Source organism: Triticum aestivum, chromosome 4B (assembly GCF_018294505.1).
Source record: "Triticum aestivum cultivar Chinese Spring chromosome 4B, IWGSC CS RefSeq v2.1, whole genome shotgun sequence".
Lineage (NCBI taxonomy): Eukaryota > Viridiplantae > Streptophyta > Magnoliopsida > Poales > Poaceae > Triticum > Triticum aestivum.
The window spans coordinates 174418509-174485647 of NC_057804.1; the positions used below are offsets into that span (position 1 = coordinate 174418509).

Consider the following 67139-nt stretch of genomic DNA (forward strand, 5'->3'; position numbering starts at 1 on the left):
AGGATAGCCTTGACCCGGTGCACCCAATGGGTCGTTGACTCGCCCTCCTCCTGGACGCAAGCATCCAAATCCACAATCGACATGGGTTGTTTACATGTATCTTTAAAGTTCTACATAAACCGGGCCCTTAGCTCATCCCATGATCCTATGGAATTGGCGGGCAGCCCTTTTACCCAAGTACGGGCTGTCCCATCCGGCATCATGGTGAAGTATTTTGCACACGCAGCCTCGCTGACCTCCAACAGTTCCATGGCCATCTCGTAACTCTCAATCCACGCCTCCGGGGGTAAGTCGGCTGTGTAATTAGGTACCTTGCGAGGTCCCTTGAAATCCTCAGGCAGATGCTCATTCTGTAGAGCCGACACCAAGCATGGTACCCCCGTGATTTTAGAGGTCACACTTGCCTCTACCGAAGTCGTTGGATAAACTGGAAGGGGCCGGTGAGCCGCCTGCTCAGCCTCTTGACGCACTCTATCCTGACCGACCAAGTCATGAGCTCCATCACGCGCCGGGTCATGCCCACGCGGTTGGTTACGACGCTTGTCATTGCTTGAAATGGCCGGTGAGTCCATGTGTCGGCTATAACTCTGGCTTGGGCGAGGAGTCAAATGAACCCTATCTCGACTGTAAGAATACGCCTCCTGCTACACCAATGCTGTTTGAAGCAGCTCCCTAGCCCTTCGTGTTTCAACCGCCGCTGGAGAGTCGCCATCCGCTAGGAGAGCTGCCAATCATGTCGCCGCAGTGATCATGTTATCCAAAGGGTTGAAATAATGACCCGGTGGTGTTGTCACATGCTGGGGTGGAGTACTATTCAGACGAGGTGGCTCCGTCATGCGTGGTTGAGTCGGCGCTCCAGCCCCAGGCGTTGCAACCCGGTTTATCTCTGGTGGGTTACTGGTCCCTGCTCCAGGCGTGCAAAAGAGGTTTCTTGCCTCGTAAACCGGAGGTAGACGAGACTTGTGCCTCCTCCACATCATTTCATTTGAAGCGTTTTGATCCATGGTAAGCCGGAAAGCCTCTAACTGAATCCGCCGGGCCTGAGCATCCAGGGCAGCCCGCTCTGCGGCCATCCTGACGTCCTCTGTCGTCAGTTCTTCCTGGGCTAGCGCTACCTCATCACGTAACTTTGCAATCTCCTCATTATGCTGAGTTTGATTCGCGGGCTAACCTCTGCTGTTAACAAGGCTATCAGTTTATCCAGCAAATCCGTCAAAACCTGAGCCGGCGGGCGCATAGGGCCTCCTACCCCAGCTACAGCCGCTGCTGACCCGGAGATCATCGCTACCGTAGTTGACGAATTCTGCCTAGGCTGTGTACCGGCCATGAAGATTGCGACCCTGTTCGATGGCTCATAGGGGTCCGGAATACTGTCGCCATCGGAATAGCCCCCAAGCCAGGCCATCTTGCGATTGATACAATGAAGGAATCTCGCCTGTGGACGACTCACCATCAGAATAGATGACCGTCTCACCGCCAGACATAGATTCTTCATCAAATTCCGCTCCATGGATGAATCCCACGAAGGCACATTTCACGGCGGGCTGAGCTCGGGCGGGTCTTGCACGCTGAGACGTCTCCATGATGTCGGTGCAGATGTCTGGCTTAGGGCCCGGCTTGCCGATCTTGCCGATGAATACGTGGATTCCGCCGAAGGGGACCCGGTACCCGTACTCAATTGAGATGGCCCCGGGGCCCCAGCCTGCACCGTCGATGTAGAGCTTGCCACGACGACTCTTGGTCATCCGGCCCACAGCGTATCCCTTGATCATTCGAAGCTGCCCTTCAAGAACTCAAAACCACCGTGCGCTGGCCCCACGGTGGGCGCCAACTGTCATGGAATAGTCATGGCAGATGTCCTAGTGTGAGTACTTAGTCGTGGAGACATCGCAACTAGGTTAGCTTAAAGGGGTTAAACGGGACAAAGGACACATGAGTTTATACTGGTTCAGCCCCTTGTGGCGAAGGTAAAGGCCTAATCCAGTTTGAGGTGGTATTGCTTATGTCTCGATTACCATGGAGCGAATCCGCTTGACCTAGCTTTCGATCTCTTATTTCTTGCCCTGAATCGCTGCCGGGTCATCCCTTTATATACACAGGTTGACGCCCAGCAGCTCACAGAGTCCTGGCCGGCTCATAGACAACGTGTCCGACTCGGTGACTAACTATACATGCCTTATAATACAAGTTATACATCTATGGCGGTTTACCCCTATGGGCCTTAAGTCGCCCTTCATGAACCTCGCCATCTTCAATATCTTCCTGGGCTTCATACTGATGAACCGCCATAGGTATAACCCGACCCCTCATGGCGGGTCATACCTCATAGTCATATCCCCAACAAATATGGAACGAGTAAAGAGACTCGCCGGTAACGAGATTGAACTAGGTATTGAGATACCGACGATCGAATCTCGGGCAAGTATCATACCGATGACAAAGGGAACAACGTATGTTGTTATGCAGTTTGACCGATAAAGATCTTCGTAGAATATGTAGGAACCAATATGAGCATCCAGGTTCCGCTATTGGTTATTGACCGGAGACGTGTCTCGGTCATGTCTACATAGTTCTCGAACCTGTAGGGTCCGCACGCTTAACGTTCGATGAAGATTGGTATTATGAGTTTATGTGATATGCTGTACCGAAGATTGTTCGGAGTCCCAGATTTGATCACAGACATAACGAGGAGTCTCAAAATGGTCGATACATAAAGATTGATATATTGGACGACTATATTCGACACCGGAAGTGTTCCGGAGAAGTTTTGGATATAACCGGAGTACCGGAAGGGTTATCGGAACCACCGGAGAAGTAATGGGCCTTATTGGGCCTAAGGGAGAGAGAGGGGCAGTCAGGGGCTGGCCGCCCCCCCCCATGGGCCTAGTCTGAATTGGACTGGGGGAGGGGCAGCGCCCCCTCCTTCCTTCTCCTCCCCCTCCTTCCTTCTTCTCCTAGTAGGACTAGGAAAGGGGGGAGTCCTACTCCTACTAGGAGCAGGATTCCTTCCCCCCTTGGCGCGCCCTAGAGGGCCAGCCGGCCTCCCTGTTGCTCCTTTATATGCGGGGGCAGGGGGCACCCTAGGACACACAAGTCGACAATTGTTTTAGCCGTGTGCGGTGCCCCTTCCACAGTTACACACCTCGGTCATATCGTCGTAGTGCTTAGGCAAAGCCCTGCGCCAGTAACTTCATCATCACCGTCACCACGCCATCGTGCTGACGAAACTCTCCCTCGGCCTCAACTGGATCAAGAGTACGAGGGACATCACCGAGATGAACGTGTGCTAAACGCAGAGGTGTCGTACGTTCGGTGCTTGGATCGGTTGGATCGCGAAGACGTTCGACTACATCAACTGCGTTAACTAAATGCTTCCGCTTTCGGTCTACAAGGGTACGTGGACACACTCTCCCCTCTCGTTGCTATGCATCACATAGATAGATCTTGCGTGATCGTAGGATTTTTTTTTTTGAAATTAACGAGTTCCCCAACTGAAGCCACACTGGTGCGCATCGGTGCTATACAAACGGTTTTTAACCTGTTTCTGCGACAGCATTTGGAACCGTCGCCAAGTGAGTGTGGGCGATAGGGGGTCCTTCCCACACGACCCAGAAACCATCGGGGATAGGCCCTCCTGGCACACAGGTTATGGCAAAATGAGCTCGTGTGCGATCAGGCGAGGCATCGGAACCCAATCATTTCCGTTCGTATGTACATCCCACACGGTGAATCCCAGAAAAAAATTTCCGTTCTTATGTATATCACGCACAGTCAATCCAAGGAATACATTTTCATTCTTATGTACATCCCACAAAGTCAATCCAGGGAAAATGTTTCCGTTCGTATGTATATCACACACAGTCAATCCAACGAACACGTTTTCGTTCTTATGTACATCCTACACAGTCAATCCAGGGAAAACATTTCCGTTCGTATGTACAGCCCACACAGTTTTATGTATAGGCTCGTGTGTGAAAGGTGTAACTATCACACACACTCTGCCTTGGTTAACTGTTAGCTTTTATCAACTACATCACACACGATTTGATGAAGAAAACTGTGTGGCATTCGGCTATCCATCACAAGCGCTTTTACTGCCAGAATTGTTTGCAAAGTTCCATGACCCATTTAGCAGATTTATTAGTTTACAATTAATAATTCCAGTATTACGAAAATTCACATTTCATATTGAACAGCTGTTTGTCAATTTCATTTCAGGCACATACATATATTTTAACATCACAGTATGATAGCTACCTGAAAACAGCACAATACAACATATAGCTAGTTCAACTTCATAAGAACAATATTAGAACAATATATAGATTTCCCTAACCGAGATTGTCCAGGCACATCTTAACCACATCTGCTTTCAGTTCAGTAAGAACCTGTTTTGCACTGTCCAACTAGGAAAGTGTCTCCTCCTTCGCCAACACCATCTTAGCAAAGTCTGATTTAAAAAATCTGAGCTCATTCTCCACCTTCCTCTTTTTATCCCGCATCTTCAAATATTCTTCAGTGTTGACAACACTTTCTCTAAGCCTACCTCTGTTCTCTTCCTCATACATGCTCCAGAGCTTTGCTAGGCACATCTTCAAAGACTGTGGCCACTCTTGATCAACCCACTCCAAGTAAGAACACTTCCGTTCATCCTATAATATTTAAAACTAGACCAGTAACAATTGTAGGGGAAATGGGTTTATAGCAACATAGAAAATCACCCATACTTATTTTGAAAAACTGCAGAAACAGGTTAATTATGACATATCTTCTCAAAAAGATCAATGTGCAAATGAATTAATTGCTACTGAGACAACAACCAAATTCTGAAACATCAAAAGCTATCATTAACTACAACAACGCTACAAGTACTTAATCATGTACTATAAATAAAAAATTGAACATTTTATGAGGAAGGTAATATAACTGCAACAGCATAGCGATAGTGTTTGGATCACAGCAAATTGATACTAACAGGCATGTACATGCACAAATTTAGTAACAGAGAACTAATAGCACTAAGGCTGTCCACTATGTATGCCAAAACTGGTGTAAAGACAACTGTTGCTACATCTCGCGCCGGTGCCCTGCACTGGTGAGCCGATGCAGTGGAAAAAAAATCAGGGACCCGGACTCCGGAGCACCTAGTTGCTCCGATGCCCAGCTCCTTTGTGCCATAAAGATTTAGTATTTTACTGCTTGGCAACTCGGATGTGTGGACCAAAGTTGGATGCACAAACTGCTGAAGTGGTGCCAAATAATTTTCTAATGGCACCGATGATGAGATGGCAACATTTTTAGATACTAGGTACAAACTATGACAGTGTCTTAGGATGCGTTTGGTTGAAGGTGTGGTATGAATGGGTTGGGACCGTGAAAGTGTCTGAATCATATCTAACAAATGATTTATAAGAACAAAAGAGGGTCTCGCCTTCTCTGCACATGCCAAAAACTTCCTCCCACTGTCCACAGATTCAAATGCAACTAGCTTCACGCATGGAGATTGATGGTGACAACGAGCAGACAGATCTTCAGCCATGACGCGCCATTTGTTGCAACTAATGGTCCTAGGGAGCTAAAAGAGGAAGAAATGACTGAAATCGACCGCCGGGTTAAAATCCTTCATTCCAAGTCATAGCCCGAGATAGAGAAAAAAGAGGCATACCCGTGTGGTGAAGGAGTATTCGGAGGACGATGAACCGCTGGAGAGGTCATTGAAGAAGACCATGGTGACCCCAACGGTAGGATGCGAGAAGGCGAGAGCGAGGAAGTGGTCATAGCTTAGGAAGGAAGGAAGGAAGGAGGAAATAATGGAAATGTGACTTGTGGTCAGGGAGAAAAGGGGGTGGGGAAGGGGGAGGGGCGGGGATAGATATTTTGGCGGTAGGCCAAAATTTTGGAAGTGTGGAGGGAAACTTTGCGCGCGGTGCCGCCGGACAACATTCACTTTGAACGATTGTGTGCATCACAATTGATTTTTCTGCTTTACACGCATGGGATGAGTTTGATAATTCAAATTTGTTGGAAATGTCCCCGGGTACGTCATTGCATAATTTAACATCGCTTGCTAATTTGGGCACACAAAAGAGCATACAGCACACAGAACATACTTATTGAATCGAGCTATTTAGTAATTAAACAGAGCCAATTGACCTAAACATTTCTCTAACAAAAGACCAACATTAAAAACAAAGCCTAAGTATGCATAATTTTAAACAAATCCACCGCTGCGCCGGCCTATGCATCGCCGGTGTGAGATGAGAGGTTGATGACTTGTCCTAGCAAAATGCCGCCGTTGGTGGACTCCGTGTCCCACCTGCTGAAGTCAACTGTGTACTTGTCCTCGTCCTCGGCATCGTCCTCAAGGTTGTAGTACTCGTAGTAATGGTTGCGCCAGAGCTCGCGTTGGTACTCCACCGTTGATTCCTCAACAGACAGACTCTTCTCTACCTCGACCTCGGCCACGCGCAACTCCTCCTCCCGGCGCTCCTCGATCTCCGCCACCTCCTGCATCTCGAGCTCCCTCTCGGTGATCTCATGAGGAAGCAGGTGCTCCATGGCCACCGCCGCCTTTTCGTACATGGGTTGCTTGCTGGATTTTGAGGTGGCCTGAAATATCTTGGCGTGTGCGTCCTCGATCTTGGCGTGGATGGCCTCGACCCTGGCCATGGTGACATCGGCGGCACGGATGGCAGCTCGAGTGCTCTCAACGTTTGCAGCCGCCATTGCAGCAGCAGCTGCAGCCGTCTCGGCTGCTGCAGCTGCCCTGTCGGCTGCCGCAGATGCCCTCTCGGCGGATGCGGTCGCGCTCAATGCGGATGCGGCGGCACTCTCGGCGTAGGCGGCCGCTGATGACCCACAAGTGTAGGGGATCTATCGTAGTCCTTTCAATAACTAAGAGTGTCGAACCCAACAAGGAGCAGAAGGAAATGACAAGCGGTTTTTAGTAAGGTATTCTCTGCAAACACTGAAATCATTGGTAACAGATAGTTTTGTGATAAGGTGATTTGTAACGGGTAACAAGAAATGAAAGTAAATAAGGTGCAGCAAGGTGGCCCAATCCTTTTTGCAGCAAAGGCCAAGCCTGGACAAGTTCTTATATAGAGAAAAGCGCTCCCGAGGATAGATGGGAATTATCGTCAAGCTAGTTTTCATCACGCTCATATGATTCACGTTCGTTACTTTGATAATTTGATATGTGGGTGGACCGGTGCTTGGTTACTGCCCTTTCTTGGACAAGCATCCCACTTATGATTAACCCCTATTGCAAGCATCTACAACTACAAAAGAAGTATTAAGGTAAACCTAACCATAGCATGAAACATGTGGATCCAAATCAGCCCCTTACGAAGCAACGCATAAACTAGGGTTTAAACTTCTGTCACTCTAGCAACCCATCATCTACTTATTACTTTCCAATGCCTTCCTCTAGGCCCAAATAATGGTGAAGTGTCATGTAGTCGTCGTTCACATAACACCACTAGAGGAGAGACAACATACATCTCATCAAAATATCAAACAAATACCAAATTCACATGACTACTTATAGCAAGACTTCTCCCATGTCCTCAGGAACAAACGTAACTACTCACAAAGCATATTCATGTTCATAATCAGAGGAGTATTAATATGCATTAAGGATCTGAACAAATGATCTTCCACCGAATAAACCAACTAGCATCAACTACAAGGAGTAATCAACACTACTAGCAACCCACGGGTACCAATCTGAGGTTTTGGGAAAAAGATTGGATATAAGAGATGAACTAGGGTTTGAGAGGAGATGGTGCTGGTGAAGATGTTGATGGAGATTGACCCCCTCCAGATGAGAGGATCGTTGGTGATGACGATGGTGATGATTTCCCCCTCCGGAGGGATGTTTCCCCAACAGAACAGCTCCGTCGGAGCCCTAGATTGGTTCCGCCAAGGTTCCGCCTCGTGGCGCGGGAGTTTCGTCCCGAAAGCTTGCTTATGATTTTTTCCAGGGTAAAAGACTTCATATAGTAGAAGATGGGCACCGGAGGGCTGCCAGGTGGCCCACGAGGTAGGGGGGCGCGCCCAGGGGGTAGGGCACGCCCCCACCCTCGTGGACGGTGGGTGGCCCCGCTCTGGTATTTCTTCTGCTCAGTATTTTTTATTAAATCCAAAAGTGACTATTGTGGATTTCAGGACTTTTGGAGTTGTGTACAATAAGGTATCCAATATTTGCTCCTTTTCCAGCCTAGAATCCTAGCTGTCGGCATTCTCCCTCTTCATGTAAACCTTGTAAAATAAGAGAGAATAGGCATAAGTACTGTGACATAACGTGTAATAATAGCCCATAATGCAATAAATATCGATATAAAAGCATGATGCAAAATGGACGTATCAACTCCCCCAAACTTAGACCTCGCTTGTCCTCAAGCGGAAGCCAATATCGAAAAATATGTCCACATGTTTAGAAATAGAGGTGTCGATAAAATAAAATACGGACATGAGGGCATCATGATCATTCTTATAACAGCAACATATATATATATTCATATGATTTCTTATGCTCAAGTAACAATCTATCCACAATGTCAAGTATGAATCAGAAACTTCATCGAGAACCAACAAACTATGATCTCATTCATTGAAGCAATTGCAATTTATCATAACATCAGAAAGAGTCAATATAAGAGCTTTTCAGCAAGTCCACATACTCAACTATCATTTAGTCTTTCACAATTGCTAACACTCACGCAATACTTATGGGTATGGAGTTTTAATCGGCCACAGAGAAAGATAGGGGCTTATAGTGTTGCCTCCCAACCTTTTACCTCAAGGGTAATGTCAACAATAATAGTTCATGCTAACTTACATCCAATTGGATATATATATATATATATATCAGGATCTTTCCAACATGAGGTGCTTGCCAAAGGATAAAATGTAAAAAGAAAAGGTGAAGATCACCATGACTCTTGTATAAGACATAAAGTAAAAGATAGGCCCTTCGCAGAGGGAAGCAGAGGTTGTCATGTGCTTTTATGGTTGGATGCACGAAATCTTAATGCAAAAGAACGTCACTTTATATTGCCACTTGTGATATGGACCTTTATTATGCAGTCCGTCGCTTTTATTGCTTCCATATCACAAGATCATATAAAGCTTATTTTCTCCACACTAATAAGTCATACATATTTAGACAGCAATCTTTATTGCATGTAGCACGACAACCTACTTGAAGGATCTTACTCAATCCATAGGTAGATATGGTGGACTCTCATGGCAAAACTGGGTTTAAGGATATTTGTAAGCACAAGTAGTATCTCTACTTGGTGCAAGGAATTTGGCTAGCATGAGGGGGAAAGGCAAGCCCAACATGTTGGATGATCCATGACAATATACTTTAATTTAGATATGAGAAAACATAACCCATTACGTTGTCCGTCCAACATCAACCCTTTAGCATGTCATACTTTAATGAGTGCTCACGATCATAAAAGATGTCCGAGATAGTATATTTATATGTGAGAACCTCTCTTTCTTTATTACTTCCTGTTGATTGCAACGATGACCAAAACTATGTTTGCCAACTCTCAATAACTTTTAATCATCATACTCTTTATATATTAAGTCATTATTCTCCATAAGATTAATATGATCTCCTTTATTTCTTTTTACTCTTTTTATTTATTCCCTCGAGATCATAGCAAGATAGCAAGGCCCTTGACTCAACACTACTCTTTATTATATATAGCTCACGGACTCGATTACATAGAGGGATCATAAGGCAAAACTCAAAGCTAAGTCATACCAAAACTTTATTCTAATCGATCAAGATATTACTAAAAGGATCGAACTAAATAAAACGGTAAAGATAGGAGTGTGATGATGATACGATACCGGGGCACCTCCCCTAAGCTTGGTAGTTGCCAAGGGGAGTGGCCATACCCATGTGTTTATGTCTCCTTTGGAGGTGATGATGATGGGGTTGTTGATGATGTAGGCTTCTTCCTCAATTTGCGCTTGAGGATGGAATTTTGCTCCCTTAGATCATCGATCTCCTGCTCAAGGCTTAATATCCTTCTGCATAGTTCCTGTTTGTTTTCCTGCAAGAGACGAAAAGGAATAAACTCGATCTTTGGTTTCTTTGCTCTATCAGGGAGGCTTAACTTCTTAAACTCCACATGCATGTCCCCGGGTTGAGGTAATGGGACTTCATCTTCATCTGAGGTCGTCTCCTCCTTTCCTTTAGGCTCGTAGTCTTCTTCTTCTTCAGTGGTCCAGCCATAATGCTCCAAGTCCCCGTAGACCTTAGGGTCTGCAAGGTAATCAGCCACATAGCTTCCTCCCTCTGAATCCTGGGACGACATATTGCTCTAATCTGCGGCAGAAATAGCTCAAGACAAAAACAGAGGATTTTTGCGTGATACAGTGGTCAAAACCTTTGGGAGATTATATAATGAATTTTTGCTGACCAAAAGAAGTATCTTGCAAGAAAACGAAGTCTGGAGAGCACGTGAGGTGCCCACGAGGCAGGGGGCGTGCCAAGGGGAGTAGGGTGTGCCCTCCACCCTCGTGGACGCCTCGTGTCCTTCCCGGACTACTTCTTATTTTCCTATTTTCTTAAATATTCCAAAAGGGATAAAATTTGCTATTAGAACTGTTTTGGAGTCGGTTTACTTATCGTACCACATACCTATTCCTTTTTGGTGTCTGAAACATTCTGGAAAGTGTCCCTTATGTATTCCTCCGAGGTTACGGTTTCAATAACATTAGTTTCAACATTTATAGGATTACCTGAGATATAATGTTTGATTCTTTGACCGTTCACCACCTTCGGATTTGTGCCTTCGAAGTTGTTGATTTGTATGGCACTGGAGCGATAGACCTCCTCAATAACGTAAGGGCCTTCCCATTTAGAGATAAGTTTTCCTGCAAAAAATCTTAAACGAGAGTTGAATAGCAACACATAATCACCTATATTAAACTCACGCTTTTGCATCCTTTTGTCATGCCATCTTTTAACTTTTTCTTTAAACAATTTGGCATTCTCATAGGCTTCGGTTCTCCATTCATCAAGTGAGCTAATGTCAAATAACCTCTTCTCAGCGGCAAGTTTGAAATCATTGAGCTCTTTAATGGCCCAATATGCCTTATGTTCTAGTTCGAGAGGTAAGTGACATGCTTTTCCATAAACCATTTTATATGGAGACATACCCATAGGATTTTTATATGCATTTCTATAAGCCCGCAATGCATCATCAAGTTTCTTGGACCAATTATTTCTAGATCTATTAATAGTCTTTTGCAAAATTAATTTAAGCTCTCTGTTACTCAATTCTACTTGACCACTAGACTATGGGTGATAAGGAGATGCAATTCTATGATTAACATCATACTTAGCAAGCATTTTACGAAAAGCACCACGAATAAAATGTGAACCACCATCAGTCAAAAGGTATCTAGGGACTCCAAACCTCAGAAAAATAACTTCTTTAAGCATCTTAATAGAGGTGTTATGATCAGCACTACTAGTTGGAATAGCTTCTACCCACTTAGTAACGTAATTAACAACAACTAAAATATGTGTATATCCATTAGAGGAAGGAAACGATCCCATATAATCAAAGCCCCAAACATCAAATGGTTCAATAGCAAGAGAATAATTCATAGGCATTTCTTGACGTCTACTAATATTACCAATTCTTTGACATTCATCACAAGACAAGACAAACTTACGGGCATCCTTGAAGAGAGTAGGCCAATAAAAACCAGATTGCAGTACCTTATGTGCAGTTCTGTCTCCAGCGTGGTGTCCTCCATAAGCCTCGGAGTGACACTTGCGTAGGATTTGTTCCTGTTCATGCTCAGGTACACAACGTCTAATAACACCATCTACTCCTTCTTTATAAAGGTGTGGGTCATCCCAGAAGTAATGTCTTAAATCATAGAAAAACTTTTTCTTTTGCTAGTATGTGAAACTAGGTGGTATAAATTTAGCAACAATGTAATTAGCATAATCAGTATACCATGGAGCAGTACGAGAATCATTTATGACAGCTAATTGCTCATCAGGAAAGCTATCATCAATAGGTAGTGGGTCATCAAGAACATTCTCTAACCTAGACAAGTTGTCTGCAATGGGGTTCTCAGCTCCCTTTCTATCAATAATATGCAAATCAAATTCTTGTAGCAAGAGAACCCATCTAATAAGTCTAGGCTTAGCATCTTTCTTTTCCATAAGATATTTTATAGCAGCATGATCAGTGTGAATAGTTACTTTAGAATCAACAATATAAGGTCTAAACTTATCACAAGCAAATAGAACTGCTAAAAATTCTTTTTCAGTGGTAGCATAATTTCTCTGGGCGCTGTCTAGAGTTTTACTAGCATATTGAATAACATTTAGTTTCTTATCAACTCTTTGTCCTAGAACAACACCTACATCATAATCACTAGCATCACACATAATTTCAAATGGTAAATTCCAATCAGGTGGCTGAAGAATAGGTGCAGAAATCAAAGCTTTCTTAAGTATTTCAAATGCTTCTACACAATCATCATCGAAGACAAAAGGAATATCTTTTTGTAAGAGATTGGTCAGAGGCCTGGAAATTTTAGAGAAGTCCTTAATGAACCTCCTATAAAAACCGGCATGACCAAGGAAACTTCTTATACCTTTAATGTCCTTGGGACATGGCATCTTCTCAATAGCATCAACCTTAGCTTTATCAACTTCAATACCTCTTTCAGAGATTTTATGCCCCAAGACAATGCCTTCATTAACCATAAAGTGGCACTTCTCCCAATTCAAGACGAGACTAGTATCTTCACATCTTTGCAAAACTCGATCAAGGTTGCTCAAGCAATCATCAAAAGAAGACCCATAAACGGAGAAATCATCCATGAAAACCTCACAAATCTTTTCACAAAAGTCAGAGAATATAGCCATCATGCATCTTTGAAAGGTAGCAGGTGCATTACATAAACCAAAAGGCATACGTCTATAAGCAAAAGTACCGAAAGGGCAAGTAAAAGTGGTCTTTTCTTGATCCTCTGCTGACACATGTATTTGAGAGAGACCAGAGTAACCATCTAGAAAGCAAAAATGTGTATGTTTAGATAATCTTTCTAGCATTTGCCCAATAAAAGGCAAAGGGTAATGATCTTTTTTAGGAGCTTTATTTAATTTACGGAAATCAATTACCATCCTATAACCTATAACAATTCTTTGTGGGATCAATTCATCTTTATCATTAGGAACAACAGTAATGCCTCCCTTCTTAGGGACACAATGGATAGGGCTTACCCACTGACTATCAGCAACGGGATAAATTATACCTGCCTCCAGGAAATTTAGTATTTCCTTTCTTACCACTTCTTTCATCTTAGGATTTAATCGTCATTGGTGATCAATAACTGGTTTGGCGTCTTTCTCCAAATTTATTTTGTGTTGGCATTAAGTGGGACTAATGCCCTTAAGATCATCAAGAGTATATCCAATAGCAGCATGGTGCTTCTTCAGAGTTTCCAATGATCTTTCCTCTTCCTGCTCAGAAACGTTAGCACTAATAATAACATGATATATCTTCTTTTCATCAAGATAAGCAAATTTAAGAGAATCAGGTAATGTTTTAAGCTCAAACACGGGATTACCCTTGGGTGGTGGAGGATCCCCTAGAATTTCAATAGGCAAGTTGTGTTTCAAGATAGGTCCCTGTTTAAAGAATACTTTATCTATCTCCCTTCTTTCATTCATAAACATATCATTTTCATGGTTTAGCAAATATTGTTCTAAAGGATCATTAGGAGGAACAACAATAGAAGCAAGACCAATAATTTCATCCTTACTAGGCAATTCTTTATCATGGGGTTGTCTATGAAATTTAGCAAAATTAAACTCATGAGACATAGCTCCCAAACCAATGGTAATGACATCCTTTTCGCAATCTATCCTACCATTAACAGTATCCAAGAAGGGTCTACCAAATATAATGGGACAAAAGTCATCTTGTGGGGAACCAAGAACAAGAAAATCAGCAAGATATTTGACTTTCCCACACAAGACTTCAACATCTCTAACAATCCCAATTGGTAAAATAGTATCTCTATTGGCAAGCTTGATTGCAACAACTATTTCTTGTATCTCAGCAGGTGCAATATCATGCATAATTTCTTTGTATAAGGAATGAGGTATTGCACTGGCACTAGCACCCATATCACATAAGCCATGATAATAATGATCTCCTATTTTAACAGAAATAATAGGCGTGCCTACAACAGGTCTATGTTTCTTAGCATCAGGTCTACCAATTCTAGCAGCTGCATCACAGAAATAAATAGCATGCCCATCAATATTATCAACCAAGAGATCTTTAACCATAGCAATGCTAGGTTCAACTTTAATTTGCTCAAGTGGTGTATATGTTCTAGTATTACTCTTATGAATCACATTTGAAGCTTTAGCATGATCCTTTATCCTAACAGGGAAAGGTGGTTTCTCAATATAAGTAGCAGGAACAATAGGATCATTATAAGTGATAGTCTTTTCTTCGACTGTAATAGGTGCAACTACTTTTACTTCAGTGGGAGGATTATATTTAAACCACTTCTCTTTAGAGAGGTCAACATTAGTAGCAAATGATTCATAGAAAGAAGCTACAATCTCAGAGTCAAGTCCATATGCTAAATTCACGAAAGGCATCGGTATCCATAAAAGATTTAACACAATCAAACTTAGGTGTCATACCTGACTCCTTACCTTCGTCGGGATCCCAATCTTCAGAGTTGCGTTTAATTATTTCCAATAAATCCCATCTGAATTCAATAGTCTTCATCATAAAAGAACCAACACAAGAAGTATCGAGCATGGAGCGATTGTTGAGAGAAAGCCGAGCATAAATTTTTTGAATAATCATTTCTCTTGAGAGCTCATGATTGGGGCATCAATATAACATTGACTTAAGCCTCCCCCAAGCTTGAGCGATGCTCTCTCGTTCACGAGGCCAAAAATTATATATATAATTACGATCACGATGAACAAGATGCATAGGATAAAACTTCTGATGAAATTCCAATTTCAATCGTTTGTAGTTCCATGATCCCATATCATCACATAGCCTATACCATGTCAATGCATCTCCCTTCAAAGATAAAGGTAAGACCTTCTTCTTGATAACATCATCGGGCATACCTGCAAGCTTAAATAATCCACAAACTTCATCCACATAGATTAGGTGGAAATCGGGATGCAATGTTCCATCTCTTGTAAAGGGATTAGATAGCAGTTTCTCTACCATACACGAAGGAATTTCAAAGTAAACATTTTCAGTAGGTTCAGTAGGTTGAGGAGCAACTCTTTGCTCTTCTGGTCGGGGTGAAGATACCCCGAACAATCCCCTCAAAGGATTATGTTCCATAGTAACAAGTGACAGTAAATTTCAACACACTATATAAATTTTTACTTACCAAAGGCACTTCACTCCCCGGCAAAGGCGCCAGAAAAGAGTCTTGATGACCCAAAAGTGTAGGGGATCTATCGTAGTCCTTTCGATAATTAAGAGTGTCGAACCCAACGAGGAGCAGAAGGAAATGACAAGCGGTTTTCAGTAAGGTATTCTCTGCAAGCACCGAAATTATCGGTAATAGATAGTTTTGTGATAAGGTGTTTTGTAACGGGTAACAAGCAATGAAAGTAAATAAGCTGCAGCAAGGTGGCCCAATCCTTTTTGTAGCAAATTACAAGCCTGGATAAGTTCTTATATAGAGAAAAGCGCTCCCGAGGATACATGGGAATTATCGTCAAGCTAGTTTTCATCACGCTCATATGATTCGCGTTCGTTACTTTGATAATTTGATATGTGGGTGGACCGGTGCTTGGGTACTGCCCTTTCTTGGACAAGAATCCCACTTATGATTAACCCCTATTGCAAGCATCTGCAACTACAAAAGAAGTATTAAGGTAAACCTAACCATAGCATTGAACATGTGGATCCAAATCAGCCCCTTACGAAGCACCGCATAAACTAGGGTTTAAGCTTCTATCAATCTAGCAACCCATCATCTACTTATTACTTCCCAATGCCTTCCTCTAGGCCCAAATAATGGTGAAGTGTCATGTAGTCGATGTTCACATAACACCACTAGAGGAGAAACACCATACATCTCATCAAACTATCGAACGAATACCAAATTCACATGACTACTTATAGCAAGACTTCTCCCATGTCCTCAGGAACAAACGTAACTACTCACAAAGCATATTCATGTTCATAATCATAGGAGTATTAATATGCATTAAGGATCTGAACAAATGATCTTCCACCGAATAAACCAACTAGCATCAACTACAAGGAGTAATCAACACTACTAGCAACCCACGGGTACCAATCTGAGGTTTTGGGGAAAAGATTGGATACAAGAGATGAACTAGGGTTTGTGAGGAGATGGTGCTGGTGAAGATGTTGATGGAGATTGACCCCCTCCAGATGAGAGGATCATTGGTGATGATGATGGTGATGATTTCCCCTTCCCGGAGGGATGTTTCCCCAGCAGAATAGCTCCACCGGAGCCCTAGATTGGTTACGCCAAGGTTCCGCCTCGTGGCGGCGGAGTTTCGTCCCGAAATCTTGCTTATGATTTTTTCTAGGGTAAAAGACTTCATATAGCAGAAGATGGGCACCAGAGGACTGCCAGGTGGCCCACGAGGCAGGGGGCAGGCCCAGGGGGTAGGGCGCGCCCCCCACCCTTGTGGACGGTGGGTGGCCCTCCTCTGGTATTTCTTACGCTCAGTATTTTTTATTAAATCCAAAGACTTTTGGAGTTGTGTAGAATAGGTCTGATGACCCACAAGTATAGGGGATCTATCGTAGTCCTTTCGATAAGTAAGAGTGTCGAACCCAACGAGGAGCAGAAGGAAATGACAAGTGGTTTTCAGTAAGGTATTCTCTGCAAGCACTGAAATTGTAGGTAACGGATAGTTTTGTGATAGGATAATTTGTAATGGGTAACAAGCAATGAAAGTAAATAAGGTGCAGCAAGGTGGCCCAATCCTTTTTGTAGCAAAGGACAAGCCTGGACAAATTCTTATAATGAGAAAAGCGCTCCCGAGGACACATGGGAATTATCGTCAAGCTAGTTTTCATCACGCTCATATGATTCGCGTTCGGTACTTTGATAATTTGGTATGTGGGTGGACCGGTGCTTGGGTACTGGCCTTCCTTGGACAAGCATCCCACTTATGATTAACCCTTATTGCAAGCATCCGCAACTACAAAATAAGTATTAAGGTAGACCTAACCATAGCATGAAACATATGGATCCAAATCAGCCCCTTACGAAGCAACTTATAATCTGGGGTTTAAGCTTCTGTCACTCTAGCAACCCATCATCTACTTATTACTTCCCAATGCCTTCCTCTGGGCCCAAATAATGGTGAAGTTTCATGTAGTCGATGTTCACATAACACGACTAGAGGAGAGGCAACATACATCTCATCAAAATATCGAACAAATACCAAATTCACATGACTACTATAGCTAGACTTCACCCATGTCCTCAGGAACAAACGTAACTACTCACAAAGCATATTCATGTTCATGACCAGAGGAGTATTAATATGCATTAAGGATCTGAACATATGACCTTCCACCAAGTAAACCAATTAGCATCAACTACAAGGAGTAATCAACACTACTAGCAACCCACAGGTACCAATTTGTGGTTTTGATACAAGATTGGATACAAGAGATGAACTAGGGTCTTGAGAGGAGATGGTGCTGGTGAAGATGTTGATGGATATTGACCCCCTCCCGATGATAGGATCGTTGGTGATGATTTCCCCCTCCCGGAGGGAAGTTTCCCCGGCAGAACAGCTCCGCCGGAGCCCTAGATTGGTTCCGCCTCGTGGCGGCGGAGTTTCGTCCTGTAAGCTTGCTTATGATTTTTTCCAGGGTGAAAGCCTTCATATAGCAGAAGATGGGCACCGGAGGGCCACCGGGGGGCCCACCAGACAGGGGGCGCCCAGTAGGGGGGGCACCCCCCACCCTCGTGGCCAGGGTGTGGGCCCCCTCTGGTACTTTCTTTGCTCAATAATTCTTATTAATTCAAAAAATGACTTTCGTGGAGTTTTAGGACTTTTGGAGCTGTGCAGAATTGGTTTCCAAAATTGGCCTATTTGACGAAAGTTTGGACATACCCCCCTCACAAACCGGAGCAACTCACTAGAAGGCTCGTGGTACCAAGAGGGAATAATGCGTGTTTGATGATGAACATGAGATAGCTTCCTCTTACGGCCTTCAAATATTTTCTATGTTTAACGTTCACTAATACAACTATCATGTGAAAATATGGAAAATTCTAGGGGTCATTTGACCTTTTAAAGACATTTAAATGATTGTCTAACCATTTAATGACCGTAATTCAAATTTGAACTACATCTACATGCAACGGCTAACCATAACGGTTTGAAAAATCATATTTGTGTACTTGTGTGCGAGTTAATTCCATGTGCAGTAAATTGGAAGGAATTTTCAAACATATTGGTCTCACGCCATGGCACATGCATGGAGTGCCATGCCATTTTAATTCCAAAAAATTAAAAAATGATCAAAAAAACATGAAACCTTGCTTGATGTAATTCCATGCCACCAAGATGATGTGGTAAAAAAATTGGCCTGTTTGACGAAAGTTTGGACACACACCCCTCACAAACCGGAGCAACTCACTAGAAGGCTCGTGGTTCCAAGAGGGAACAATGCATGTTTGATGAAAAACCGAAGATAGCTTCCTCTTACGGCCTTCAAATTTTTCTATGTTTAACGTGCACTACTACAACTGTCATGTGAAAATTTGGAAATTCTAGGGGTCATTTGACCTTTTAAAGACATTTAAGTGGTTTTCTAGCCATTTAATGACCGTAATTAAAATTTGAACTACATCTACATGCAACGGCTAACCATAACGGTTTGAAAAATCATATTTTTGTGTACTTGTGTGCGAGTTAAAAAAATTTATCAAACGATGTAAATATCTGGTGTTAAAAAAAGAAAATGTAAAGATCTGGCAAGACAACCGCCCCCACACGATTGGCACTCTATTTTGCGGCTCGAGGTTTGGTAGGTACGGTGAGTGGCGGGGGTCATTAATCAGACACGATTCTGTATTGGAAACCATCAGCTATTAAGTTTGCACACGGATTTTGCTGCGGGAAGACAAGGTTCTGTATTGGAAACTGATATGTCTCCAACATATCTATAATTTTTGATTGTTCCATGCTATTATATTACCCCTTTTGGATGTTTATGGGCTTTATTTTACACATTTATATCATTTTTTGGGCTAACCTACTAACCGGAGGCCCAGCCCATATTGCTTTTTTTTTCCTATTTCAGTATTTCGAAGAAAAGGAATATCAAACGGAGTCCAAACGGAATGAAACCTTCGGGAGCATGATTTTTGGAACGAAAGTGATCTAGTGGACTTGGAGTGCAAGTCAAGAAGCAGCCGAGGATCCCATGAGATAGGAGGGCGCCCCCCCCCCTATAGGGCACGTCCCCCTGTCTCGTGGGCCCCTCGGGCGTCCACCGACGTACTTCTTCCTCCTATATAAGCCTGTGTACCACAAAAACATCCAGGGGCAAACAAAATGAAAGCACAAGTGCTCCCTAGGTGGTTTTGGTAATTAATGTCAACATATCTCTTGTTGGACTAACACTTTTATCTAGTATGTTTCAGATAAGTTCAACATTGGAGTGGCATGGACTAAAGGGTGTGGGAACTCTTTCAAGATGCTAAGGACAAAGGATTGGCTCAAGCTTCAAGCTCAAGACTCTTCATTTTACATTTTAGTGATCCAAGATCACATTGAGTCTATAGGAAAAGCCAATACTATCAAGGAGGGATGAGGTGTTGCTTAATGAGTTTCTTGCTCCACAGTGCTTAGTGATATGCTCCAAAACCCTCAACTACTTTCCCACTTCCACACATATGTCCTAAACCTAAAGTCAAACTCGGCCCCACCGATTCTTTCTATCCGGCGCCACCGAGTTCAATTGTCTGAGCCACTGCCACAAACCCTAGGCAAATCGGTCTAACCGATAGGGATCTCGGTCTCACCGAGATGGGATTGTAATCTCTGTGTGTATGACCATTACCAAATTCGGTCTCACCGAGTTTGAGCAATCGGTACTACCGAGATTACAATGCAAACTTCCTGGTTGACTCATTACCAAAATCGGTCCCACCGAGTCTGTGTAATCGGTCCAACCGAGTTTGCCTGACCAACTCTTTGGAAAGCTTATTACCAAAATCGGTCTCACCGAGTTTGTGTAATCGGTCTTACCGAGATTACGTTATGCCCTAACCCTAACCATATCGGTCCTACCGAGTTGCATATCGGTCCCACCGAAAATCCTAACGGTCACTAGATTTGCTAAATCGGTCCGACCGAGTTTATCAATTCAGTCCCACCGAGTTTGGCAAGTTGTGTGTAACAGTTAGATTTTGTGTGGAGGCTATATATACCCCTCCACCTCCTCTTCATTCATGGAGAGAGCCATCAGAACGAACCTACACTTCCAGCATCCTATTTCGGAGAGAGAACTACCTACTCATGTGTTGAGGCCAAGATATTCCATTCCTACCATATGAATCTTGATCTCTAGCCTTCCCCAAGTTGCTTTCCACTCAAATCTTCTTTCCACCAGATCCAAATCCTATGAGAGAGAGTTTAGTGTTGGGGAGACTATCATTTGACGCACAAGAGCAAGGAGTTCATCATCAACGCACCATTTGTTACTTCTTGGAGAGTGGTGTCTCCTAGATTGGCTAGGTGTCACTTGGGAGCCTCCGACAAGATTGTGGAGTTGAACCAAGGAGTTTGTAAGGGCAAGGAGATCGCCTACTTCGTGAAGATCTACCGCTAGTGAGGCAAGTCCTTCGTGGGCGACGGCCATGGTGGGATAGACAAGGTTGCTTCTTCGTGGACCCTTCGTGGGTGGAGCCCTCCGTGGACTCGCGCAACCGTTACCCTTCGTGGGTTGAAGTCTCCATCAACGTGGATGTACGATAGCACCACCTATCGGAACCACGCCAAAAACATATGTGTCTCCAATTGCGTTTGAATCCTCCAAACCCTTCCCTTTACATTCTTGCAAGTTGCATGCTTTACTTTCCGCTGCTCATATACTCTTTCATGCTTGCTTGTTATGTATTGTGAATGTTAAAGTTGTGCCTAAACTCCACTTAAACTTAAAAGATCTTAAAAACTACAACTTTGGTACTTAGTGTCTAATCACCCCCCCCCTCTAGACACCTCTTCTCAAGGTCCTACACAAAACACAATTTCCACCACCGTAACCTTCTGTATCTGTGAGATCTCATCTTGGAGCCTTCGCCGGCACTCTGCCGGAGGGAGAATCGACCACGAAGGGCTTCTACATCAACATCCTTGCCCCTCTGATGAGTTGTGAGTAGTTTACCACAGACCTACGGGTCCATAGTTATTAGCTAGATGGCTTCTTCTCTCTTTTTGGATCTCAATACAATGTTCTCCCCCTCTCTTGTGGAGATATATTCGATGTAAACTCTTTTTGCGGTGTGTTTGTCGAGATCCGATGAATTGTGGGTTTATGATCAAGTTTATCTATGAATAATATTTGAATGTTCTCTGAATTCTTTTATGTATGATTGAGTTATCTTTGCAAGTCTCTTTGAATTATCAGTTTGGTTTGGGAGAAGTGCTTAGCTTTGGGTTCAATCTTGCGGTGTCCTTACCCAGTGACAGAAAGGGTTGCAAGGCACGTATTGTATTGTTGCCATCGAGGATAACAAGATGGGGTTTATATCATATTGCTTGAGTTTATCCCTCTACATCATGTCATTTTGCTTAATGCGTTACTCTGTTCTTATGAACTTAATACTCTAGATGCAGGCAGGAGTCGGTCAATGTGTGGAGTAATAGTAGTAGATGTAGGCAGGAGTCAGTCTACTTGTCACGAACGTGATGCTTATATACATGATCATGCCTAGATAATCTCATATATATTCGCTTTTCTATCAATTGCTCGACAGTAATTTGTTCACCCATCGTAATTCTTATGCTATCTTGAGAGAAGCCACTAGTGAAACCTATGGCCCCCGGGTCTATCTCTTATTTGCTTCCAATCTAGTTTTATTTGCATCTTTACTTTTTGCATCTATATTATAAAATACCAAAAATATATTTATCTTATCTTACTATCTTTATTAGATCTCACTTTCGCAAGTGGCCGTGAAGGGATTGACAACCCCTTTATTTCGTTGGTTGCGAGTTCTTTGTTTGTTTGTGTAGGTACGTGGGACTTTTGAGGAGCCTCCTACTGGATTGATACCTTGGTTCTCAAAAACTGAGGGAAATACTTACGCTACTCTACTGCATCACCCTCCCCTCTTCGAGGAAAACCAACGCAAGCTCAAGACGTAGCAGAAACCGTCAGGTATTAAGTTCACACACGGATTTTGCTGTGGGAATCGTGTGTAATTCAAACTACAGTACTCGTAAATTTCGACGACCGACGTGTGTACTATTCCCGTCGATCTAGATTCCGGCCGCCAATAAATACTACGTTGCTCACGTCGTCCTGCCTGCATTCTCATCTACATCCTCCCATCGCTCGCCCCCTCTCCCCCCCCTCTCTCTCTCTCTCTAATCTCTGCCATGGCGCCGCGGGTCTGCCCACGCGTCGTCGAGGAGTCACCGCCCCCCGAGGACGCTCACTCGAATAGCAGCGACGAGGACCCCTACACGCCGCCGGACGAGGTTGCACTGGACCCCCCATGTTTGGATTGGTTTTGGGGCCAGTGCAATCTTTGTCTGTGGAAGTCGCTACCACCGGCTGCGAAAGCCAGGCAAGTGGCGTTCAAGAAGGTGATGGCGGAGGAGGAAGCCAGGTCCCAAGCGGCCTGTGAAGCCCGTGATGCTGCCTGGAAAAAGGAGGCAGCAGAGCTTTGGGGGAGGGCGTGTCGTCGTGCGGAGGAGGTGTACGAAGACGGGTACTTCGTGAGTAAGGTCAAAGGCGCTGGGCACCTCATAGCTGCGTGGAGGTGCGTGATGACCCACAAGTATAGGGGATCTATCGTAGTCCTTTCGATAAGTAAGAGTGTCGAACCCAACGAGGAGTAGAAGGAAATGATAAGCGATTTTCAGCAAGGTATTCTCTGCAAGTACTGAAATAAGTGGTAACAGATAGTTGTGTGATAAGATAAATTGTAACGAGCAACAAGTAACAAAAGTAAATAAAGTGCAGCAAGGTGGCCCAATCCTTTTTGTAGCAAAGGACAAGCCTGGACAAACTCTTATAATAGGAAAAGTGCTCCCGAGGACACATGGGAATATCGTCAAGCTAGTTTTCATCACGCTCATATGATTCGCGTTCAGTACTTTGATAATTTGATATGTGGGTGGACCGGTGCTTGGGTACTGCCCTTACTTGGACAAGCATCCCACTTATGATTAACCTCTATTGCAAGCATCCGCAACTACAACAAAAGTATTAAGGTAAACCTAACCATAGCATGAAACATATGGATCCAAATCAGCCCCTTACGAAGCAACGCATAAACTAGGGTTTAAGCTTCTGTCACTCTAGCAACCCATCATCTACTTATTACCTCCCAATGCCTTCCTCTAGGCCCAAATAATGGTGAATTGTTATGTAGTCGACGTTCACATAACACCACTAGAGGTTAGACAACATACATCTTATCAAAATATCAAACGAATACCAAATTCACATGACTACTAATAGCAAGACTTCTCCCTCGTCCTCAGGAACAAACGTAATTACTCACAAAGCATATTCATGTTCATAATCAGAGGGGTAATAATATGCATAAAGGATCTGGACATATGATCTTCCACCAAATAAACCAACTAGCATCAACTACAAGGAGTAATCAACACTACTAGCAACCTACTAGCACCAATCCCGGACTTGGAGACAAGAATTGGATACAAGAGATGAACTAGGGTTTGGAGATGAGATGGTGCTGGTGAAGATGTTGATGGAGATTGCCCTCTCCCGATGAGAGGAGCGTTGGTGATGACGATGGTGATGATTTCCCCCTCCCGGAGGGAAGTGTCCCTGGCAGAACAGCTCTGTCGGAGCCCTAGATTGGTTCCGCCAAGGTTCCGCCTCGTGGCGGCGGAGTCTCGTCCCGAAAGGTTGCCTTCTATTTTTTTTCTCATCGAAAGACTTCATATAGGAGAAGATGGGCGTCGGAGAGCCACTAGGGGGCCCATGAGGTAGGGGCGCGCCCAGGGGGGAGGGCGCGCCCCCCACCCTCGTGAGCAGGGTGTGGGCCCCCTGGCCTTCATCTTTGGCGACGATTTTTCTTTATTTATTTTAAGACATTTCGTGGAGTTTCGGGACTTTTGGAGTTGCGCAGAATAGTCCTTCAATATTTGCTCCTTTTCCAGCCCAGAATTCCAGCTGCCGGCATTCTCCCTCTTCATGTAAACCTTGTAAAATAAGAGAGAATAGCCATAAGTATTGTGACATAACGTGAAATAACAGCCCATAATGCAATAAATATTGACATAAAAGCATGATGCAAAATGGACGTATCAGTGGGCCGATAAGCTCCAACGTGTCACCGACAAGGAGCTCTCGTGGGCGCCCAACGAAATGGCAAGATCATTGGGGCTCGTCCGCTAGCAAGAGGCAGATCAGTACGTCAAGCGCTGCGAGGCGGAGGAGGTGGAGTACTGCCTCCGCACTGGGAAGACACCACGCACCAGGGAGCTGTTGGCGAGGGGCTGCCGGAATACTAGCCCCAGGAGGGATTATTAGTTTTAGTATTGTTCGTTTTCAATTTTATGCATTGTACCTAGTAGTTAAGTATCGTCATGTATATGTGATGATATTATATATATTCTGTGATGAACTAACGAACAATTGATATATTTATATTATATATAATGAATTCCATTTTCTATCTATTTTTGTATACTAATTTGAATCTAGCTATTATGATCCACATATACAGAATGGAAAGCGTATATACACACATTGAAACGGAACATATATGAACGGAAAATAGAGTACACATATTAAAACAGAGCAATAAACAGAGCAATACTATGATTGCTGTGAATACATAGTTATCCACGTCAAAACGACTCAACAAAATAAAACGCGTCAATGAGACCATGACCAGCAGCCCTTGCCTATGGTAGCTCTTGGCTCTGCCTGAACTCGTGTAGGCGTTCGTCCAAGCGGTCAACACGCTCGCGGTACATTTGGAGCGCGATCTCGAGCTCCAAGTTGGCTATTTCATCGGAGATCACAAGCTCGAGGATGCGACGGCCATGTTCCTCTACTGCGCCCAGGTGGACACCTGGGCCAAGGAGGTGGTCGAGCCTACCGACTAGCGCATTGGCATCGAGCGGGCCACGGACAAGGTGAACGGCGCGACCCATGCGAACGGCGTGGCGGGCATCCGATGTAAGTACAGCGCGGCCGGCCTATGGTGCAAGCCACAACCTATCAGCACGGACGGGCCTAGCTTGCTCTGCGGTGCGCCATCGATCATGTTGTGCGGCGAGCTGCAGTCTCTCGGCATTGACATGCCTATCTTGATCTGCGACGCTGAAGCGCCATGCGCCAAGGGTCTGCTCAACCCTGGCAATGACGCGCATCACGGCGTCGTCCATCGCGTTGTCGGGGAGCGCCTCGGCCTCGACGGGCTGTTGTGCCTTCTCGTTCTCCTCGTCGACGAGGTTGATGGTAGAGGCGGCGCTTTGGTGGGTTGGCTTGCTTGGAAAAGGTGGATATGCTACAGGCTATGCATGTTGCCTTCGTGCATCACGCGTCGCCTAGGTTTGTGCGCAATATCGCTGGGTGGCGCGAAACAGGTGAAGAAATGGTGAGAAATGATGGCGTGTTCATAAAACGCCATCAATTAATGGAAACTTAGCATATAAGGAACGTCGAGCTAGCACAAGAAGTAGATGATGATCAGATGAACACACACTAGGGAACCCTTCGGTGATGAATTCATCAATCGCAAATGGTTGTATACTAGCAAGCGTTTCCCCACAACACACATGGCTTATTCCATCACAAACAGGTCAGATGGATCAACTGTATGCCACGTATCGCACATTATCAAAAAGTAATGCGGTAGACCTTCTTTAACATGTGTTAAAAAAATAAGGACCTCGACGTTAATTTAACTAATGGTATGGATCATAGAGGTCATTTAATTTGACTTATATGACCCATCCTATCAGTTAATTTAACATCAAGACAACTTCCCATCCAGTCACCCATCTGATGGCTGCTCCAGCCTGAGCACACTTAACTTGAGAGTTCTCTTAGATGAGCTATTGGTGGAACAACTAGTCCTTGCTGATATAGGATGCCTCTTCGCATCCTTATTGCGTACCCGGATGACCGCCCTTCGCCCAATGGCCAATAGATTTTGTGTAGATAAAGCATATCACATATGTCTTATTAGAAGCAATCGTCTGTGTTATTATCGGTCTTCGCACACGTTTCTGATTATAGACCTGCTTGCTGCGTATCACACACATCTTGTTATATTGAACCGTTTCTGTTCTCTTGTCTCAACACAAACAGTTCATCCGAGTGAACCGCATGTCGTATATCGCACACACCTTGATCTGGCTGACCATTTCTTTTGTGTTGCCTAATCACAAATAGTTCATCCGAGTGAACCATATGTTCTATATCGCACACACCTTCATCTAGTTGCCCGTTTCTTTTTTCCCCCTCATCGCAAACAGTTAATTGAACTGAACCGTATGCCCTGCATCGCACACACAACTACAATCTGAACCGTGTTTGATGCATCCGTCATCGCAAATGTTTTGCACCTTTTTTGACGTTTTTTTACACCATCGTTTGCGATTATTGCATCACACACAGTTTCGTCGAAGGGTCTCTGGTCGTAGTGTCACATTAGCAGCATCCTGCAGTAGTGCCATCAGAGGTCAAAGAAACCTCAATTCCAAGAAAATAGTAAAGGGGGCCAAGATCAGACATCAGAAACTGACCGCAAAGGCGGGCCTTAACAAAGGCAATGTAGTCAGAGTCATCGCCGGTGATGATCATGTCATCTGCATATAGAAGGAGAAGAGTCCGACCACGAGGAGATGTGTGGATAAACAAAGCGGGATCATGATCACTGGGTGAGAAGCCCGCGACAGTCACGACAGAGGCGAACCGCTCGAATCAGGAACGAGGTGCATGTTTAAGACCATAGAGGGGGCGTTGAAGTCGGCAGACCATACCATCAGGAACAGAGTACCCCGGTGGTGGCTGCATATAAACCTCCTCACGCAACTCACCATTGAGAAAGGTGGTCTGAACGTCAAGCTGAGACACAGACCAATGACAAACAGAAGCCATAGCAAGGAGAGTGCGGACAGTGGTCATGTGGGCCACATGAGCGAATGTCTCATCATAATCGCGTCCCTGCTCCTATTGAAAACCAGAGCCACAAGACAAGCTTTGTAACGCTCAAGAGAACCATCAGAGGAAGTCTTAATCTTATAGACCCACTTGCACGTGATTGGACGAACACCGGAAGAAAAGGAAACCAGATCCCACCTGCCAGAACGCTCAAGGGCAGCAATCTCCTCGGCCATCGCAAGCTGCCATTCAGGCTGAGTTAGAGCCGCCTGATAGAATGTTAGCTCAGCAACAACAGAGATGCCATACTGTTCAGGAGAATAGCCAGCAGGTGGGGGCAAGGACAAGCACAGAGATTATGAACTGGTGGAGGCCTGAAAGGAGGTGCTCCGGAAGTGGAAGACGCGTTAGGAGAATCATCCTCAACACGAGGGCGACGAGTGTAGTGAAGAGGAAAAGGAGAGAGAGGCTGACAGACCGGAGAGGATGGTGGAGAGGAGGATGGAGGGGAAGGTGGTGTCGGTGGCGTAGGAGGAAGAGTGAGACATATCGGAGGAAGGGGAGACATGAGGCACATAGGACGGTGTATTAGGAAGGAGAAGGAAAGAAATATCATCCACAGAAAAGCTCGAGGAGGAAGAGTGGGGTAGTAAGAACGAGACTCATCAAAATCCACATCGCGCGAAATGCACAATCGACGATAAACATGATCCCAACATCAATAGCCCTTCTGTTCGTCACTCTAGCCAAGAAAAACACACTCAACCGACCGAGCAGTCATTTTGGTGCATTCTTGTGGGGCAAGAAGAACATAGCACACACATACAAACATACGAAGGGCTGAGTAGTCAGAAGAGCGACCAGTGAGACACTCCATAGGAATACCACCCTGCAAGGCGGTCGATGGCTGAATGTTGATGAGATAGGCGGATGCATAAACAGCCTCAGCCCAAAATTGGGGTGTAAGAGAAGCGGCGATCATCAGTGCACGGGCCGTCTCAAGCAGATGACGATGCTTACATTCCGCAACGCCATTCTAAGCATGGGCACCAGGACACAAGAACTGGGCAAGAGTACCCTATTCCGCAAGAAAACCACGCAACATCTGGGAGATATACTCTCCAGCGAAGTCAACACAAAAAGTACGAATAGGCATGGAAAACTAGGTGTGAACCATGGCAGAAAATCGTTTGTATATAGAGAGAACCTTGCTACGAGATTTCATAAAGTAGAGCCAAGTGTAGCGAGAGAAATCATCAATAAATAGAACATAGTAGCGATGACCACCTTTCGAATCAAAGGGAGCACGACCCCATACATCAGAGTAAACTAAGTCAAAAGGACGTTGGGATACCGACTCACTAGTAGGATAAGGTATCTTGGTCTGTTTTCCAAGTCTATAACCATCCCAATTTAAAGAAACATCTCCAGAGACAGACCCTAAGACACCCTGACGCACCAATGATGACAAGCAGGAGCTAGAGATGTGACCAAGTCGATGATGCCATTGTTGGAAGGACACAGAAGAGGAGGCAACAAGAGCATGGGAACTGGCAAAAGTGGTGGCAGCGGAAGGAACACAAAGCCAGTCAACCTCCCAAAGGCCCTTTGACTCACGGTGTCGAGGGCCAGCACCAACCAAAGCCTTGGTGCGAAGATCCTGAACAGAGCAAGAGTCGGCATCAAGAATTACACGACAACCAGAATCAGTAAGTTGGGCAGCGGAAAAGAGATTCATGGCAGGACGAGGAACATGAGAAACACTAGGAACAGAAAAAGATGGAGTAGTAAGAGTGTCATGAATAGCAACAGGAAGGGGTGTGCCATCGGCAGTGAGAACATTAATAGGACAATCAAGAGGTCGAAGAGAAGACAACGCGGAATAATTAGAAGACATATGAAAAGAAGCTCCAAAATCCAGAACCCGCAAAGATGTACCTGACTGCGTAGGTGCCGACGGTGATGGAGAGGTGGAAGCAGTCACAGCGGCAGCTGAACCTGTCGATGAAGAGCCAGAGGAAGCCAGTATGCGCTTGAGCCGCACAATATCCTGGTCAGCGAGTGACGGAGTCGAGCAAGACGCATGAGTCCCACTGGAAGAAGAGTGCCTCTGGTCTCGCTGCTTCTGGCGACAATCAGACTCTGGGTGACCTGGCCTAGAGCAGTAGCCACAGAAGGTGTCACGGCGCGACTGACCCTTCTCTGCATAAGGAGGGTGACCCACCCCCTGAAGGTGTGGGCAGGAGCGATGGAGCGGTGAGACGAGTAGACGAAACAGGAGCTTGGGCAGCCAACACAGAAGGAACCGCAAGCAACCCAGCAGAAGGAAGACGGGTCCCCTCAGCATGAAGCTCAGCAAGCACCTCCGAGATAGGAACACGGCCACGAGCAAGCAAGTGAGCACATCGAGGCTCAAACTCGGAACGAAGGCGGGATAAGAACTCATGGACACGCTGAAACTCCAAGTCAGACTGCATGGTCTGTCAGCAACGACAAGCTCCACAAACAACTGCCCGAAGAGAGTGAAGCTGGCGCCAGATGGCAAAACTCTGTGTAGAACTCATCAACAAAAGAGTCACCCTGCTGAAGGGCGTGCTCCTAACGTGCCACAGATAAGTAGAGAGCATAAACAAAGGGCTGATAGCGCTGACAGAGATAAGACCACATCGTTGCAAACGGTGCCGAGGCCCATGAACTCCGAAGCAAATTGAGGGAGGACACTCGCAGTGAGAACAGCAGCATCTCGAGCATCATCATTGCACCATTGGGTGTAAGCAGACATATCATCTCGGTAGACAGAAAGAGCATCTGAATAAGTTGATGCCTGCTGATCATAAGCATCAACCACAACATCATCGAGAGCCTTGGCTGCATCCCGATCAGCCTTGAAAGCATCAGTAGCAAGAACAAGGCGACACAGCGCGGGATAGGAGCCACAGGAGCAACAGGGCATGGCGGACAGGGGACCTCGCTAGAGAGGACGCCCCACGGGAGAAGACTGCGCATGTGGATACGCATGAAGCCCACAAACTCAACATAGTTGGTGCCACCGAAGATCAACAAGCACCGAGGAACAGTGACATAGCCCGAAGAAGACATGGTGAGCTCTTTTTTTGAAGTCAACCTTCACAGGAAGCCCGATCTAGATCGGGCACGAGCGGGAATAGGCCTGGACGCAGCGACCGATCGGACTAGAGGCGACGCAGCAGCCGGGCGAACTGGAGGAGGCGGCGTCTCCAGCAGTCGGACAAGGAGGGGGCGGCGGCGATCGAGGAGGGGGTGGCACCGACCGGATGGGCAGGCAGCGGCGACTGGACGAGGAGGGGATGGCCAGCGTCGGGCGAAGACGGCCGGAGACGAGGAGGCCGTCGGGGGCGAATCCAGGTAGCGGGGACGGCCAGCGACAGGTGGAGACGGCAGGCGACGAGCGGATCCAAGTAGGGGCGGCCGGAGACGAGAAAGATTAGGGATGGGGCCTAGCAGCGGCGGTGGCTGGGTTGGAACACGCACGGAGTTGCATCGTGCGGGAGAGAGGCTAACCTAGCAACTGATACCATGTTGAATAATGAGCAATTACTATTCATAGGGGGGCAAAGGCCAATATATGTACATGTGTGGTAAAGTGTAAGAAGCCCATATACAATGGGGATATACAGAAAATAGACTATACACATCTAACACGCCGCATTTTGATACTAACTAATTATTACAATTCTTCGAGTGTATGTCCATTATTTTTCGAAGATAAATGCACATTATGGAAGTGACTTCAAATTGCTTTGATAAAATGTTGCGGTTGCACTTGGGGTGATCATCTTACAAATTCACAATTACTTCAAAAATAAAATATGTCGTTCTGCAGGCCTACAGCCCTTATATGCATAAAGGAGTCGGTCCAACATTTTATTCACTATGCAGAGGCCATCTGTAATACTTATAAACCTTTTTAAGTAATAAAGTGCCCCTTATCGAAAAATCTGTATACACGCCAACGAAATTTGAGCAAAAGGAAACTAAATCATTCAGTATTCTGATTATTCAACAGCTCTACATAATTTACAGAGTATAATCCTCCACGCCTCAGATGGCTGTATCCTATCATCTGGAAGCAGCCATACAGAATGTTTCAACCTTGACAGGCCTCTGAAACCACAAATAAGATACTAGCTGTATACAGTGCTTATGTTGAGAACTGACTAGACACCTTGCCAAATTTCGTATGGGATAACTTGCCTAAAGTATATGCAGCTCTCAACCTAAACCAAAATTTTACAGCTTGTAAACCCTTCCAAAATTGTGTTCCCCTTTTGCCATTTTAAAAAAAAAATGATCCTTATAAATCATTCTGCGCAAAGCTCTGAGCACAGATCATGCCTCCTTGTTCTGAATCAAAATTGGCTTACATTTACCAGGCATACATCTATCTTCCTAGTTTCCAGGATTTTTTTCATCACTTCGATGCAATCAACTTATTTGATACCTTCTTCAAGTATATATCTCATCTCTTGATTCAAATCCTGCAGTAGTATGCAATTGGGAATCAATAAGCCTGAGGCATTTCATCTCTTGATATAATCCTGCACCCGTATGTTACTGCACTATTTTGGAAAGCTAGCTAGCTAAGATTATAATTGTGTAAGTTGCTCCACTGTCTGTAGCGTGACAGTTTCTTCTGGGATCTCTAGTGCAGCATAAAATTCTTCATCCTCAACAACCACATTAGACAATGTTGTCTTGAAGCTGTGTATAGCATCCTCCGGATGCCCTTTCGCTATGGACGCCTGCAATTGCATTTGTAATGGTAAGTAAGTAACCTGTCACAAGAACTAACCTGCAAGAGCATATCCCTTCTCTATGCTTTGTAAAAAACATACAGCAGATTTATATCACCAGATCGATTTTGAATTGGATTTCTATCTGTGCAAAGTATATGATGTGAACAATCCACACATACCAAATGTATTTCATCAAGCTTGAAAAGGCAGAACCTCCATTTCCTAGACTCTATCCCGTCAATGTAGACAGAGATGTTACTCCATTCAACATGGTGGAATTCCAAGCGATGCAGCCCAAATCCAACCCCAGCGCCTACAGCTTTAACAAATGCTTCTTTGAGACACCAGTACCTACAAAAGACCAACAATTTAAAGCCTGGTATGGCAAGGGCATTTGCAAGTGTCTCTCTTCTTTACTGTTGGTTCAGTGCGATTTTCAATCTCCGGTGGCTGGTGGGCGGCAATCAATCGGAAGAAGAAGGCTAGTATGTTTTTCAATGTAATGTACTTGTTGTTTTCCTTGATAATTATCAAATCTAAGATACACTTTGGGTGTGTTTCTTCAAAAAAAAAAAAGGTTGAACAATTTATACTATGCAGATCATCAAAAGCATGAAGACGATCTCAACGAAAATAGCTGCTAACATACACTTCTTGCAAAACCAGAACCACATCCTTGGTAGGGTTTGAAGTGTACTTATTTCAAATTAAACTATTCATTTTATTAAAAAATCTCCTTTAACATTGTTGGCAAAACCCAGAGATTTGTTATGCTAAAATATTAAAAACTAGGACTCAAGTTCCATGCAGCTGAATGGGTTGTTAAACACTATGGCGTCTATGAACTTGCGTGCAGTAATGATAGCTTTTAGGGTATGGGAGTACAGGTACTTTGGTTAGGTTTCAGCAGAAATTCATAAGTAGTATCGATCTACTACTCTTTTCTTATGCTGTTTTCGTGGTGGTTCTAGAACTAGCTCATAGTTCTCTGAATGCTGATTCTCTCTACATTATTGTCTAAGTGTCAAAAACGCTCTTACATTATGGGACCGAGGGAGTAGAAAGCTCCCAACAAATAATTACCTGTAGAACTCTGATAACATCTCAATGGAACCGGCAGCGCGACCAATGCAGTTCCACTCATGGTCTGTGAGGTATGAAGAGAAATTCTTAAGGAATTCCACGGTGGTTTCTCCCTGAGGCTTAGAGATACACACAATATCAAGGCCAACAAGGCAAAGCAGCTCTGATGCTATGCCTACGTAGTCACCCTGATGCGATGTGTTGAAATTAAAGTTTCTGAAGGCCGGAGGGCTATTCTTCTGCAAGAATAACAAGGGCATATAACTTAATCAGAGGATGATCCATTGATTGCAGAAGCTATTTGACCTAACAAATGCTCATTTCATCTGTTGATGTACTTGTTATGAGTAAAGGGTAAAGAGTTGGTGTAGTGACGTCGGAATGAAATTGATTGAACAGGCTGCAGTACCAGATACGGCTTCCCTTCAGTTGTTCGGCATATGTGAATTTGGTGGAATGGGATGCCAAGAACACGGTGCACAAGCGAGTGCTGGAGCAGCCGGCTGATGAGCGCTCGTTTCCTGTCTTCCTCCTTGACGAACCTGCCCCAGCGAGTTGGGATCAATCCCCGAAGGGCATAGTTAGGGGTTTTGATTCGAATTCAACCCTACCAATTCCATGCGTTTTTCTTATCCATCTCCGAAGGGCATAGTTAAGAGGGCAAGGAAGCATGGGGGGAGTTAAACTGGTGGAAGAGTTTACCTGGCGATGGCATGGCGGTGGTGCGGCGGCAGGAGGGCAGCCGCGGCTTGGAACTGCGTCGGGGAGGGGCGCCAGCGGGCGACGTCGACGAGCCACCTCCGCCGCACCCCGCCGCTGTGCTCCTCCTCCATCTCATTCCTTTCTTCCAAGGTGAGATGGCGGGGCCGGGGCGTGCTTGGAGCAACAAGCCGGGGCCAGGACGCCTCGCCGGCGTCCGCCGGCCCGACCAAGTCTGCTACCGACAAGCAGGGCCCACCACCAACCGGTGCCGAACCCCTGAGAAGAAGCTGGAGGCCCGTCAGGAAGGACTAGGCCCATGTACTGTACGCAACGGTCAGCTACTTTGATGAGGGGGGCAGCTCTGAAGGAGGCGTCCAAGAACAGGCATCTCTTTTTTCTTTCTCTCTGCACCTGCGTGTGCCTCTCTCCTTCTTCCTCTAGAACCCTGGACTAGAATCATCTCCTTCTGATGAATTGGTGTATCGGATATCGAATTACCGTCTAGTGTGATGCTAAAGTTAGGCTGTCTACAAACAAATTATTGTATGTGTTGTCTGCACGCCAATTACATCTTCGGCCACTGGGTCGACAGAGCCAATGCATGAGGATTGGGTCTAAAATCTAAGTGAACCCAATAATTTGTTCGAGAACCTCTGATAGACAGTAGTATATGTGTGTGCTGCTGGTGGCTTGCATCATACTCCCTCTGTAAAGAAATATGTCTGCATGCAAATCATAGTTTTAAATAGCCGGCTATAGCTCCGTTATAGCCCGCTATAGCCTTTTCAGCATGGTGCCGCTAAATGATTACCTTCATAAATAGCGCGCTATAACTGATTTAAAAGCGCGTCACTATTTTCCATAGCTCGTTATTTAAAACATTGATGCAAATCCTGTAAAAATATTAAGTAATTGAATGGTTAATATGTTAATTACCCTAAGTCAAAGTGGGCCCATTAGTTAATTACAGGATTAACACTAATTAATGGTAATTAACAATTTGCGCCTATGATTGGGGGCCTAATTACTAATATGGTTAGGTTCCACGTCATATACAATGCTATATATAAAGGAGGGCACCCCAGCACCTATTTTATCGTCGTATCGTTTAGGATAACAGTGCCCTCCGAGATTCACTCCAAATCCAATCGGGGGTGCGCTGGACGTTGACATGAAGCCCTGTCCTTGCTCCGGCAAGGTGCCGGAGGGATCTACTACGCTGCTGCAGTTCGTCATCGGACTCCACTTTCTCCACCGAGATGGCCTCTCCAAATGGAGGTATAAACACACTACTGTCCACTAATTTCGGCATCAAATCGAGTAGTGTTCATGTGTATTAGATAAGATCCGATTAGCAGTTGCATAATCTCAGCAATTAGTCTATATTTGGTATCAGAGCCGGTTGGATCTAACTACATGAATCTATTTGAGAAAATTGATAGTAGATTGATCTGTCTTGTAGAACCTGCTTGAAAATCGCTTAATTACATGAATCAATGTGAAATATTGGTTTAACACTGTAATAATTTTTTCGGTATAGTTGCCATTATTAATTTTAGTAATGCATGATTACATACTGACCAACGTTATTTGTGATCATGAGTATTACGATTAATTTCCCGATAATGTTATTATATGATTAGGTCCTCTTTCTTACTGCCCAACAGTATCGCGAATTAGGATTTTATTAAATTTGACATGTTATTAATCAGACCAACGTAGGATTGATATCATGCATTGTTTTTTTAATTTGGATATTTTCATAATTCATAATATTGATATCCATGTTATTTATGTTTTATTCAGCTTTGAACCCATCACTTATTTCCAGGCTCCTAAACTCAATTGAGCACCTCAATGGCACTAACTTTCCTACATGGAAGGAGCAGATTTCCATCAACCATGGGGTCATGGATCTTGACTATGCACTTAGGGAGAAGGCTCCAGTTCCCTTATCCTTTGGTGATGAAAACCTTGCTAAGAAAACTAAGGTTTATGAGGCTAACAAGGAAAAGTGGGAGCGCCCCAATCGATTGTCCGTCATGATCATGAAAAGCACAATTACTCTTGGGATAAGGGGAGCTATCCCCGATTCCGAATGTGCTAAGACTTATCTGGCATCGGTGGAGGTACAGTTTAAAGGCTCCACAAAAGTCTATGCTAGTACATTGATCATGAAAATGCCCACCACTAAGTATGATGGTGCAAGTGGTGTGAGAGAACATATCATGACTATGAACGATATGGCTGCAAAATTAAAGGGCATGGACATAGAGATTTCTAAGGGCTTTTTGGTTCATTTCATTATGTCTTCCCTTCCTGTGGAGTTTGGTCCATTCAAGATCAACTATAACACACAGAAGGAGAAGTGGACCATGGGTGAGCTCACGGCTATGTACGTTCAAGAAGAGGAGCGACTTAAGGTTGAGAGAAAAGATTAGCTCATCTTACTTCCATGAACTCAGGGAAGAGAAAGTTTAATGGTGAAAATAAGACTCTGAAAAAATTAGGTCCTTCACATAAGGCTGAGTCAGTCTGGGGCCAAAAGGTCATAGCCTTCTGTTGCTAATGATCCTTCTACACCTAAGAAGCCTTATTGCAAGTTTTGCAAACATGACGGACATAAGCAGAAGGATTGCGATGGCTTTAAGGCATCGCTGGTAAAGAAGGGCATGGACACAATTTCCATGGTTGATGAATCCCTTTACACTGTTTTTCCCTAATACTTGATGGGTTGACTCAGGTGCCAACGTGCACATTTCTAACTCATGGCAGGGATTCCTTACCGTGAGGACGCTTCAAAGGGGGGAGCAAACTCTTAGAGCTGCAAATGGACAGGAGGCTAATGTTGAAGCTGTTGGGACTCTCCCGTTAGTGCTAAAGATGGCTTCACCCTCCTTAATAATGCTATTTATGTTCCTACCATGAGGAGGAACCTTATTTCCGTTTCTCTATTTGTGACGCCCGGGTAATCAAGCTACAGTAAAACTTCATTAATGATGCCAAGTCATCATGATTAAAATTTTGCTAAACCTCACGTGTTTCAAACTTAGTTCAAATACAAATTCAAATAACAAGTCAAATTATAGTTTCATAAAACAGTGAATTAAAAATGTTCAAAGGGTTATAAATATTCACTAACTAATTAGCAAATAACATCCAACACTATATAGAATGTTTAATTGCCCTAAAACAATTAAAACAATGACCAAAACAACCTTATTAATCCATTATCATATATGCACAATTCAAATGCTCATTAAACCTTTTTGTGGTAGTGCCTAAAATGGCTATGCTAATTTAGGACAAGTCTCATACTTAACTAAAAGTCATTTGCTTTTGTAAATAAAAATAAAACAGAAACAGAAAAGAAAAAGAAAACAGAATTGGAAAATGAAACAACTATACTACTGTGCACTAAGCCTAGTACTGTGCACTAGGCCTGTAGCTAGCCCAGCCCACCAGGAGGTTTCCTCCTACCTCCTGTTCACAGGAGACGCGCTGGACGCGCCCGCGGCGTCCATGGCCGGATCGGCCACGTGCTGGCCATCCAGCTCCTCCCCGTCGCCTACAAGTCCTCCCCGACCACCCAGTGGCAAACCCTAGCCACTATCCCCCTCCTCCACCTCGCCTCGTTTCTCCTTGATCTGGAGCTCACCTGTGAGGAGCCGGTGTGCGCCGTCGCCAAATCCCGTGGCCACCGTCGTTCCCCCGCCCCCTAGAGTTGCTCGGGAGCTCCGCCTCCGTCGTCTACGTCCTCTACGCGAACCATCTCGACCTCAACTCCGCCGCACCGTCAGGATCGAGTTCTTCTCCGCCTTCGGCCACCGCCGCATCATCGCCGGATTCGTCGCTGTCAGCTCCTCTCCGACCACCCCTGCACCTCCCCGAGCTTGCCCCCGTCATCACTGTGAGCACCACCATGTTTTCCCCATCTCCCTGCTACCGCATGTGCCCCGTAGCGAACAACCACCGTAGCCATGCTCCGACCTCCGCTCGGCTTCGCTGCCGCCACCGTCACCGGCCGTAGGTGCTCGTGCTTCTTGCACCTTCGGACGCGGCGCATCGCGCTCGTCATGTAGGACCAAACCCCCGAGCCAAAAATGGCCACCGGAGTGCCGATGCCGCACTCGCTGTCACCGTGTCTGAAACTCTGCTCCTGTCGCCCTTGGCCACTCCGCCCGCGTCGTACCCTGCGTCCGGCCGAGCTACCACGCGTGCTCGCTGCGCCCGTAACCGTGCTCCCCCGCGCCACTGTACGTCCTAGGGCCGCGCCCTCGCGCGCTCGCGTCTGACCGGCTTGCGCCCCTGCTCCTGCTAGCTGCCGCTGCACTGCGTGCTGCCTTGCCGCGGCTGCTATGCTCCTCTGCATGCCATTGCTTGCTCTACTATTGCTGCGCTCCTTCCACTGCTACGCTGCGTCGCCTGCTGCTTGCCGATGCTGCTGCTGCCTCCCTTTCCCGCCGCGCTCGGCCGCGCCTCAGGCCACTCTCTGGCCGCGGCGATGCGCGCGCCCGCGCCTCCCCAACGCGCTCCCCGCCATTGCATAGCCCGCGCCACACCACTGCCATTGCTCCGCCTGTACTACTCCTGCTAGCTACTGTAGCCGCAAGCTAGCTTTTCAATTTCTACAATAACTAACCCTCTAGACAGCCCCTAAACAGCGCCTAAACGATTGTTAATAGGAGCAAAAATATTATGTGAAGGTAGTATACTTGATAAACTCCATTTTATCCCACTAGACCAAATCCATTTGATGCATGTATTAAATACTATGAAAATCACAAAATGCTATCTTTTGTTAACAGAAAACAGTTTTAACCTCTAGCACGTGTCTTGCGTGTTGTGTGTGTGCCGTGCGTGTGGCCGGATGGGCTGTGGCCGACCCTTGTTAGTACTAGGTTTAGCTAGTAGTAACATGCACAAAGCATATGATAGAGTCGAGTGGCCTTTCTTGAAAGAGATTATGTTGAGATTGGGTTTTCATCAAGAATGGGTGAATTTGATTATGCAATGTGTCTCAACTGTCGAATATAGAGTAAGGATCAATGCAGAGGAAAGTGAGAGTTTCAAGCCTACTAGAGGATTGAGGCAGGGTGATCCGCTATCACCATACCTCTTCTTGCTATGCACAGAGGGGTTAAATGCATTGCTGACACATGCCGAGGAAAACAAAAACATATCAGGAGTTAAAGTATGTAGGGACGCCCCGCCAGTCACAAATCTTCTCTTTGCGGATGATTCATTGATCTTGATGAAAGCCAATCAGCATAGTGCGGCGGCCCTGAAATCAGCATTAGATTTATATTATGCAGCGTCGGGACAACTGGTAAGTGTGGAAAAGTCTAGCATTTTCTTTAGCCCTAATACAACGGTTGAGATCAGAGAAGAAATGTGTACAACGCTGAATATAATGACGGAGGCAATGAATGATAAATACCTGGGTTTACCAGCCAACGTGGGTGCTGACAAATCAGACTGCTTTAAATTTCTGATTGAATGAATTGTTAAGAAAATTAGTGGTTGGAAGGAAAAACTACTGTCCGCCGGGGGGAAGGAGATCCTACTCAAGGTTGTGATCCAAGCCATACCTACCTATGCAATGTCGGTCTTTAAAATTCCTAAAAAAAATTGTAAAGGAATCATTGACGCGATAGAGCATTTCTGGTGGGGTGACGAGGAGAACCAGAGGAGGATGCACTGGATGGCCTGGTGGAAAATGTGTGTACCAAAAAACCAAGGTGGAATGGGATTCCGTGATATCCACTGCTTCAACCTAGCTTTGCTCGCCAAACAAGCATGGCGTCTTATTGATAATCCTGATTCCTTGTGTGCCACTATTTTGAGGGCCAAGTACTACCCTGATGGCGATTTGCTGAAGTCTAAGCCAAAGCGTGGTGCTTCTTTCACCTGGCAGAGCATTATGGCAGGTATAACTACTCTGAAACGTGGCTATATTTGGCGAGTGGGTAATGGACATAACATCAATATCTGGGAAGATGCCTGGATCCCAAACTGTGTCACTAGGAAGATTGTGACCCCTAGGGGGAGCCATTTGCTATCAAAAGTGAGTGACCTGATTGACCCTGCTTCCAACAATTGGGACGAGGAACTGATTAGACAAACTATGTGGCCCATTGACGCACAACGAATTCTTTCAATCCCACTTTCGCAATATGATATGACATATTTCATTGCCTGGAGTTACACAAAAAATGGTATGATCTCGGTAAGGTCTGCTTACTCGGTGGAATGTAATTATCAGTACGGGAGTAGACTCAAATATTCTAATGGGATGGGGCGAAGCATACCAAATCCTATTTGGTGTCAGATATGGAAGTTATCCTGCCCAGCAAAAGTTAAAATTTTTATATGGTGTACATTACATGGCACTCTCCCATGCCGGGTAACACTCGCTAATAGACACATGAAGTTCTCGCCCTCTTGCCCGACTTGCTCTTGGGGTTTAGAAGATACGAAGCACATGCTTTTCCTCTGTAGTAAAGCAAAGGAGGTTTGGAAGAGACTAGGGATGGATGTGATTATTGATAAAGCTTGTGAGGTTGATCTTGCCGGGGAGGCAATATTGGAATACCTTCTACTTCTTCCAGACCAAGACTTGAGTATTATGGGGTACCAAAATGTACGTGAAATGATAGCTATTTCAGCTTGGTACCTATGGTGGGAAAGACGAAAGTTAGTGCATAAGGAATTAACTCAGAATGCAAATCAGATAGCAATAGGGATCATAGCTCTCACATCCAACTTTGTAAATGCATCATCTCCAAAGGCCACGATGAAAAAGGGGGGTTGGTACTGCCCTCCTAGGGGTTTTGTGAAACTTAATGTTGACTTTTGATCATGATATGTTGAAGGGTACGATGGGGGCAGTTTTAAGAGACCACAAAGGGCGGGGTGTAACCGCCTAATCATCAAATCAGACAACATGGAGGTGGTTGAGACCATGCAGGAAGGAGGAAAATCAACGGGGGCAGCGGCAGCAGTTTTCGAGGATTGTTACCACTATGCCTGTGATTTTGTCACGACTAGATTCAAACATTGTAATAGAGAGGCAAATAAAGTAGCTCATGAACTTGCTAGATTAGCTAGATTTTCTTTGACTTCCGACTAGTTTGAGGAACCTCCAAATGAAATTGTAATGATCCTCACAAATGATGTACTGGTTATTTCGAATGAATAAAGTTTCCTTTTAAATCAAAAAAAAGGTTTAGCTAGTAGTATTAATTAGTGCTAAGTTAGTCTAATATTAGATGACATGTAGGCCCCAATTAAATAAGTTAGGTTTATTTAATTTTTAGGTAAATAGTCCATGACGTGTGGGTCACACCTCTCCTTTTGACTAGTCAAATTGACTTGGTCAATTCGAATTAAAGGTAATTTAGAAAATCTAGAATATTGATAAAACTTTGAAAAATCATATAAAATAATCCATGACTTGGATGGAAATACTTTGTACATGAAAATTGCTCAGAACGACGAGACGAATCCGGATACGCAACCCGTTCGTCCGACACACATCCCTAACATATCGAACAAGCAACTTTCTGAAGGAAATATGCCCTAGAGGCAATAATAAAGTTATTATTTATTTTCTCATATCATGATAAATGTTTATTATTCATGCTAGAATTGTATTAACCGGAAACATGATACATGTGTGAATACATAGACAAACATATAGTCACTAGTATGCCTCTACTTGACTAGCTCATTAATCAAAGATGGTTGTGTTTCCTAACCATAGACATGTGTTGTCATTTGATTAATGGGATCACATCATTAGGAGAATGATGTGATTGACATGACCCATTCCATTAGCCTAGCAATTGATCGTTTAGTATATTGCTATTGCTTTCTTCATGACTTATACATGTTCCTGTAACTATGAGAATTATGCAACTCCCGTTTACCGAAGGAACACTTTGGGTACTACCAAACGTCACAACGTAACTGGGTGATTATAAAGGAGTACTACAGGTGTCTCCGAAGGTACATGTTGAGTTGGCGTATTTCGAGATTAGGTTTTGTCACTCCGATTGTCGGAGAGGTATCTCTGGGCCCTCTCGGTAATGCACATCATTATAAGCCTTGCAAGCAATGTGACCAAATGAGTTGGTTACGGGATGATGCATTATGGAATGAGTAAAGAGACTTGTCGGTAACGAGATTGAACTAGGTATTGGATACCGACGATCAAATCTCGGGCAAGTAACATACCGATGACAAAGGGAACAACGTATGTTGTTATGCGGTTTGACCGATAAAGATCTTCGTAGAATATGTAGGAACCAATATGGGCATCCAGGTTCCGCTATTGGTTATTGACCGAGAATAGTTCTAGGTCATGTCTACATAGTTCTCGAACCCGTAGGGTCCGCACGCTTAACGTTACGATGACAGTTTTATTATGAGTTTATAAGTTTTGATGTACCGAAGTTTGTTCGGAGTCCCGGATGTGATCACGGATGTAACGAGGATTCTTAAAATGGTCGAGACATAAAGATCGATATATTGGAAGCCTATATTTGGACATCGGAATCGTTCCGGGTGAAATCGGCATTTTACCGGAGTACCGGGAGGTTACCGGAACCCCCCGAGGGGTTATTGGGCCTACATGGGCCTCGAGGGAGAAGAGGGAAGGAGGCAGGAGGGGGCCGCGCGCCCCTCCCCTTCCTAGTCCGAATAGGACAAGGGAAGGGGGGTGACGCCCCCCCTTTCCTTCCCCTCTTCCTCCTCTTTCCCCCCTTCTCCTATTCCAACTAGGAAAGAAGGGAGTCCTACTCCCGGTGGGAGTAGGACTCCCCCCTTGGCGCGCCCTCCTTGGCCGGCCGCCTCCTCCCCCCTGGCTCCTTTATATACAGGGGCAGGAGGCACCCCATAGACACACAAGTTGATCTACGGATCGTTCCTTAGCCGTGTGCGGTGCCCCCCTCCACCATATTCCACCTCGGTCATATAGTCGCGGAGTTCAGGCGAAGCCCTGCGCCAGTAGAGCATCATCACCGTCATTGCGCCGTCATGCTGACGGAACTCATCCCCGAAGCTTTGCTGGATCGGAGCCCGGGGATCGTCATCGAGCTGAACGTGTACTGAACTTGGAGGTGTCGTATGTTCGGTGCTTGGATCGGTCGGATCGTGAAGACGTATGACTACATCAACCGCGTTGTGCTAACGCTTCCGCTTACGGTCTACGAGAGTACGTGGACAACACTCTTCCCTCTCGTTGCTATGCCATCACCATGATCTTGCGTGTACGTAGGAATTTTTTTGAAATTACTACGTTCCCCAACAGTGGTATCAGAGCCAGGTTTTATGCATTGATGTTATATGCACGAGTAGAACACAAGTGAGTTGTGGGCGATACAAGTCATACTGCTTACCAGCATGTCATACTTTGGTTCGGCGGTATTGTGAGATGAAGCGGCCCGGACCGACATTACGCGTACGCTTACGCGAGACTGGTTTCACCATTACGAGCACTCGTGCTTAAAGGTGGCTGGCGGGTGTCTGTCTCTCTCACTTTAGCTGAATCAAGTGTGGCTACGCCCGGTCCTTGCGAAGGTTAAAACAGCACCAACTTGACGAACTATCGTTGTGGTTTTTATGCGTAGGTAAGAACGGTTCTTGCTAAAGCCCGTAGCAGCCACGTAAAATTTGCAACAACAAAGTAGAGGACATCTAACTTGTTTTTGCAGGGCATGTTGTGATGTGATATGGTCAAGACGTGATGCTATATTTTATTGTATGAGATGATCATGTTTTGTAACCGAAGTTATCGGCAAGTGGCAGGAGCCATATGGTTGTCGCTTTATTGTATGAAATGCAAACGCCCTGTAATTGCTTTACTTTATCTCTAAGCGGTAGCGATAGTCGTAGAAGCAATAGATGGCGTAACGACAACGATGCTACGATGGAGATCAAGGTGTCGCGCCGGTGACGATGGTGATCACGACGGTGCTTCGAAGATGGAGATCACAAGCACAAGATGATGATGGCCATATCATATCACTTATATTGATTGCATGTGATGTTTATTCTTTATGCATCTTATCTTGCTTTGATTGACGGTATTTTAAGATGATCTCTCACTAATAATCAAGAAGTGTTCTCCCTGAGTATGCACCATTGTGAAAGTTCTTCGTGCTGAGACACCACGTGATGATCGGGTGTGATAGGCTCTACGTTCAAATACAACGGGTGCAAAACAGTTGCACACGCGGAATACTCAGGTCATACTTGACGAGCCTAGCATATACAGATATGGCCTCGGAACACGGAGACCGAAAGGTCGAACATGAATCATATAGTAGATATGATCAACATAGTGATGTTCACCATTGAAACTACTCCATCTCATGTGATGATCGGACATGGTTTAGTTGATTTGGATCACGTGATCACTTAGATGACTAGAGAGATGTCTGTCTAAGTGGGAGTTCTTAAGTAATATGATTAATTGAACTTAAATTTATCATGAACTTAGTACCTGATAGTATTTTGCTTGTCTATGTTTGTTTATAGATAGATGGCTCGTGTTGTTGTTCCGTTGAATTTTAATGCGTTCCTTGAGAAAGCAAAGTTGAAAGATGATGGTAGCAATTACACGGACTGGGTCCGTAACCTGAGGATTATCCTCATTGCTGCACAGAAAAGTTACGTCCTGGAAGCACCGCTGGGTGCCAGGCCTGCTGCTGATGCAACTGACGATGTTAAGAACGTCTGGCAGAGCAAAGCTGATGACTACTCGATAGTTCAGTGTGCCATGCTTTACGGCTTAGAACCAGGTCTTCAACGACGTTTTGAACGTCATGGAGCATATGAGATGTTCCAGGAGTTGAAGTTAATATTTCAAGCAAATGCCCGGATTGAGAGATATGAAGTCTCCAATAAGTTCTATAGCTGCAAGATGGAGGAGAATAGTTCTGTCAGTGAACATATACTCAAAATGTCTGGGTATAATAATCACTTGATTCAACTGGGAGTTAATCTTTCTGATGATAGTGTCATTGACAGAATTCTTCAATCACTGCCACCAAGCTACAAGAGCTTCGTGATGAACTATAATATGCAAGGGATGAACAAGACTATTCCCGAGCTCTTCGCGATGCTAAAAGCCGCGGAGGTAGAAATCAAGAAGGAGCATCAAGTGTTGATGGTTAACAAGACCACCAGTTTCAAGAAAAAGTGCAAAGGGAAGAAGAAGGGGAACTTCAAAAAGAACAGCAAGCAAGTTGCTGCTCAAGAGAAAAAAACCCAAGTCTGGACCTAAGCCTGAAACTGAGTGCTTCTACTGCAAGCAGACTGGACACTGGAAGCGGAACTGCCCCAAGTATTTGGCGGATAAGAAGGATGGCAAAGTAAACAAAGGTATATGTGATATACATGTTATTGATGTGTACCTTACTAATGCTCGCAGTAGCACCTGGGTATTTGATACTGGTTCTGTTGCTAATATTTGCAACTCGAAACAGGGACTACGGATTAAGCAAAGATTGGCTAAGGACGAGGTGACGATGCGCGTGGGAAATGGTTCCAAAGTCGATGTGATCGCGGTCGGCACGCTACCTCTACATCTACCATCGGGATTAGTTTTAGACCTAAATAATTGTTATTTGGTGCCAGCATTGAGCATGAACATTATATCTGGATCTTGTTTGATGCGAGACGGTTATTCATTTAAATCAGAGAATAATGGTTGTTCTATTTATATGAGTAATATCTTTTATGGTCATGCACACTTGAAAAGTGGTCAATTTTTATTGAATCTCGATAGTAGTGATACACATATTCATAGTGTTGAAACCAAAAGATGCAGAGTTGATAACGATAGTTCAACTTATTTGTGGCACTGCCGTTTAGGTCATATCGGTGTAAAGCGCATGAAGAAACTCCATACTGATGGGCTTTTGGAATCACTTGATTATGAATCACTTGGTACTTGCGAACCGTGCCTCATGGGCAGATGACTAAAACGCCGTTCTTCGGAACTATGGAGCGAGCAACTGATTTGTTGGAAATCATACATACTGATGTTTGTGGTCCAATGAATGTTGAGGCTCGCGGCGGGTATCGTTATTTTCTCACCTTCACAGATGATTTGAGCAGATATGGGTATATCTACTTGATGAAACACAAGTCTGAAACATTTGAAAAGTTCAAAGAATTTCAGAGTGAAGTGGAAAATCATCGTAACAAGAAAATAAAATTTCTACGATCTGATCGTGGAGGAGAATATTTGAGTTACGAGTTTGGTCTACACTTGAAACAACGCGGAATAGTTTCGCAACTCACGCCACCCGGAACACCACAACGAAATGGTGTGTCCGAACGTCGTAATCGTACTTTACTAGATATGGTGCGATCTATGATGTCTCTTACTGATTTACCGCTATCGTTTTGGGGTTATGCTTTAGAGACGGCCGCATTCACGTTAAATAGGGCACCATCAAAATTCGTTGAGACGACTCCTTATGAACTGTGGTTTGGCAAGAAACCAAAGTTGTCGTTTCTTAAAGTTTGGGGCTGCGATGCTTATGTGAAGAAACTTCAACCAGATAAGCTCGAACCCAAATCGGAGAAATGTGTCTTCATAGGATACCTAAAAGAGACTATTGGGTACACCTTCTATCACAGATCTGAGGGCAAGATTTTCGTTGCTAAAATCGGATCCTTTCTAGAGAAGGAGTTTCTCTCGAAAGAAGTGAGTGGGAGGAAAGTAGAACTTGATGAGATAACTGTATCTACTCCCTTATTGGAAAGTAGTTCATCACAAGAACCGGTTCCTGTGACAACTACACCAATTAGTGAGGAAGCTAATGATATTGATCATGAAACTTCAGATCAAGTTTCTACTGAACCTCGTAGGTCTACCAGAGTAAGATCCGCACCAGAGTGGTACGGTAATCCAATTCTGGAAGTCATGTTGCTTGACCATGATGAACCTACGAACTATGAGGAAGCGATGATGAGCCCAGATTCCGTAAAATGGCTAGAGGCCATGAAATCTGAGATGGGATCCATGTATGAAAACAAAGTATGGACTTTGGTTGACTTGCCCGATGATCGGCAAGCAATTGAGAATAAATGGATCTTTAAGAAGAAGACTGACGCTGATGGTAATGTAACTGTCTATAAAGCTCGACTTGCTGCGAAAGGTTTTCGACAAGTTCAAGGAGTTGACTACGATGAGACTTTCTCACCCGTAGCGATGCTTAAGTCTGTCCGAATTATGTTAGCTATTGCTGCATTTCATGATTATGAAATTTGGCAAATGGATGTCAAAACTGCATTCTTGAATGGATTTCTGGAAGAAGAATTGTATATGATGCAGCCAGAAGGTTTTGTTGATCCAAAAGGTGCTAACAAAGTGTGCAAGCTCCAGCGTTCCATTTATGGACTGGTGCAAGCATCTCGGAGTTGGAATAAACGCTTTGATAGTGTGATCAAAGCGTATGGTTTTATACAGACTTTTGGAGAAGCCTGTATTTACAAGAAAGTGAGTGGGAGCTCTGTAGCATTTCTGATATTGTATGTAGATGACATATTATTAATTGGAAATGATATAGAATTTCTGGATAGCATAAAGGGATACTTGAATAAAAGTTTTTCAATGAAAGACCTCGGTGAAGCTGCCTACATATTGGGCATCAAGATCTATAGAGATAGATCAAGACGCTTAATAGGACTTTCACAAAGCACATACCTTGATAAAATTTTGAAAAAGTTCAAAATGGATCAGGCAAAGAAAGGGTTCTTGCCCGTACTACAAGGTGTGAAGTTGAGTCAAACTCAATGCCCGACCACAGCAGAAGATAGAGAGAAAATGAAAGATGTTCCTTATACTTCAGCCATAGGCTCTATCATGTATGCAATGTTGTGTACCAGACCTGATGTATGCTTAGCAATAAGCTTGGCAGGAAGGTACCAAAGTAATCCAGGAGTCGATCACTGGACAGCGGTCAAGAACATCCTGAAATACCTGAAAAGGACTAAGGATATGTTTCTCGTATATGGAGGTGACAAAGAGCTAGTCGTAAATGGTTACGTCGATGCAAGCTTTGACACTGATCCGGACGATTCTAAATCGCAAACCGGATACGTGTTTTTATTAAACGGTGGAGCTGTAAGTTGGTGCAGTTCTAAACAAAGCGTCGTGGCGGGATCTACATGTGAAGCGGAGTACATAGCTGCTTCGGAAGCAGCAAATGAAGGAGTCTGGATGAAGGAGTTCATTTCCGATCTAGGTGTCATACCTAGTGCATCGGGACCAATGAAAATCTTCTGTGACAATACTGGTGCAATTGCCTTGGCAAAGGAATCCAGATTTCACAAGAGGACCAAGCACATCAAGAGACACTTCAATTCCATTCGGGACCAAGTCCAAGTGGGAGACATAGAGATTTGCAAGATACATACGGATCTGAATGTTGCAGACCCGTTGACTAAGCCACTCTCACGAGCAAAACATGATCAGCACCAAGACTCCATGGGTGTTAGAATCATTACTATGTAATCTAGATTATTGACTCTAGTGCAAGTGGGAGACTGAAGGAAATATGTCCTAGAGGCAATAATAAAGTTATTATTTATTTCCTCATATCATGATAAATGTTTATTATTCATGCTAGAATTGTATTAACCGGAAACATGATACATGTGTGAATACATAGACAAACATATAGTCACTAGTATGCCTCTACTTGACTAGCTCATTAATCAAAGATGGTTGTGTTTCCTAACCATAGACATGTGTTGTCATTTGATTAATGGGATCACATCATTAGGAGAATGATGTGATTGACATGACCCATTCCGTTAGCCTAGCAATTGATCGTTTAGTATATTGCTATTGCTTTCTTCATGACTTATACATGTTCCTGTAACTATGAGAATTATGCAACTCCCGTTTACCGGAGGAACACTTTGGGTACTACCAAATGTCACAACGTAACTGGGTGATTATAAAGGAGTACTACAGGTGTCTCCGAAGGTACATGTTGAGTTGGCGTATTTCGAGATTAGGTTTTGTCACTCCGATTGTCGGAGAGGTATCTCTGGGCCCTCTCGGCAATGCACATCATTATAAGCCTTGCAAGCAATGTAACCAAATGAGTTGGTTACGGGATGATGCATTACGGAACGAGTAAAGAGACTTGCCGGTAACGAGATTGAACTAGGTATTGGATACCGACGATCAAATCTCGGGCAAGTAACATACCGATGACAAAGGGAACAACGTATGTTGTTATGCGGTTTGACCGGTAAAGATCTTTGTAGAATATGTAGGAACCAATATGGGCATCCAGGTTCCGCTATTGGTTATTGACCGAGAATAGTTCTAGGTCATGTCTACATAGTTCTCGAACCCGTAGGGTCCGCATGCTTAACGTTATGATGACAGTTTTATTATGAGTTTATAAGTTTTGATGTACCGAAGTTTGTTCGGAGTCCTGGATGTGATCACGGACATAACGAGGATTCTCGAAATGGTCGAGACATAAAGATCGATATATTGGAAGCCTATATTTGGACATCGGAATCGTTCCGGGTGAAATCGGCATTTTACCGGAGTACCGGGAGGTTACCGGAACCCCCCGGGGGGTTATTGGGCCTACATGGGCCTCGAGGGAGAAGAGGGAAGGAGGCAGGAGGGGGCCGCACGCCCCTCCCCTTCCTAGTCCGAATAGGACAAGGGAAGGGGGGCGGCGCCCCCCCTTTCCTCCCCCTCTTCCTCCTCTTTCCCCCCTTCTCCTATTCCAACTAGGAAAGAAGGGAGTCCTACTCCCGGTGGGAGTAGGACTCCCCCCTTGGCGCGCCCTCCTTGGCCGGCCGCCTCCTCCCCCCTGGCTCCTTTATATACGGGGGCAGGGGGCACCCCATAGACACACAAGTTGATCTACGGATCGTTCCTTAGCCGTGTGCGGTGCCCCCCTCCACCATATTCCACCTCGGTCATATAGTCGCGGAGTTTAGGCGAAGCCCTGCGCCGGTAGAGCATCATCATCGTCACCACGCCGTCGTGCTGACGGAACTCATCCCCGAAGCTTTGCTGGATCGGAGCCCGGGGATCGTCATCGAGCTGAACGTGTGCTGAACTCGGAGGTGCCGTACGTTCGGTGCTTGGATCGATCGGATCGTGAAGACGTACGACTACATCAACCGCGTTGTTCTAACGCTTCTGGTTACGGTCTACGAGGGTACGTGGACAACACTCTTCCCTCTCGTTGCTATGCCATCACCATGATCTTGCGTGTACGTAGGAAATTTTTTGAAATTACTATGTTCCCCAACACTTTCCCCCACCGAATCACCTGTCCAAAAACACGAAACACCGGGGATACTTTCCCGGATGTTTCCCCCTCTCGCTGGTATCACCTACTACCGCGTTAGGGCACACCTAACCCCGCTCATTGTCATGTCATGCATCGTCATCCTTATGTTTGCATTGTATTTACTGTTTCTTCCCCCTCTTCTCTCCGGTAGACTATGAGACCGACGCTGCTGCTGCCCAGTTCGACTACGGTGTTGATGACCCCTCCTTCTTGTGAGAGCAACCAGGCAAGCCCCCCCCTTGATCACCAGATATCGCCTATTCTTCTCTATACTGCTTGCATTAGAGTAGTGTAGCATGCTACTGTTTGGTTACCCCTATTCTGTTGCATAGCCTGACATTGTTGCTACAGTCGTTGATACCTTACCCGCAATCCTAAATGCTTAGTATAGGATGCTAGTTGATCATCATTGGCCCTACATTCTTGTCAGTATGCCTTGCTATATTATCAGGCCGTGATCACTTGGGAGGTGATCACGGGTATATACTATACATATATACATACTATACAGATGGTGACTAAAGTCGGGTTGGCTCGTTGAGTACCCGCAAGTGATTATGATGTGGGGGCTGAAAGGACAGGTGGCTCCATCCCGGTAGAGGTGGGCCTGAGTTCCCGATGGCCCTCGACTGTTACTATGTGGCGGAGCAACAGGGCAGGTTGAGACCACCTAGGCGAGTGGTGGGCGTGGCCCTGGTCGGCGTCCGCGGTTACTTCATAATAACACGCTTAACGAGATCTTGGTATTTGATCTAAGTCTGGCCATTTGGTCTATACGCACTAACCAACTACGTGGGAAAGATATGGGCACTCGACGTCGTGGTATCAGCCGAAGCCTTCTTGACGTCAGCGACGGAGCGGCGCGTGCCGGATTGGACTGGAACGCCTGGTCTTGTATTAGGGAGCTAGGTCTGCTTCCGGCCGCCCTCGCAACATGCAGGTGTGCAATGGGCGATGGGCCCAGACCCCTGCGTGCATAGGATTTAGACCGGCGTGCTGACCTCTCTGTTGTGCCTAGGTGGGGCTGCGACGTGTTGATCTTTTGAGGCCGGGCATGACCCAGGAAAGTGTGTCCAGCCAAATGGGATCGAGCGTATTGGGTTATGTGGTGCACCCCTGCAGGGAAGTTTATCTATTCGAATAGCCGTGTCCCTAGGTAAAAGGACGACCCGGAGTTGTACCTTGACCTTATGACAACTAGAACCAGATACTTAATAAAACACACCCAGACAAGTTCCACAGACAACCCGGTGATCGCTTTTCCACAGGGCGATGAGGGGAGGATCGCCGGGTAGGATTATGCTATGCGATGTTACTTAGAGGACTTCAATCTACTCTCTTCTACATGCTGCAAGACGAAGGCTGCCAGAAGCGTAGTCTTCGATAGGACTAGCTATCCCCCTCTTATTCTGGCATTCTGCAGTTCAGTCCACTAATATGGCCTCCTTACACATATACCCATGCATATGTAGTGTAGCTCCTTGCTTGCGAGTACTTTGGATGAGTACTCACGGTTGCTTTTCTCCCTTTTTTCCCCCTTTCCCTTCTATCTGGTTGTCGCAACCAGATGCCGGAGCCCAGGAGCCAGACACCACCGTCGACGACGACTCTTACTACACTGGAGGTGCCTACTACTACATGCAGGCCGCTGACGACGACCAGGAGTAGTTTAGGAGGATCCCAGGCAGGAGGCCTGCGTCCCTTTCGATTTGTATCCCAGTTTGTGCTAGCCATCTTATGGCAACTTGTTTAACTTATGTCTGTACTCAAATATTGTTGCTTTCGCTGACTTGTCTATGATCGAGCACTTGTATTCGAGCCCTCGAGGCCCCTGGCTTGTAATATGATGCTTGTATGACTTATTTATGTTTTTAGAGTTGTGTTGTGATATCTTCCCGTGAGTCCCTGATCTTGATCGTACACGTTTGCGTGCATGATTAGTATAAGATTGAATCGGGGGCGTCACACTATTATATGATGATGGTCTCGACACTTATTTGGGGAACAAACGATGTGTTATTAAGCTTGATCATGATGATATTGGTCATGGCGTTCGCCATGACAAACTCTATAGACTCCTTTTGAATGACTCCTCTGAATCTTCGAATGTTTGTGATGTAATAAATAAGTATGAGACTTCGTCGAAATTATGGCACTGTTGTTTAGGCCATATTTCGAAGAGGAGAATGGAGCATCTCATTAAAGAAGAGATACTTCACCCCTTAGACTTCTCAGATTTAGATCACTGGATCGATTGTATTAAGGGAAAATTCATAAAACAAATTAAGAAAGGACCAATTCATAGTAGTGCAGTTTTGGAATTAATCCACACTGACATTTTTGGTCCATTTCCTATTACTTCTGTCGATGGATATGACTCCTTTATTACTTTCACCAAGGATTATTTCTGTTGTGGATACATTTTTCCTCTTCGCGAACGATCTGAAGCACTCGATAAATTTAAAATCTACAAAGCTGAAGTAGAAAATCAGCATAATTTGAAGATTAAAGTAGTGCGATCAGATCGGGGCGGAGAATATTACGGGAGAATGCAGCTTATGGACAAATTCCTGGCCCCTTTGCTCTATTTCTTCAAGAAAATGGAATAATCGCCCAATACTCAATGTCGGGTGAACCTCAACAAAATGGAGTCGCTGAAAGACGCAACCGTATACTTATGGATATGGTACGGAGCATGGTTTTGCAACTCCGGTTTACCGGTTAATTTGTTGATGGAAGCATTAAAGACAGACGTGCATATACTTAATCGGGTTCCTAGTAAGTCAGTACCAAAGACATCTTATGAATTGTGGACTGGGAAGAAACCCAAATTAAATTATTTGCGTGTGTGGGGTTGTCCCTCTGAAGCTAAAAATTGTAATCCACACATTGGGAAATTAGATCCTAAAACGGTCAGTTGCCATTTTATTGGATATCATGCAACATACAAAGGCTTCTGTTTCTATTGTCCAACACGTACCACTAAAATTGTCGAAATGAGGCACGCTAAATTTTTAGAGAATGTTAATGTCGGTGGGAGCTCCGAGGCAAGAAAAATCACGCTTGAGGAAATTCAGGTTGACATACCAGTACCATTGATCCCAGAGTCTGTTTTTCCTTTGTCTTCAAGCGCAACACCTCTAGTTGATGATTCTGGGCTTACTGGTGCAACGCCTAATAATGAGCCTCACATAACCCAGTCTTCTGTGACATCTAATGAACCTTTACGTAGATCACAACAGGATAGGAGAGCTGCCATTAATACAGATGAATATGTTGTTTACATGAATGAAGATGGAAATGACATTGGTAAGGCAAATGATCCCACCCCCTTTTGAGGAAGCCATGACAAGTGGACATTCGTCTAAGTGGCTTGAGGCCATGAACGATGAAATGAAGTCCATGAGTGTTAATGATGTTTGGGATCTAGTAGAAATTCCCGACGGAGTCAAAAAGGTGGGCTGCAAGTGGGTCTACAAAACTAAGCATGACTCTAAAGGAAATGTCGAATGATTCAAAGCAAGACTTGTCGCTAAAGGGTTTACACAAAGAGAGGGCACAAACTATGTTAACACATTTTCTCCTGTCTCGAAGAAGGATTCACTAAGAATTGTTATGGCTCTTGTTGCTCATTACAATTTAGAGCTACATCAGATGTATGTTAAAACCACATTCCTTAATGGTGACTTGCGTGAGAATGTATATATGGCTCAACCAAAAGGTTTTGTCATAGAAGGCAAGGAACATATGGGATGTCGACTTAAGAAATCTATCTATGGACTAAGACAAGCGTCTAGACAGTGGTACCTTAAATTTGATGAGGTTATAAGGAAATTTAATTTTAAGGAAAATGAAGTGGACAATTGCATATACATTAAGACTAGTGGGAGCAAGTTTATCATATTAGTACTTTATGTGGATGATATCTTGCTAGTGAGCAGTGACTTAGACATGTTGTATGATACCAAAAGATATCTTTCATCTAATTTTGGCATGAAAGATCTTGGAGATGCCTCTTATGTTCTGGGCATAGAAATTCATCGAGATAGGTCTAAAGGGACATTAGGATTGTCCCAGAGGACATATATTGATAAAGTCCTTAAAAGATACAGCATGCATAACTGCTCTTCCACTCCCACACCTATTGTTAGAGATGATAAGTTTGGTCTATTTCAATGTCCCAAGAATCAATTAGAGATTGATCAAATGAAAACAATCCCTTATGCTTTGGCTGTTGGGAGCATTATGTATGCTCAAGTATGTACACATCCCGACTTAGCGTATGTAACTGGAATGCTAGATATCAGTCTAATCCAGGCTTAGATCACTGGAAAGTTGTCAAGAAAGTCATGCGCTATCTGCAAGGGACCAGGAATTATATGCTTACATATAGAAAGACCGACAACCTAGAAACTATGGGTTACTCAGACGCTGATTTTGCAGGGTGTGTGGATAGTAAGAAATCCACATCAGGTATATCTTCACACTTGCAGGAGGAGCAATTTCATGGAAAAGCTGCAAACAGACACTTACTGCATCTTCAATGATGCAATCAGAGTTTGTGGCATGTTTTGAGGCTACCGGGCAAGCCGTATGGCTTAAGAACTTTGTCCTCGGACTTAGAGTGGTAGACGGCATAAATAAACCACTTACATTATTTTGCGATAATCAAGCTGCAGTTTTCCTTTCGAGTAACAACAAGTCAAGTGGTGTTGCCAAACATATTGACCTTAAGTATCTTGTTGTGAAAGATAGAGTCCAAGATCAAACAATTAAAATTCAGCATATAAATACTAAATTGATGATTGTTGATCCCGTGACTAAAGGCTTGCCACCAAATCTCTTTCGAGAACATATTGCTAGCATGGGTTCAATGGAAAGCCTATAACGATTGGGGTAACTAAAATGATGAGATCTCAATATTTGAACTTGGAATAAGGAACTTTGTTTCGCTTACTAAGTGCACATAATGATTAATAAAGAAACAAACTATTAGGACCATAATTAGGGAGTATGGATGCATCATGCATGCACGTACAAACTCCCAACCATAAATAATTATCCATTCTGAGATGAAGTGTTACACTATAGATTTTGGGGTTCTAGTAATGATTACACTATTGCTGTGAATACATTATCTTGGTGTGATATTTTTGTCGAAGTATGGACTAATGATGTTAACCATTCAATCAAGTGGGAGAATGTAAAAATATTAAGTGATTGAATGGTTAAGATGTTAATTATCCTAAGTCAAAGTGTGGGCCCATTAGTTAACTACATGATTAACACTAATTAATGGTAATTAGCAATTTGCGCCTCTGATTGGGGGGCTAATTACTAATATGGTTAGGTCCCACATCATATACATCGCTGTATACAAAGGAGGGCACCCTTGCACCTATTTGATCGTCGTATCGTTTAGGATAACAGTGCCATCCGAAATTCACTCCAAATCCACTCGGGAGTGCGCTGGACGTTGACGTGAATCCCTGTCCTTGCTCCAGCGAGGTGCCGGAGTGATCTACTACGCTGTTGCAGTTCGTCATCGGACTCCACTTCTTCCACCGAGATGGCCTTTCCAAACGGAGGTATAAACACACTACTGTCCACTAATTTCCGCATCAAATCGAGCAGTGTTCATGTGTATTAGATAAGATCTGATTAGGAGTTGCATAATCTCAGTAAGTAATCTAACAAATGCAGGTAACTGTCATTTTTAACAGGCTTGAAAAACATTAGGTATGTAAAAATCAAGGGATGAGAGAGAGCATTGTTTGGAAGACGGCACGTGCGACCGACAAGATGCCATACAATGATCGGGATTAGGTGAAATGAGACAGAGAGTACCCCCTCTGCAAACTAATATAAGAGTGTTTAGATCACTATTTTAGTGATTTAAACGCTCTTATATTAGTTTACGGAGGGAGTATTTCCTAAGTCTTGCACATCCCTATCAACGTATAATTAAGGTGATGGAGCTAGCTCCTGGCCCTGGGGATGAGCTATCCTCTGTTTAATACTAGTTGTGTAGATCGAAAACGCGCCTTGGTGCGAGGGTGCCCATCCCAACGACATGGCCAAGCACATAAAGATCAAACGGCATGATGCATTATAGACAACGGAGATGGTAAACTACGAAGACCAGGAGTACAACATGGCACACATTGCCTACGACAATAAGTTCGGTGCAAAGGAAGCATGAATGTATCTGTCTCAACACTGACCATGCATTGGTGGTCTCGTTTGTTTGTCAGACAACTATTCACTAAAATGGTGCAGCTTGAAAGGAGCACATATATCAGACAAATTAACCAAGTATGAGAGATTCTAATTAATGGTGATATATTGTTTTAAAAAATCATTGGTAGTCTCGTTTGTTCATTAGACAACTATTTAATGACACACACACACACACACACACACACACCTTTCTTCCTATATTAATGGTAGACCTTAACTTCAACTCTACACAGTTCAACATTCCTCAATGATTCATCGCCGGCATTGACAGCAGTAAGAGAAATCGGTCAATTCGCTACAACCAACGAATACAACCTAAGGATAAGCTATACAAAATAGACATGTTCTCCGTTTTCCTGATTCACTCTTCTTGCTCCACTTCACCATATGGCTTGAGCATCGATAACTTCCTCTCCAATCCACCTTTGCAAGTAGAGTTTCTGCAGGTTGATTCCATTGGTGTAATTAACATTAATAAATAAAAATACTCATAATGATAGTTTAATTGAAAATTCTACAAAGGACGATACCTTTCATGGCTGTGGTACCCACTTCAGCTTTGTATACAACGGTGCAGGAGGCCATTTATAGCAAAACAGGTTGAATTTTGAACCTGCTGGAACATGAGATCTATGGTTGTAAGCCATTTTTTATGCTGGGAGATATACCAACGTCAATGTCATTTATAGGTAGTCATAAACAAAATGGTTGTAAGCCATGTTTACAGCTCAAAACTCATGAATTTCGCTCTCTATGATTTAGAGAGAAACATTCAACATTTTAACTTACCTGAACATGGATCATGTATCTAAAACTATTTATTTTTCAAGGGAAGTATCTAAAACTATTTATTTATTTCAAGTGAAGAATCTACAGCCGTCGCTCATGTGAGGAAATAATCCACGTAAACTACGGGGATATAAAGGTCATATCCTAAAAAGTAGTGGTACACAACAAGACAAAGATCATATATTGGACATAGAAGATTTTTCTGTTAGCAAGGGTAGAGGAGAATATTAGATATATTTGATTAAGCTTTAGAGAGGGTGTGGACCATAAATTCTTCAATCAGAAATTGCCAATATATCAAATACAGTTTGGAGGCTTTCCAAGACATTGGTTATCTTGCTGTGAACACTGGAACAGAGCAAGCACAAACTAAGGTAGAGAAAACAGAAGAATAGATATGCTACCTGCAGGTTGCGACAGCTGTAGCATGGCGGTGGCTGTCCGCATGGATAGGTTCACAGCAGCGGTGCAGGGCAGAAGAGGTCCTGGCTGAGGCAGAAGGACCCCCGACGGCGGTGTTGGAAGGATCACATCGACTGTATGTAGCATACGTTTCTTCTTTTGTGTTTGCTCTGTTTCGCCCTGGTTTTGCTGCTTCGATCCTTGTGTGCTCTTTTGTATGCGAGCATTGATTGCGTCATTGTCACAAATATTGGGATTAGCAGCATGAAGTCATAAGAATGCGTAAAGTCATATGTAAAGCACATGGTTCTAATTCTGTCAAAATACCTCTGCACAGAATCTGCCATGGGTAACCTTAGAAACATTTGGTGTCATACTTGCCGCACCAACCTTCCATGGATTAAGTAGATTTTTTATCAAAGATGCAAATCATTTGACTATGCACACAATACTAAATAGCTAGTCACCAATTCAACCAAACAGACGGTGAGCAAATGTCCATAGAAAAAGAAGGCACGAATGCATTGCTTGCTTCACGCACACAATGCATATGTTTCACCTCCCCACTTTCTGCTCTCTCCCTCTCCTCTGCATGTTCATCCCAATTCCATGTCTGAATGGGGAAAAACAAGGTCAACCGTACCATGAGGCACCCCCTGCAGAGCATAGTGCCTGAACTGGAAGAAAGCGAGGCCAACCATAAAATTGACGGTCTAAATTGTATGATCATTGAATCATCTGACTGAAGATTTAAGCCAACAACTAAACTAATGCCAGCTGACCATTTCTGTCATTAACTCAGCAGGGTACACAAATTGAAAGCACACAATTATAAAAAATATAAGTATCCTTATGATATTTGAGGTAAAGTAACCGGCTGCTTTTCATTATCTTCTATTTGACAAAGAGATGATAATCATTACAACAACTATAACTGCATCTATATTACTGAACATGAACAAAGAAGTGGGCAAGTATGTTTGTTCTCACATGTAATAGTGCATGTACACTAACCACATTGTTTTTTCCTAGCACCTGACCTTGGTTTGCTCCTGCCCGAGTGAGCACCTCGTGACAGTCAATTACTATTTGAACATGGCAGATACCTGCTCCAGTTTACTTAATTAAAACTGAAGCAATACAAGGTGCTATCAGACTACGTTCAGTGGCATTATATGGCTAATGACCATCTAACACAGAGTAGCAACAGATCATAGAAGCAGGAAAGCAACAGAATGACATAAAAAGGTAAAGAATAATCTGTACTACTTATGTATATAATGAAAAAGAGATGGTTCTCCTAGCCTCTGTATCATTATCATTTGGAAAATAATCAATTACCCTCCTGGATCTTATGTACCCGAGTGTCCCGGATGTTCGCCAAGCAAAGTTCTGCAAATGCCATTCTGTTAGAAGACAACCATAAGTAGTGCATATCATAATCAAATTGTTAGATGCATAATTAGATAATAGCTGAATAGATGGTTCTCATGGGTGAGCATGTGGCACAACATTTTATTTTGTAGAAGAAATAAGCACTATTTTTAGACATCAGTTTTACCAAGCAATTATATTTCTTCCAACCTAGCTAGATATGAAACCAAACTCTGCTTTTCTAGGCTAAAAAGGCAAACAGACTATGATAGGCTCTTGGAATCTGCATCTCGTCTACCAAAACATACACATGACCACCATTAGCTAACTGGAGAGAGGGAGAGACCTGATATCTTGTGAGAGGAAACTGAAACCAAACTCTGCTATTTTAGCCTAAAAAGGCAAACAAAATATGAGAGTTATTGTTTTCAAATGTTATTAAACGCATGGGCTGCTGTATAAATGAAGATGCATATTGGCATGTCTAGCTGAAATACCTACTCTAGATACTAATGTCTGGCTTGTCCGCAATACACTATACCTGATGCAATAGCTTATCTCTGAAATGTCCATGTGTTGTTGGCCCAAAGGTCGTCGCCGCAGACCAGGCACACCTGAAGAGAAGTCATTCAATCTTCGGAGGGATAAAACGAACCAAAATCAAACAAATCATAGCTATTCTATGCACCGCTTATTATGGCACATAATGCATTGTGCCTTCTATGCACTTCAGTGGGAACCCAAATTGTTTTTGCTCCATTTACTTGATTTAAGGCCTGGCTGCATGCATACGTACCTATCTGGAAGCTACAATGTGTGTTTATTCCTTACCAAAAGCATAAAACAAAATTACTTGCTAATGCCGCCAAATGAAAAAATTGTTACAGAACATGTGCGGGCTCATACAAACATACCAAACTGGATATGAACATATTCAACTCGTATGTTGTGTTAATACAACTTGTTATGGACTAAGAACTATAGTAAAAGCAACTCACAAAGAAACAATGGAGTTACACACCTAGCTCCGCTTCTTGGTTGATACACACCTTTCCTTCCTAATGGTTCCTCGTCCATAACAGACCTAGGTTGATTCAAAGGAGAGGGTGAGCGCCAGAGCAGATCGGAGAGGAGGAGGAGGGCGGACGAACTCACCGGAAACAGAGGAGGCCCAGCCCGATGCGCCCCGGCTGCCCCTCGTGGCCAGCGGGAAGCGGAACCGCACGTGGGGGCGAGGGAGGAGATGGAGAGGAGCCGTCGGAGTCCACCGGAGCCGCGCCGGCGGCGAAGACGCTGCCCTGCCCAGCCCGAAACCCTAGCCACGGCCGCGACCGAGCGTGAGAAGGACAGGAGCGAAGGAGAGGGGCACGAGTGGGGGTGGGGGCTAGGGTTCTGAACCAATCGGGCACTCTCCTCGCCCATACGTCCACACCAAGCCACGCACGGCCACACATGTGAAAAGACGAAAATGCCCTCGGCAGGGCACGGGAATAACAGCGGTGGCACGAGATCTTTACAGCGGGGAGTGAAATTGTTCTAGCAGTAACTCCATGTCAATCCTACGGCCCGGTTCCTCCCACCGCTCGATCCGACACCCGGAAACACATGAAGCGAGTCGATCCGACGGCCGAAATGCCCTGAGCTCTGAGAAGCCTCAAGTTCGCTCTTTCCTGAGTGGCGAGGCTTTACTTGAAAGACTTTGCGACTCAATCATTGTCTTAATTCCAAAGGTACAAAATGCCCAACACCTCTTTAAATTCCGCCCCATTAGCCTGTGCAATGTCTTGTACAAACTTGCATCTAAAGTTCTCGCTAATAGACTGAAGGTTTTTCTGAATGACATTGTCTCGGAGTTTCAGAGTGCTTTCGTGTCGGGCTGCTTGATCACGGACAGCGTGCTTGTTGCCTATGAATGTTTGCACACTGTTCGAAAACAACATTCCAAGAGGCCTTTCTTTGCTCTCAAAGTGGATATGATGAAGGCGTATGACCGCATCGAATGGGCATACCTCCATGGGTGTCTTCAGAAGTTGGGTTTTGCTCCTGCTTGGATACAAACTGTGATGTGCTGCGTTACCTCGGCAAGATATGCAGTGAAGGTGAATGGTGAAATCACTTCTGCCGTGGTGTCGTCCAGGGGGCTCTGCCAAGGAGATCCCATCAACCAATACCTGTTCTTGCTGTGTACAGAAGGTTTGTCTGGATTACTGCAAAGGAGGGAGAGCCTTGGCGAGCTACAAGGGATTCGAAATGGTATGCAAGGCCCTCCTATATCTCACTTGCTTTTTGCAGATGACAGCATCTTCTTCGCACGCAGCGATAATAGAAGTGTGGAGGCTCTGAATTCTGCTCTCCATCAATATTGTGAGGCCTCTGGGCAAAGGATCAACCTGCTAAAGTCTTCGATCTTCTTTGGGAAGCACTGCCCTGATGGTGTCAAGGGAACTGTAAAGGGGTGCCTTGGGGTAGACAATGAAATTCTCCATGACTCTTATCTCGGTATGCCCACTGAGATTGGTCGTGCAGCCACCAACTCCTTTAGCTCCTTACCAGGCCGGGTTTGGAAGAGGATCAATGGCTGCAATGATAGGCCGATGTCACGGGCTGGAAAGGAAATTTTTCTGAAATCTATGGCTCAGGCCATCCCCAACTATGTGATGAGTTGCTTCCAACCGCCTGTCTCCATTTGTGAGCAAATGAAGACCTACATCGCCAACCACTGGTAGGGTGTCGAAGACGGCCGTCAAAAAATGCATTGGCGTTCTTGGGCATGGCTTTCTACCCCAAAGTTCCTCGGTGGAATGGGCTTCCGCGACTTGGTACTTTTCAATCAGGCAATGCTTGCGCGTTAGTGTTGGCGTCTCCTGACCGAACCCGACTCTTTGTGTTCGAGGGTCTTAAAGGGACGCTACTTCCCTGATGGGGCTTTTTGGACTGCCTCCAAGCCAAGATCATCTTCCTTCACTTGGCGTAGTTTGCTTTTTGGGCGTCAACTGATTCAGAAGGGAGCTCGGTGGGGTGTAGGAAATGGCACCCGGATCAAAGTTATGGAAGACAACTGGATTCCAGGTTTCCCTCCTGGAACTTTCAACTCGATTCTCCCTATTCCGGCTGGAACTTCAGTTCAGTTCTTGCTGGCTGAGTCATTGGTGACTTGGGACGAAGACCTTGTGCGAAGCTTCTTTGCTGATCCTATTGCGGAACAAATTCTGCAAGTTCCCATAAGTCGTTTTGGGGGAGATGACTTCCTGTCGTGGCCTCATGACAAGCTTGGCATCTACTCGGTCAAGTCTGGCTATAATCTTACTCGAAGTGAGAACTTCTTCTTCTCTACAAGTGGAATGGGCAAGGGTCTGGCTTCCAATATTCGGGTGCAAAAAAGGAGTGGAAGGCCCTTTGGTCAGTCAGTTGTCCAAACAAAATGAAGATTGTTTTGTGGCGTTTCGTGCATGATTGTTTACCTACGGGTTTCCAGCTGGTGAGGCATCACATTCCAGCCGACGATGGTTGTTTCTTCTGCAACCGGACTAAGTGTGTGGAGCATCTCTTCCTGCTGTGTTCCTTCACCCGTTCCGTTTGGAAAGGGGCTAAAGAGGAGTTCAGTGTCAGCCTGTGTAGAAAAGACATGGTTAATGGCCGTCAATGGATGTTCGATTTCCTGGCTCATGCTTCGAAGCTTCAAGCTATTGTCTTGGCTATCACTCTATGGCATATCTGGGAAGCTATAAATGAGGTACGTAATAATGATACCGAAGTGCATCCTGCTAGAACTGCTTCAAAAGTTCGTGCCTATGTCCGTATGGTGTTGCAGCATTGTTCTAAGCCTAAACCCGATCCCAGGTGTGAGTCTTCCTCTTCAACTGTTTTCTGGACTCCGCCACCTGCTGGTGTGGTGGCTGTGAATGTTGATGCGGCGCTGTTTCCTTCTATCCGATGGATGGGCATGGGCTTTGTGGCTAGGAATCATCTTGGGGAGTGCATGTTTGCTGGCAATGAGCAGCTTCAAGGCTTCTCTGAACTGGAGTTGGCTGAGGCGCTTGCCATCCGACGTGCTCTTGAGGTTTGTCGATCTGAAGGTTGTTCGTCAATTGCTTTGGCATCTGACTGCCTCCTCGTGGTGAACAAAATCAAGTCTACGGCTCAAGATCGATCAAGAGTGGGCACTGTTGTCTCGGACATCAAGTCTCTTGCGTCTGGGTTTACTCAATGTTCTTTCTTACATGTCAGGCGTGGTATGAATGTAGCGGCACACAAACTAACTCATAGTTGTGAGCACTCTGATAATCTTTTTTACCTTGGTGTGGTTCCGGATTGTATCAGGGACGAACTTTGTTGTGATGTTTAGTAATCAATGAAGTATTGTTAATCTCAAAAAAAGTTCTCCCAATGTGCTTATTTCTGGATACTTGCGCAGCCCACTCCCACTCTACAGGTTTTGGGAGAAGAGAGAAAGAAAATGTCGATGGCTGCCAGCGATCGAGGCAGGCCACCATTGATGGAGATGGGGGAGAAGGTGGTGGGCGTGCGGTGTGGCATGAGGCAGAAATCTCATATTTGACCTGATGCCCAAATCAAATCACGAACTGACCTGCTTTCGAAAAAAATTCACTCTGCTGACCCTTTAGTGTGGCGCCCGACAGCTAGGCGTCGCACCCTACTGTGCAGCGCCCTTCCATTAGGCGTCGCACCTCCTACCAGCGTGGCAGCCCGAGGCCAGGCGCGGCCCCACACGCAGTTGTGCAGCGCCTAAGCTCTAGGCGCCACACTGTAACATGCAGTGCCTAGCCCTTAGGCGCTGCACAGTGACTTAAGCGCGTCGCCCAGCCCACCCCAGCCCTACCAGGCAGTTCTTCCCCTCTCCGCTCTCTAGACAGAGAGCAGCGGCGGCGCCCCCATCTAATCCCCCCCACATCCCTCTCAAATCTGAAGATTTGATCCATGGATTCGATCTCCAATCCATCCTACTAGGTAAACTCTTCCGCTCCCTTTCTTTTGCTCCGTAAATTGGTTGTCATTTTAGAGATTTGTCCAAGATTTGATGGAACCCTTGATTTGCTTGATTTGCTCGATTTAGGATGTGTAGTCATATTGGTAGTACCGTAGTGTTATTGATTAGTTCACAATATATGATTCTTGTTAGTGAAACCCTAGATTGTTTAGTTTTTTAGATATATATATGATATGCCTATTTTTATAGATAACTATGATATGTTGATTTTTGTAGACATATATGAGATGTTTGTTTAGATATATATTAGATGTTGAGTTTATTTGAAATATTAGATGCTGAGTTCATTTGAAATATTAGATGTTGAGTTTATTTGAACACATATGACATATTCATTGTGTGAGAAGGAGATGTTGAGATTCTTGTAGTTGAACACATGTTATATGTTTAGTGTATACCGATATTTGAGATGAAGATGAACTCGTATATGTTTATTGTTTGAAATTTGTAAGGATGGTTTGGCTTCTGGACGATGTCTACGACATGCAACACCGGGCCTACATGATGCGTGAGAAGGAGAAGGTAATAATGAGTAATCTAAATATTTTGCAAATTTGCCTTTAGTTGAAATTTACATGCCCTAAGATTTGTCATTACTTGTTTTTTGCAGAAGCTTGAACCTCTGAAGATTCGGTATCACAGGATCTCTGGTCGTGCCATGCCTTACGATGAGAGGTACACATCGTACATCAAGCAGGCAGGACTACTCCCGTGGATTCTGTTGGTCAGTCGGTCCACGCCGAATCTGAACGCTCCACTGGTGTCTGCTCTTGTTGATCGGTGGAGGCCGGAGATGCACAGTTTCCATCTTCGGACTGGGGAGATGACCGTAACGTTCGAGGATGTCTCGTTGATCACCGATCTTGCTATCGGCGGGAGGCCTCTCTGTATGAGCACCGATTCTGATGGGTGGCGCGAGCAGATGATTGCTCTTATCGGTATGGCTCCTACCAAGGCTGAGGCTGATGTAGAGGAGGGAGAAGAGAAGAAGAAGAGGGAAAGGAAAGCAGCTGGAGCTGCTTTCACGTGGATTCAAAATAACTTTGCGACGTGCCCTCCGGATGCCAGTGATGATGTGATCCAGACACATGCTCGTGTGTATATGTGGTATGTTGTGTCGAGGACTTTGTTTACTGACTCCACTGGCAAGAACGCTCATGGATGTGGCTAAAGGCGTTGACCGTCTTCGATAGCAAATGGAGCTGGGGTTCGGCAACTCTTGCCTACTTGTATCGACAGGTAGTTGGTCTGTTTTGTGATCAACTCATTTCTTTATTAGCAATGCAAGCTTGCTGTCAAGTTAACATTGTTTCTCTTTCATATGCAGCTGAACGATGAGTGTTGCAGGATCACAGATAGTGCAGACATTGGTGGTGATCTGCTTCTACTTTCTGTATGGAGCTGGGAGCGTCTGCCTGTTGGATGCCCAAAGAGCGTCAGGTTTAATTCTTGGTATGAAGATGAACATGACGAATTATGACGCCCCACTTGGGCTTACAAGTGGGATGTGGTTTCCGAGATGACGAACGATGTCAATCTCATGTACCAAAAGTACATTGCCGAGTTGGACATGATTACGCCTGAGCACATAAGGAGGTCATTACTTCAGTCCTTTCTCATGCTTGCTTGAAAAATAGTCATCAAATTTGCATTGTTGCCCTATTTCATAGGTGGTATGGCAGCCATATGGCACGGGTGAGAGGTTGGGGTACAGCAAGGAGTTCCGCCTCAACCCGATGTGCTTGCGGGTTAAGGATCTCTGGCTTATGCGGTGCCCACTGATATGCAACTGGCAGTTGAGTTTCATTTGCCACATCGCGTGTATCGTCAGTTTGTTTTGTTCCAGCCTCACCCGCCGGATTGGATGGACACGGACAAAGCACTTCATAGGTAAGAGAGCATGTCTGCGTATTGAATAAGCATCGGGACTCTTTTTGATTGTGCTAATGTTTGGTTTTGTACCACGTAGGTTGGACAGGAGAAGGCATCGGAAGATAAAGGACTGGGACAAGCATCATGCTCCGTATGTTACCCGCTTCCAGCTTTGTATGGAGCAAGCTCGTAGCACTGCACGCGTCCCGCTTCGTGAGCACAACCCACTTGCTTTTGATAACTACGTACGATGGTTTATTGAAACTACTCGAGTTGAGATATGCCCATCGACATATAATGAGGATATTCTTGAAGAACCCGTAAACTTTGAGGATCTAGCAAAGGGGAAGTATAACAGAGATGTCAGGCAAGGGCAAGGAGTCCCTGTTGTTTCGGTGATTAACTATGTGGTAAAGTGTTCCCTTCTTTACTTTTCTGTTGATCGTATTACACATGTTTGAATGGCTAACGCATTCATTCTTTCTCATCCGCAGTGCACCGAGATCAAGAAAGCAGCTGATGAGAGCCAGTCTATTCTGGAGAAGACACTGGTTGGAAACGGCAATGATGATGGTTCACTACGAGCATTCCTCAAGGTACATATCGCATTCACTATTAGAGCTAGTTTATGTTGCCGAGTTTGATATCTTACACACTTGTTCATGTTACAGCGTCAGGCCAAGAAGTTAAGGCGGTTATTGAATCTTCTCGGTTGTCGTGATCCTGAATATGATGAACCATCTGCCTCTAGGTCTGGTACACCATCAGACCCCTCATCTCACCATCAAGGGGACGATGTGAGTTCCTCATATGCTTGTCTGGATGATGAGGGTGCGGTCACCCAAGAGGTATGACTAATCCTTTAGGTGTGATTCTCACTTGATTACGACATCGACCATCACCATATTGTTCGATTGTGTGATAGGGCCATGAGCTTGATGATGACATGAATTTGGCGGACGCTCAAGCTCGGTCCGCATATGTGTTCAATCCTAGGCAGCCCAGACGCCGGTACACGCCCAACAACAACAACAACAACAACAACAACAACAACAACAACAACAACAACAACAACAACAACAACAACAACAACAACAACAACAACAACAACAGCAACAATAGCACCACCACCAACAACAACAGCAACAGCCCCACC

At 44.6% G+C, this 67139-nt stretch overlaps 2 protein-coding genes across 8 annotated transcripts; both read right to left on the reverse strand.

The window, feature by feature from the left end:
- Positions 1-31383: 31383 nt before the first annotated feature.
- Positions 31384-34271, reverse strand: LOC123094683 (L-aminoadipate-semialdehyde dehydrogenase-phosphopantetheinyl transferase). Its single transcript, XM_044516630.1, has 5 exons — positions 33947-34271; positions 33654-33786; positions 33245-33483; positions 32341-32512; positions 31384-32167 (listed from the first exon to the last, which is right to left on the reverse strand). The coding sequence occupies exons 1-5, from the start codon at positions 34075-34077 to the stop codon at positions 32012-32014; spliced, it is 831 nt and encodes a 276-aa protein (XP_044372565.1). The 5' UTR covers positions 34078-34271; the 3' UTR covers positions 31384-32011.
- Positions 34272-56616: 22345 nt separating this feature from the next.
- On the reverse strand, positions 56617-60493 carry LOC123091650 (uncharacterized; the record flags this gene model as incomplete). Of its 7 annotated transcripts, none has more annotated exon segments than XM_044513231.1 (9): positions 56617-56978; positions 57069-57151; positions 57732-57939; positions 58057-58069; positions 59071-59135; positions 59450-59496; positions 59645-59717; positions 60125-60187; positions 60259-60493. In XM_044513231.1, coding segments are annotated over 7 exon segments (581 nt in total), but the record flags the coding sequence as incomplete, so codon positions are not given.
- Positions 60494-67139: the final 6646 nt, after the last annotated feature.

What these genes read in the sequence shown, in the direction of transcription:
- LOC123094683 (XM_044516630.1), bottom strand. Translation starts at nt 34,077, where the DNA reads ATGGAGGAGGAGCACAGCGGCGGGGTGCGGCGGAGGTGGCTCGTCGAC. An exon ending in CACCGCCATGCCATCGCCAG is followed by an intron (nt 33,787 to 33,946) that starts GTAAACTCTTCC and finishes TCGCTGGGGCAG; the next exon opens with GTTCGTCAAGGAGGAAGACA. An exon ending in CTGAAGGGAAGCCGTATCTG is followed by an intron (nt 33,484 to 33,653) that starts GTACTGCAGCCT and finishes TTATTCTTGCAG; the next exon opens with AAGAATAGCCCTCCGGCCTT.